This window comes from Dipodomys merriami, unplaced genomic scaffold, assembly GCF_024711535.1.
Source record: "Dipodomys merriami isolate MVZ:Mamm:240054 unplaced genomic scaffold, mDipMer1.0.p SCAF_12, whole genome shotgun sequence".
Lineage (NCBI taxonomy): Eukaryota > Metazoa > Chordata > Mammalia > Rodentia > Heteromyidae > Dipodomys > Dipodomys merriami.
Genome location: NW_027202493.1, coordinates 13,687,502 through 13,759,590, shown reverse-complemented (window position 1 = coordinate 13,759,590; position 72,089 = coordinate 13,687,502).

Genomic DNA, 72,089 nt, shown 5'->3' with positions numbered 1-72,089 from the left:
TCTATTGGCCATTCTAATTTCTTCTTCAGAGAAGTCCCTCTTTAAGTCTTTAGCCCACTTATTAATTGGGCAGTTGTTTCTTTGAGGTTTTGTTGTTGGGGGAGTTAATTTTCTGTGTTCTAAGTATATTTTAGATATGAGACCTTTGTTGGTTGTATGGCTAGTGAAGATCTTCTCCCAATCTGCAGACTTTCCATTGATCTTGCTAACTATGCCCTTTGCCATGCAGAAGATCTGCAGTTTCATGCAGTCCCATTTGTCCAACCTTTCTTTGGTTTGTTGTGTTTCTGGATCCACTTTGGAAAGTAGTATAGAGGTTCCTCAAAAGACTCTACATAGAGCTGCCCAGCAGTGACCCAGCAATCCCACTTTTGGGCATTTACCCAAATGATCACAAACAAGGCCATATTAAAGCTACAAGCACAATTATGTTTATTGCAGCATTATTCACCATAGCTAAGATATAGAACCAACCCAGATTCCCCTCAGTAGGTTAATGGTGGTGGAAAATGTGGTACATATAATGGAATTCTATGCCTCCATCAGAAAGAATGACTCTGCCCCATTTGTTAGGAAATGGAAAGACTTGGAAAAAATTCAATTAAGTGAAGTAAGCCAAGCCCAAAGAAACATAGATCCCTTATTTGCAATAACTAGAATATGTCCAGGGTAATCTTACCAGACAAGTAGAAAAGGGTCAAAAGCTGTTCAATGTGACCATATAAGCTGATGCTAAACGAAATGAATCCCAAGATAGGGACACAAGAGGTTTTATCTTTGTTGTTGTTGTTTTAAATATACTTATAATGTACTATTGGATTTTTTTGTTTCTTTTGTATGTTCTTCCCTCATGGTATAACCCCTATTGTCACTGTATTTGATTCCGGTACTCTGTATCTTATATATACATTTTTTTTTTAATTTGGGAAGGGGAAGGGAAATGACAAAATGCTGAAACAAGGATACAAGGTGAACCATTGTAACAATGAGATGTACATGACACTATGTTGAAAACGAACTTTACAACTTTGGGGGGGAAGGAGTTAGGGAAGTGGGGAGGGAAGGGATGGTAGGGGAAAACAAAGAAGAGGATAACAATGCTCCATAGGAAATGTACTCATTACCTTACTCATGTAACTATAACCCCTTTGTAAGGTATCTTTACAATTTTATATATATATATATATATATATATATATATATATATATATATATATAACCAAGCCAGGAACCTGTGGCTTACGCCTGTAATCCTAGCTACTCAGGAAGCTGAGATCTGAGGATCACGGTTCAAAGCCAGCCCAGGCAGGAAAGTCCAAGAGACTCTTATCTCCAATTAACCACCAGAAAACCAGAAGTGGCACTGTGGTTCAGGTGGTAGAGTACTCAGGGACAGCACCAAGGGTCAGAGTTCAAGCCTCACAACCAAAAAAGAAAAGAAAAAAAGATCCAAATCACAGCACAGGCTTTGACCATTGGGATTCCAACCCTGAAAACAAGTTCTGTAGACACGTTATGGGTCTCCTGCTCATCATTTATCTTATCTTGGGTTTTGCCTTGCTCATGGCTAACTTTTCCCTTGGACTCAATAAGAGACAGCTCTGTGTATGGGATCTCTTGGGAAGGTCATCTTCTCCTTGAACAGAAGGCACAGGGAGAGAATATATTAGCAAAGGCAAATTTTGATGTAGCAGCTAGAAAATACATAAACATCAGCATATCGGGCTTATTTCTAACCCCAAACCCATGCTCCCAAATTTCTTTACTTCTTTCCCAGACATTTATTTTACGAATGTTTGCTATTTCCAGTTGTAGTCTTTACTTTTACAAGACTGGTTTGGGGAATTGCAAAGAATTTGTGATCAGAATATGCCAGAAGTACAGAACATCAAGAAGAAGAACACCACCTTTTACTTTTTCCACATTGTACTTCATTTTGACAGAACCTTCCTTCCCCCAGGTCACCCAGCAGGCCACATCTCTGCTGAGGTGTCTGAGGTTAACTTGGGTTTTTGTCCAGATTTTCTGACTCCGAAACCAATTCAAGATTCCAAGTAGAAACTACTTATTCTTTCTCCTAAGGCTCATCTACCCAGCATCACTCATGTGTTCTTCAGAATGGAAGTAAACCCTTTTGTTCTCACTGAAGTTGTGTCTCTGTGAGGCTCGAAGGTTTCCATGTAGAAGTGACTTAGAAGACAACCCAGGGTTTGTGCCTTAAAGCTGTATTTGAAAGTACACACACTCTCACCCAATGTGGCTACACAAAACCAAACAAGAACATATCAACTTAGATTTTATATCACTTCAAGTATTTTCAGGATGGTTTTATTTATTTTAAACTGAAGGTTAAAAAACTATGACTTGCTCCTATGAAATCTTATTTTTATCCTTTTAATTTGGGATAGGTTGAAGGGCAGGTACGAGGTTGCACTTTCTGGAATGACAGCAGGAGCAGAGACATAGGCCAGCCAGGCACCCAGGGGGCTGCAGAATGCATGCCTTCTTGTTTCTAGAAGTGAATCTCATTAAGTCTAACCTACTTAAGCCTCTCTCAGTGAATAGTCTCTGGATTTCTCAGAGCAGTCTTGCTGCAACACTGCCTGATGGAAGAATTTTCTCTTAAAGAGGAGTATTCAGAGATTCATAGATTTGACAGTGCAGGTATCTTGGGTATAGCACAATGGCACACTTCTACTTTATATTTTTCTGTTTCATGGTACTGGCTTTAGATAGGACAAGGTCCATAGGCTTACTAGTAAATAGCAGGTTGGGCCTTGAAGTCAGATATAAAATGGGCCCAAATCCTGGCTCTGCTGCTTTCCAATTGGTGATCTTGGACAAGCCATCCTGAGACAGGGGACTTGTCTGGATTAAGTGAGATAATACATCTAGGATTAAATGCATTGAACCTGCAGTAGTAAGTTAATCATAAAAGTAACAGATTCTCAGAGTTTCCTTCCAGGACAAAGTATTGTCTTTCTTCCCTCTGAGGTGGAGTATCTAGGAAATAAGGCCAAAATCTCTTAGTGCTTTTATTTATTTTCTCCCATTCTCCTTTCCCTGTCTCCCCATATAAGTTGGATACATGTACTAATTAACTTCAAACTCAACAAAAGCCATAAATACTCCATAGCCAGACTTAGAAGAAGACAGGCATAAGAGACGATTAATAGCAATTTAAAGCCCAAGTCAAAATGCAATAGAAAGCCCCCTTCTCATCTTTTCTAGATGTTCCTAATTCTGTCTTTATCAGCAGACAGAGTGATAATATGATAATAAGCTTTATTAGCTGAGTGCTTACTATGTGCTAGAATCTTTTCTAAGCATGTTGTTGATACTATTTCCTCTAATCCTCATTGGAATTCTAGAAGGATTGTATATTTGTTATTGTCTTTTAAAGATAAACAAACAAATTGAGGTTTAGGGATGATAAGTAGCTCATGGGGTTAGAGGAAATACATGGGGTTAGGTCAGTACATGTTTCGAAAAGTGTCCCAGTAGTTTGGGTTCTTGACAATGTATGGTTGATGTCACAAAACAGAAACGTTCACTGGCTTCATCCTTTTTCCTTTATGGCTTCTAAAAAAAACCTGGGGAGATGTTTAGTTTTCCTCTTAGCACCATGTAGCACAGAGAACCTGGTATATACAAAGGGATATTTTTCCTATACTCTGACTCAATGACATATGTAACTGTAGCTTTATATGGCTCAGGTTGGGGAAAACGGGGACTTGGCAGAAATCTAATTTGGCATCTAAGGATGCCTTCCCATCTTTCAAACTCTTCTGAGACAAGGAGTTGGCTCAAATTCTCTTCCTTTCTGCAAAGGGACTGTATAGCAAAATCAATTACTCTGGACCTGCTGCTCCTATTTATTTTCATTTTAGACAAATTTCCAGTTTCCTCTTTTTAGGACTATGTTTAGTGTCTAGCAGATGCATCAGGAGGAAACCTGGACTGGATGATGTACGAAGTCCCAACCAACTCTGCAGTTCTATGACCTGTCATTGGAAATCAGACTGTTATATAAAAGATAATGTACACATCACAGGTACTAAAGGAATCCAGAAATGGCACTGAGGAACGCTGCTTTCCTGGAATCCTTTCTTAGGAACTGATCTCTGAGGGTCATATTTCTGTGAAGCTGAGGAGAAATTAGAAGAGAATGCCCTTGGACTGCTCCATGGTTTGTTGAGAATCTTGTTGGACCATTGCCATGCGGCCCATTTCTGCAGGGCCTAGAAAGAGTGAGGAATCATGGGTAAAGACTGAGCTTGGTAGTAAAGCTCACCACTGTTCAACTCTCAGTTCTGCTATGACTTACAATGTCACTCTAACGTCTCAATTTTCCCATCTTCAAAGTGAAGGGTATGCCATTGTCTTCATAGGGCTGATGTACAAATGAAGTGATCTATTTCCATGACAATAGACACATAAGGCCCATATCATGGTTAGTACTGAGTTACTGATAGTTATTAATAATGCCAATGCCAACAATGCCAAGTTGCCCTGTCTCTTGGGAGGGCTTATGGTGTAGGATACACACATGGGCCATTGCTTTATCAGCATTGATAACCACTGATTTATCAGAACCATACTAAGAGCAGTCAGGGCTATGCCTATTGTCAGAGCAAAATCATATTGAACTTTGTAAATTGAACCTATTATCAATTTGAAGTATTAGCTATTATAGATCATGAAGGACTTTCTGAAGGTAACACTATCCATGGGGATAGGCACTCAATATGGCAGAGTTGTCACATCGGGTTGAAGACTTGTTGGCTAAAACATTGCAGGGATGATTGGGTAATGGTTTGTATTGATGACACGAAGTTTCTAGAGATTGAAAATGGGCACACTCAGGATTCAGAATGTGCTTTCCAGGTTTCCAAACCACCCTGGCAGTTCTTTCTTTTTTCTTTCTTTTCCTTCCTTCCTTCCTTCCTTCCTTCCTTCCTTCCTTCCTTCCTTCCTTCCTTCCTTCCTTCCTTTCTTCCTTTCTTCCTTTCTTTCTTTCTTTCTTTCTTTCTTTCTTTCTTTCTTTCTTTCTTTCTTTCTTTCTTTCTTTCCTGGTCCTGGGGCTTGTACGCAGGCCTAGATGCTGCCCCTGAGCTTTTTTTACTCAAAGCTAGTGCTCTATCACTTAAGCCACAGTTCTAGTTCCAGCTTTTTGGTGTTTAACTGGGGATAAGAATTTCATGGACTTTCTTGTCCAGGCTAGCTTTGAACCATGATCCTTATATCTCAGCCTCTTAAGTAGCTAGGATTATCAATAAGAGCCAACAGTGCCTGGCAGTTCATCATTTTTTTGCTTCAAGATTTCTTGTTCTTACAGACTATGCAGGAAAGAACTGAGAATCTATAGCTAAAAGTTAGAAACAATCCCCCTTCATTATTAACTTTCAGGTTTTTGAGACTAAATTACTATGTATAATTGTATTTCTGAAGCTCCCTGGAAAGCTCTCCAGATCTCAGAGGTGAAGAGCAGATGATTCTTAAAAAGTCATCCTTTCTGATGGAGGCATAGAATTTCATTCTGTATATATACCACATTTTCTTGATCCATTCATCTACTGAGGGGCATCTCAGTTGGTTCCATATCTTAGCTATGGTAAATAATGCTGCAATAAACATAGTCGTGCTGGTAGCTTTAGTATGGTCTTGTTTGTGATCACTCAGGTAAATGCCCAAAAGTGGGATTGCTGGGTCATAGGGGAGCTCTATGTGGAGTCTTTTGAGGAACCTCCATACTGCTTTCCAAAGTGGTTGAACAAATTTACACTCCCACCAACAATGCAGTAAGGTTCCCTTCTGTCCACATCCCCTCCAGCATCTCTTGTTTATAGACTTTTTGATTTTAGCCATTCTAACTGGAGTGAGGTAGTATCTCAATTTTGTTTTGATTTGCATTTCTTTTATGGCTAGAGAGGTTGAGCATTTCTTCATGTGTCTATTGGCCATCCTTCTTTCCTCTTCAGAGAAGTTTCTCTTTAAGTCTTTAGCCCACTTATTTATTGAGCAGTTGTTTCTTTGAGAATTTGTTGTTGGGGGATTTAGTTTTTTGAGTTCCAGGTATATTTTAGATATGAGACCCTTGCCCGTTGTATGGCTAGTGAATATCTTCTCCCAATCTGTAGGCTTTCTATTGACCTTGTTAGCTATGTCCTTTGCCATGCAGAAGCTCTGCAATTTCATGCAATCCCACTTGTCCAACCTTTGTTAGGAAATGTAAGACTTGGAAAAAATTATATTAAGTGAAGTAAGCCAGGCCCAAAGAAACATAGATCCCATGGTTTTCTTATTTGCAATAACTAGTATATGTCTGAGACAAGCAGAAAAGATCAGATAAGTTGATGTTAGGTGAAATGAACCCCAAGATATGTATTCAAATGTTTTTTCTTTCATGCGATTGTTTCTAACATATTTAGAAGATGATTTCGTTGTTGCTTTCTATGTCCCTCCCTCACAATATAACCCCTGCTTTCACTGTATTTGATGGTGGTATAATTTGTGGGGGGGAGGGAAAAAACAAATCGTTTAAATAGGGATACAGGTGGACCTATCTCAACAATGAGATGTACAAGTCGTTATGTCAAAAAACGAACTTTACAACTTTAGTGGGGGAGGGAGGGGGGAAGCGTGGGGGGAGAGATGGGGGCAGGGGAGGAAATGGGAAGGGATAGGAAGGGGGAACAAAGGAGGAGGCAACAATGCTTGATAAGTAATGTACTCATTATCTTGCCCATGTAATTGTAACCCCTCTGTATGGTATTTTCACAATTAAAAAAAAAAAGTCATCCTTGTCACCACGACCACAAAGCCAAAAACAAGTAGACAGCAATGTCACTAAAACCTAAAATCCAGATTCTGATGAGTGAACAAAGCTACAAATTCATAAAATTTCCATGCAAGAGAAAAAGAGAGGGACAAATGGCTGCCAGTCCTGTGCATTTCCTGACTAGATGCCAGTTTCAGACAGATGACTGCACACTTAGATGCTTCATTTGGATTGCTTGGGTATTGACACAGCCTTGTAAAGTGAGACCCTTCAAAGACTAAAAAGAAAAAGAGGAGTTTAGAGGAATGTTTACATAGAGCTTTCCCTTGGGTCCCAGCTGCCCAAGTAAATTAGCATCAAACCTTTGCTCTGGAGTAGGGTTGTGAGAGCTGATTTTCCTGGCCCCACACAATGACCGCAGTCAATATGGGTGCTGTCTGGTTTTCATCTGGAAGAAATTTACATTTGATCACAACCTCCTATCTACTTGACTCCCTCACCCTGAGGCCCATGTATATGCAAAAAAATGTCTTCACTGTTCTTTTCTCTGATGACTATGAAATTCTCTTCCTTGAACTTTTCTTCCATCCCATGCAAAAACCCCAGTCTGAGTTCAGACTGTTATCCGTAAGCGTCTGAAGGGAAAATCCCAGTAAAGAAGTGAATAGCCGATCGATATTTGGCACAGTCCTAGCACTTTTTACAAATACCACTATCATGGGTATGTAGTTTTAGGGTAAACAGTTTGCCCTCTTGATTGGCAGCATTTCATTCACTAAGATCAAGGGCAAGGGAGAAGTGTTTACAGTGGAACGTCTTCCTCTCCCTATGTTCCTCTTTCCTACCCAGAGGGAATTGTATGAGGTGGGAATATCGCACCGGGAATTATAGACTCCCTGCTAACCCTCAGATATACAGAAGTCCATAGTCAGAACTGAGAATTGCGGAAACATGATGATGGAAAGAGAGAGAGGGACTGTGAACCCTGCACATGGTCTAACCATTCCCATTGCCTGTCCTGTGCCTCCTGGGCCTGCAGGATAGATTCTCAGGATGGACCTCCAGCCTTCAAATTCTGTCGTTTTCTCTCTTCCCTGTGCTCAGAATTGAGTTGGCACTTTTTTTTACTCTGTAAATATGAGGGAGTAGAGTACTCCTTGATGATGGAGTTTCAATGTTCATAGTAAATGCTAAAATATATTGAATGCTTTATTTCATGCATGTAATAGTGTGTTCATCCCTTATGAATGTTATCTTATTCATCATCCATCCATCCATACATACATACATCCAATACTTGGGCTCTTGTGCAACAAATGTCACAAACGCTTTTATTCGTTCATTCAGCAAGAACTTGAGAACTTGCATTCTAAAAATTATATTTGTTCTTTTATTCTTGCTCTCAGTAAATATTTACCGAGACTTTCCTATGTGCCATACACAAATCAAGACTCTGGACATTCAATAGTGAATTACTCAGAGATTCTGACTTTGAGGCAGAGGTTTCCAAGCTATGCACAATTAGACAAGAAAGCAAGTAGTATATCAGATGGTATTAACCTGTGTGGAGGAAAAAAGCAGTTGGATGGAACAAATGCTATAGGTGGTAGACATTGCCACATTTAGGCTCAGTGATGAGGTGGCATTTGAACAGAGACCTAAAGGAACTCAGCAAGTAAGCCAGGATAAAATCAGAGGAAATGGTACACACAAATACACTAGGTGTGTACATGCTTAGCCTACCTGACAAAGAGCATGCAAGGAACGAAGTGGTGGTGAGAAGGAGAAGGAGGAGAAGAGAGAGTTGTACATAGGACCAGATGTAGCTGGGGCAGGAATGAAGATGGGAGGGTGCTCTGAGGTGAATGGAGAGTACCCCAGACACCTGTGAGCATAAAAATCATGTATTTTTACCTGGGACTGGGCTGGGAAGGTGGCTTGGTGGTAGAGTGCTTGCTTAGCATGCATGAAGCCCTGGGTTCAATTCCTCAGTACCACATACACAGAAAAAGCCAAAAGTGGCTCTGTGGCTCAAGTAGTAGAGTACTGGCCTTGAGCAAAAGAAGCCCAAGGACAGTGCCCAGGCCCTGAGTTCAAGCCCTAGGACTGGCCAAAAAATATCCTGGGACTGGAGGCATGGTTCACATGGCAGAACACTTGCCTAGCAAACATGATGCCCTGTGTCCAGTCCCTAGTACTGTCAATATATGTGTGTGTGTGTGTGTGTGTGTATGCATTTGAATAAAAATATCCTATAATTCTGGATATCTTAATTATGATGATTCATTCATTTCACCATGTATAACACTGTCCCCATAAATAGAATCATTGTTTGCCAATAAATTAGGAACATTCTGGTTCTGCTTTATTGAAAACAAGCGATTAGACATCAGGTGGCCAATAGGATATTAATTAAATGGTCATTAAAAACTGGGAGGAGTTGCATACTCCTATAGTCAAAGTTACTCAGGAAATAGAGGAGGAGCATTATAGTTTTAAAGGAGGCCAGCCCAGGTTATACAGGGCTTATCCAAAAAAACAAACTAACAGCTGAAGTACTAGGGAGCATGGTTCCAGTAGTAGAGTACTTGCTTAGCAAATTCAATCCTGAGCGCGCGCACGCACGCGCACACATACACACACGCACACACACACAGAGTCACTGCAGAGAGGCGGGGATGCCCTGTTGCCCTGTGTAACCACAGCTGAGGTGAGAGAGATGGCCAGTGTCATTATATTTTGAAAGTAGAGCTCAGCAAATTGGTGGAGGACTAGAGATGCTACCAAAGAGGAAGACGGAAGTCCAAGATAACTCCAGGATGTTGACCTGAGCAAGAAAACATGGAGTTGACAGTTGGCAAGATGGAGAGATTGTCTAGGAGCTGATCAGAGAGAAAGGGAAAAGTCCTGTTTGGGATATGATTAAGACTGATAGGCTTCTGGCCTGAATAAAGAACTGGAGATAAGCCTTTGTGTTAGCTTGCAGCTTATGAGAGCCCAGGCTGGAAATAGGGAAGTGAATATAAAAGCATTTAACATCATGAGACCAGGCAGGTGAACAGCGTGCTGAGTGGCATTGGAGAAAACCTAGTGCTAAGCATTGTGGGAACCAAGAATAGAGATGAAGAGGAAAGCGAACCAAAGCTTAACTTTTCTAATTCATATGTTGATGCTATTTGGAGGCTTTGGGGAGGTCATTGGGATTAGATGAGGTCATGAGGGGGAGGTCCCAAAGATGGGGTTAGTGGCTTTATAAGCAGAGGAGACCTGAGCTACCTCCCTGTCTGTATCTCGTCTTGTGGTGCCCCCCACCATGTTGTGATGTAGCAAGAAGACCTCACCGATTGCTAAGCAGATATCAGCAGTACCACACTCCAGAACCATGAGCTAACTACAGCCCTGCCTTTCCCCCACCACTCCCACCCCCGAGGTACTGGGATTTGAACTCCGGACTTTGCGCTTTCTGGGTAAAGCACATCATCACTTTATCTAATTTTTATGTTTCAGGTATTTTCTCAGAGAGGATTTCACACTTTTTGTTTGTGCCAGACTCAGACTGAGATCCTCCCATCTTTGCCTCCAGCATAGCTGGGTGCCACTATGCTGACTTTGTTTAAAATTAGTGCCCACTAATATTTTTGCCTTGATTAGCCTAAAACCTCAATCTTCCCAATGTTCACTTCCTGAGTAGCTGCGATGATAAATGTGAACCACTGAACCCAGTCCAAATCTCTGCAGTATTCAATTATAGTAACAGAAAGCAGACTAGTGCCAAGCAAAGCGCTTGAGAGTGACCGATCACCAAGCTGTAGATAGGTCAAATAGATGAAGCCTGATGAGTTTCCAAATTGCCAGTAATTTTAAGAAGAGCTGTTCAGAAGAATGATGAGGAGAGGAGATTAATCTCAGGGCATGCCAGGAAAGGTCATCATTGTGGCTTTAGTTCCATAGGACTACTTTACAGATAAGAGAACTGAGGCACACTCAGAGTTGAAGTCCACTGGAATCAGAAGTCAGACAGACAGGCTTTGGCAAACAGGGACATGCCCTTTAGTACCCCAGTAAGCTAGGAATCTGAACCCTCCAAAATGTGCTAGGCATAAAGGAGGAGTGGCATTTTAGGACAGCAGTATCTATGGAAAGGGGACAATGGAAGGAGGGAGACTTGATGCCCTCACCTTCCTGAAGAGCAATGCTGGCCATGACAGCCACCAGGCCTGGAGATGACAGATGCCTTTGCATTCTTCATGGCATTTGTGATTCTAGACATCAATTCAGCCTCTCTGTGGCATGCCAAATGGTCTTCCAGGAAGATATGGCATTAAATCATCATTGATAATGATGGCAAACCAAAACCCAAAACAAATGAGGTTTGGTGCTTACCCAAGAGTGTTTTTGTTAGGAGCTTCACACTCCTCACATCTGACCTTGAACTTCACTGAAGTTTCTGAGAGGAACAGTAGTTGACAAAACATCTTGAGTAGTTTTTCTGTCTTGTTGTTTGTTTTGCTAGATGGCCTGTCATGCTGTCATGACTTTTCATGCTCATGCTGAATTCAAGGGACTCTGAAGAGGAGGAAAGGAGGGGAGGCAGCTGACTGCAAGCCAGGCATGCTGGATGGTCAGTGATCTGAAGAGAATTGAAATCTCTTTGGGCGGGGGATGGGCTGTAGTGGAAGGTGCAAACACACACACACACACACACACACACACACACACACACACACACACACACACACACACACACACACACACACCATTCCACTCTTCTGCCTAAAGTCTCCTAGCTTCTTTCCTTTGTACCTGGTACTGTATGGCCTCTAGCAGTTGCTTTTGAACCCTTATCATTAACCTGAGATATTTACTTGAAACTTGAGGTATGGTGGGAAGCTGGATTCTTGCCAGTATGTAAAACAAGATAATTAGGTAGGGAAAACTCAGAGGCATCTACCAGAGTCCTTCAACATGTTTTTCTGTTTTCTAATTTCCCTGAGATTGGTCTATTCCTGCCAGATGGATGCCAAAGCTGGATGGACTCCTAGAGAACAGGCTTAAGGAGCCCCCTGTGCAGAGAAACAGGCAGCCCTGCCAAGCCAAAGCAGCTTTTTTCTCCTTCAGAAAGCTTTCCTCCTGGTATCCCTGGGAGTTAGGATGAAGCAGGATCACCCAGGTTTGGGAGTCAGCTCCAATGAGCTAATACTCAGATCAGTGAGTTGTCTGAGAATTCTGAGCAATTTAAGAAAGATCCCAAGCCAGGCACTATTGGCTCACACCTATAGCGTTAGCTACTCAGAAGGCTAGATCTGGAGGGCCAAAGTGTGAAGCCATCCCAGAGAGAAAAGTCTGTGGCACTCCATCTCCAATCAGTCAGTAAAATGCCACGCTGGAGGCATGGCTCAAGCAGCTGAGAGCCAGCCAAGCAAACAGGCTGAGTGAGTGCCAGGTTCTGCGTTCATACCATCACATGCATGCCAAAAGTTGCCTTATCAGAGTAATGGGGACATGTCTTCCTGGGCTTGTACAAACTCATAGGACACACAGCACTGAGAATGAATCCTAACATAATACTCTGGTGTTTGAATGGCAATGTGTCTGTAAATCCATCAATTGTAACATTTATTCCACTCCAATGAAGACATCTATAATATGAGAGGTTATGAGTAAGGATCACAGAGCATTGAGAAAAACCTCAGTATCTTCTGTTCAATTTCGTGGTGACTCGGAAACTACTCTAAACATTAGTATGTTAAGGAACAATCTCCCAGTGTTTATACAGAAATTATTTAATAACTGTTCAACCTTAATGATAGTTCTCTATATTATACATACACACATGCACACACATCTTAGTTTCTTTCCCCTCTGTCTCCTTCAAGAGAAAACTTTTTGGAAAGATCCACAGTTTGCCAAAATTATTTCAATTGTTTATGAACTATTAACTGGTTATTTAACCTTCAGTTGTTGAAAGCCAAGTAGCAGACCATTCTTATGGAAGTCAGTGTAAAATGAGGGCTTCATTTGAAACAATCGATAATTTCTACCACGCTTTCCCTTCCCTGTTTTTATCTACAAATTCAAGTATTGCTACTGCCCTAAGCCCCACCCTGAGCATCTCAAACAGGAGCCCTCAAGTAGGGCTTAGCACACTGAAAGAATCAGTGCTAATCCTTTGGACTGGACACTTGAGCTGCAAATTCAGCCTCTCTGTTGACACAAAAACAAGTTAAAACTTACAAAACTAGCATGACTCTCTCTGTCACATACTAGGAAAAATCAGTTCTACAGACTCAGAGAAATTTGCTTTTGCTAGCAAGCCTCTCATATAAGTACCTGATGATTCCCTGCATTAGATGAAATAATGCAAGGGGAAAAGTTCAAGCCGCCAGCCGCAAAGGGATGAGAGCTGACATGTAAATCCAGGCAATTTTATGGAATTGAAGTCATTCAAAGATCTAGTTTCTGAAGGATAAGAGAATCCAAGAGCTTGTTTAGACTTTTGAGAAAATGAAAGGCTAATCGCATCTGGAGTAAGGAGAAGGGTGAGCTGGTGACAGAGGTCCTGGGGAGGCCTTACCCCCCACCCCCTGTTTCAGAATTACTGCTCCCTGAAAAATGGCCATGTTAAGAGGACTCTGGTAGAAAGTGTGGAACTTGTTCCAGCTATTATTTGTAGTAGGGTATAAATATTTGGACCTCATCATGTAAATATTTGCTACTGACGATCTATCCCGTGATTTGTAAGTACTCAGGTTTTTATTGAGTGAATGAATAAAATTTGTACTGAACTAATACTCCAACCATACATTTAATTTAAAATTTTAACTGACATATTAAGCAAAATTAATTAACTATTTTACAATCTTTTATTCAGTTCTAAAAGAAGTAAGTAGGGACTTGTTCTGATAGTAGTTCGAATGAAGATGGAGAGCCAGTTATTGGAAGTTTAGACTGCTTTATTACTATTCCAAACCTAGGCATCATTACACTGTTAGGTATTAAGCTTTGACTGGACTATTAGAGTTGGTAATAAGATCTCACATCCTAAGAAGGACATTAATAAATTAAATCAAAAATCACTCAGTAGAAAGTAGATTTCTTAAAAGTCCAAAATCTACAACAAATTATGCCTCAAAAGAATGTTGACTAGATACAGGAAATCACAAAAATGGACACTGTGCCACCTGAAATCTTTGAGATGCTCAAAGGCTGTATTCCCAGAATGGAACTCCCTGCTCCCACTCTCCAAGCCGGAACCACAGGGAAATAAAAATGCTCTGCCAACCATTGTTCTCCATCAACAAGGGGTGTGAGTGTCCCTAACTCCCTCAAATGATCACATATCTGTAATTAACCCAGATCATCATCATCATCCTCATCAGAAGTATTAGATAATTATACCAATAGGTCTGTTTTCCTTATTTCTTTAAAGCCTCAGTGAGAATGTTGGTTGACAATAAATGAAGCAAAGAACTAAATATATATATATATATATATATATATATATATATATATATATATATATATATATTTAGTTGGACAATGATTTATCCCTATCAATTTTAAAAGGGATTACTCCTTTTTGGTTTCAGGTTTTTAATCACTTAATTTACCAAACCACATTTTATCCAATGTGTATTTGTACCTATTTTGAGGTACTTTATGAAATGCCTTGCCCCAGGAATTATTCGTATATGCTAGAATACTAATATAATGAGACAAGTTTATTACTAAATAATTTGCTTTGATAGACATTAGGATTCTTAAAATTCTGAGTTGGATGCCAATGGTTCAGACCTGTAATCTTATCTACACAGGAGGCTGAGATCTGAGGATCAAGGTTGGAAGCCACCCTAGGTAGAGAAGACTGTGACACTCTTATCTCCAATTAACCACCAAAAATCTAGAAGTGGAGCTGTAGCTCAAGTGGTAACATAAGAGTCTTGAGCAAAATAGATCAGAAACAGCACCCAGGACCTGAGTTCAAGCCTCAGGACTGGAAGAGAATATAAAAGAAGCCTCAATTCTGTTTCATATTGAGCTCTAGAGTTGTATCCAGAAATAACAATATTCCTGCTTCCATTTTGAAATTCACCACTTCGAAATTTGGGGCATCTATTTCCCATAAATCAAAATGATGATAAGGGTTCTGGGGTCCACTTTTAAGTTTTTTTCAGGACTCTGAGATGTTGCATCTAGACTGAGGAGAAAAAACTAGAAGAGGTAGCTTTTTATGTTCTGGGTCAGTTATAGTTTGTATACAGTCCTGGTGCCATGGGCTGACCTCCCAGGCCATGGTACTGGAAAGGGTTCTTAAAACTTGTCCTGAATGCTTCCAGCTCCAGATGGTAGCACTGGCAACATCTACCTTTGGCCTCAATAAGAACACCAGAGGTTGTGAACTCAGCATCTCTGACCCAAAGCTAGAGGTTTTTTCATTATTTCTTTACTTTTCTGAGCTTTATTTTTCTTTGCAAGTTAGCTTTATTTCCTTCTTCCATCTTTTGACATTTTGTTAGCATTTATTAGCTGTACATGTGCAGTCATGTAACATTTCCACACATGCATACAAGGTACCCTGATCAAATTCATCCCCATCATCACTCTCCTTTATACCCTCTCTCTCCTTTTTAAACACTTTCAATAGGTTTCATTGTTCTCTTTTCATACACACATGTAAAGTACTTTGACCATATTCATCTGCCTTACCTTCTCCATTCCCTCGCCCTCCCACTGGTCCTCAACCTCTCAACAGAACCTGTTTTACATTCCTGTCATTCATTTCCTTTTTGTAAAAAATGCATATAAATTGTACAGAAATATGTTCTCATGAAAGGAGAGAACTGAAGAAAAATCAGAGGTGAGAAATTCTTTTGTTTATTAGCTGCATAATATTGGACCATCAGCCTAAGCCTATTTTGTAGGATTCAATATCCTCACATAAAAATTTCTTTCTTAAGCTAAAGTTACTATCCTGGTTCCCTTAACAATTCTCTTCATATCTATGAATTTAACTCAAGGCACTTAGTATATCCCATTTTTTTTTGTCCCCTGACCCCTTGCTTTCTTCTCTTTTCTTTCTTTCTCCCCTCTTTTGCTCATTATTTAAAAACCTCTCCAGAGTCATTTCACAATGCTCCTGAACCAACTATATACTTCAGATCAGAGTTTTGGCTCCACCTCACCTCTTGATCCCTCAAGTCTTGGGTTACCCTGTGTTTCTCACACATCTGGTGCCAAGAATTAGGTGTGAGTTCCCTGAGCTTTTTACCTCCACTCTCAAGTCAGTTTTGTTCACTCCTACCCTGGCTTTTTCCTGACTCCCTTTTCCAAGCTGATCCACCAAATATCCTACAGAGTCATGAAAATGAGAGTATTTTAAAAGTCATCAGGACCCTCAATAGCTTTATGATTACAAAATAGGCTCAACTGTACAAGGCAATATATTTTACATTAGCATAAAAATTTAAAAAGATTTTAGGGAAAAATAATACATTTACTCTTGGATGTATACAGCTTCAGATTCCAGAAACATTAAAATGTTTCCTTTAAAAAAAGTATGTGGTCCAAAAAAAAAAAGTATGTGGTCCAAAAATAAATATACTCATTACCTGACTTATGGAATAGTAACCCCTCAGTACATCACCTTTATAAGAACAATAAAATAATAATGATAAATATTTATCATGCGTGCAAAATAAGTGTGTGCGTTAGAATTGAGGAGATGCAGAGTTACTCTCTTAGCATCCTGCCACCTTCCTGACTATGTATTGTTCACCTGCAACTTCTCTGTGTATCAGATTATTGCATAGACTGGATATGGTAGGGTGAAGCAGTAAATAGCTTTGGGTCTGTCAAACCCAAGCTTTGAAATCCATTCAATCACCTCTCCACTCCCTAAGCCATGATGACAACTTCGGTAGATCTCCCAGAGCTCTGACCATTTTCACATTAGAAAGGCCAATAGAATCCAGATGAAAATGTCACTCTCTCTCATCCAATGGAGTTTCTTCCTCCTCTTTCACCTGACATCCAAATTCAGGTCACATGCACTCTAGATTCCTGCCATCCTGCCTCATTCTCCCACCCCGTAACTGGTCCTGGGGTTTGAACTCAGCATCCAGGGCACTGTCCCTGAGCTTTTATGCTCAAGGCTAATACTCTGCCATTTGAGCTACAGTTTCTCTTCTGGCTTTTCGATGGTTAATTAAAGATAAGAATCTCTCCTTGCTCAAGCTTCAAACCTCAATCTCAGATTTCAGCCTCCTGAGTAGGTAGGATTACAGGTGTGAGCCATCGGTATCTGGCTCCAGGCTCTTATAATTTCCACTCCACAGGGTCAGAGCGTTGTTCTGCTTCTCTGATTTTGTGATGCTCTGTCTCGTTTTGATGTACACATTAGAACATCTCACGGGACCCTTCATTTAAAAAGGGACACCTCTCCACCATTATTATTTCCTGTGCCTCATCGCAGACTGTGTGGTCTGCATGAGATCATCATCCCCAACAGAGGTGGCTCACTTCCAGATGACTTCCTCTGCAGATACTGCTCAACTCTTCTTGTCTGCAGTTTGGGGTTCTTTTCCTCCAGAAACAAGCTTCTTGGCTCTAGTTCACTTCCATGACTCCCTCCATTCTCTCCCCTACATCAATGGGATCCTCAGCCAGCTCCTGGCCTTCAGGGTGCTTCAGGGGACAGTCAGGACCACCATACCCAAGGACCACATTAAGATCTCCCAGGAGCCCTCCCATGCCCCTCTGGCCACAACATTGGGAAGGCGTTCAAGTGTGTGTAGCTCAGCTGGCATTTGGCCAAGTGAGAGGCCAACCTTTCCTTCCACAAAACAAAACCTTTCTAATGGATCTGTGGAAGTGCTTCTTCCTTTATCCTGAATGGTGTGTGTGTATGTGTGTGTGTGTGTGTGTGTGTGTGTGTGTGTGTGTGTGTGTGTGTGTGTGTGTGTGTGTGTGTGTGTGTGTGTGTGTGTGTGCATGTGGGGAGGGGAGAGGTAATTTGGAGGGAGGAAGGAGACGAATGGCCACAATGTTCTTACTAGTTTGACATATTACAAAGAAAATCTCTTTCCTCTCTTAGAGTCATGAGCTTCCTCATGTGCATAGGTGGTTGACTTCTAGTGCTGGGTCACATGGCTTCTTCTGTCTAGATTCAAGGTGATTTTGGCTGGCTCAAATCTTTAGAATGTGGAGGGTATTTATCTTTCTTCATCCTCAGTCCAAAACAAAACATGAGAGTCTCATTCTGCTTCTATCACATTGAATTCCACAAACATCAGAACTTGACCTATAGGCCAGGCATTGATTTACATGTTACAGTTTTGAAGATGAACAAAACATAAAACATATCCTCAAAAGGACAGAGCTTCCAGCTGAACTCAAAATGTATAAGTCAATAGAAAAGCAGTGGAGTGGGGGTTACAGGCCCTCCATGAAGCTTGGGTTCCTGGGTTAGGAGACCAACTTAGCTGCTTACACACTGTTTAACTTTGAGCAATTTATTTTGATTCTTTGTAGCACTGTATTAGCTATACATTGTGATGATCAAACAAGCTCAAATACAAGTTCTTAGGACCAAGACCAACACACTGTAGAGGTCTGTGTATCAAACACTATAGACAATGCTGTCCTATTGATTCACAGGCTTCTGCTCACACTGGGTCTTCAATATCTTTCCTCCTTCCTTCCTGTAGCCTTCCCTCCTTTGAAGCTATCTGTGCTTGGTCTTGTAATTCATGTTTATATCCTTAGAGCACCAAACTCAAAACATTAGACAACTATCAAGCTCTCATTAGAGGTCCCCTCCTTTTGTTTTTCCTTAAGATATTTGCTGTAAGTCTTAGAGTACTTCATACTCTTCTACTATGGTTTTAGCACTCAAGTATTAGGAAGTGAACTTCTCAATTCAGAGCAGGGACCGAGTGTGATGTATTTGGGCTATGAGCATGGAACACCAATGAACAAACCAATACTATTTCTGCAGGAATAGCTAACTATTGGGAGTATGGCTTTCTTTTCTTTTTGGCATGTTGCCCTTCCACTCAGTACCATGAAGTACCATAAGCTTTTACCTGATGTGATTGCTCCATCTTGGATTTTCTAACCCCCAAATCTGTAAGTTAAAATAACCTCTTTTTTAAATCAATTACTCCAACTCAGGTATTCTGTTATAGCTATAAACAACCATCTTCCTTGTTAATGTTTCCCTGTGGGTACATCTGCAATGCATAATTCAACATGTGCAGTCTCCTTTCTTAAAAGATAAAGAGCACATCTAATTGTGCTCTGTGTTCTCTTCAGAATGTTTATCTTAGGTTCCAAACAGTATCCCTCAGGTTGCTTCTTCTCTCTCCTGAGAAATAAACTTGGAAGGAAGACAAGTCAAAATTTAGCATAACTAGGTTTCTAGAATCTTGAATTAAAAATGTTTTTCTATATTTTTAAAGTAACTCTAGGGCAGTTTTCAAGTAGTGACTATAAATGGATATTAAGATAATGTCTTTCTTATATTGAAATTTAAGTTTGACCTTAAAGCTGAGATACGCTGGGGCTGGAAATAGGGTGGTCTAGTACTTGTTTTGTCATCTGCCTCAAGAGTTTCAGAGGATTCTAGGAGAGAATCCCTGTAAAAGAAGAGGAAGGATTGTTTTTCTCTCACTATTTAAACAAAGGAGGTAAGCGTCAGAGACCAGAGAACATGTGTGCTCTCTGTCTTCCATTGGTGACCCCCACCCCAAAGTGATTGTGATAATGATTGAAGCTGCTCTTACCAGGGAGCAGGGTGGAGGATTTAAGGGGTGACAGTATTTGACATAGGATGTAGTTAGGGCTATGAAAACAGATGAGTGGGCAGCTATAAGATATTTTATCTGTCCATTAGCTTTGCATTATTATGGTTTTAAAAATGATTTAAATAAATGAGGAAAGGTATTAGGGGGAACAGTTGGTAAAAGAAACTGCTGTTTTCATGGTTTCTGGGAAAGAGAGAATGAGAGAGAGAACAAGAGAATGAGAGAGGAAGGGTCTAGGTCCTAATATCTCCTCTATTGCATAGCCCCTGTGACCTAACTTGCTTCTACTACACTCTACCTGCTAATGTTTTCACCACCTCTCAATAGCCCCACAAGCTGAGCATCAAGGCTTTATCACATGGCTTTGGGGGACATTTAAAATTCAAATAGTAAAAGTGGACATCAATAGCTCAAGCCTACAATCCCAGCTACTTAGGAGGCTGAGGTTTTTAGGATCATAATTTGAGACCAACCTGGACAGAAACAAGTTCATGAGATCCCTTCTTAATGAAGAGCTGGTTGTGATGATGCATACCATTATCCTGACTATCAGGAAGCCCAACATAGACCAATGGTGCTCAGGCACTGCCTGCTCAGGAAGCAAGACCCTATCGAAATAAGCAAGCAAAATCTGGACTAGAGACTAGAGGGGTGGCTTAGTGGTAAATGCCTGCTTAGCCAGTGAGGTCATGAGTTCAAACCCCTATACCACCCAAAACAACAACCAAACAAACCCCACATTGTTGCCTCCTCCTTTGGTTTTCCTCTACTATCCCTTCCCTCCCATCTCGACAACTACACTCCCCCCCACACCTACTTCATCTCCCCCGCCTAAATTGTAAAGTTCGTTTTTCAACATAGCATCTTGTACATCTCATTGTTGCAATGGGCCAACTTGTATCCCTAGTTAAACAATTTTTTCCCTTCCCCTCCCCAAATTATACCAACATCAAATACAGGGGTTATACCATGGGGGAGGGACATACAAAACAACAAAAACAATCACATGGTACCTTATAAATATGTTAGAAACAATAGCAACAAAGAAAAAAACCACTTGTGTCCTCATCTTGGGGTTCATTTCCCTAACATCATCTTATCTGACCATTTCTGCTTGTCTCAGACATATACTAGTTATTGCAAATAAGGGAAACCATGGGACCTATGTTTCTTTGTGCCTGGCTTCCTTCACTTAATATAATTTTTTCTCAGTCTTTCCATTTCCTAACAAATGGGGCAACGTCATTCTTTCTGATAGAGTTCCATTGTGTATATATACCACATTTTCTTCATCCATGCATCTACTGAGGGGCATCTGGGTTGGCTCCATATCTTAGCTATGGTAAATAATGCTGCAATAAACATAGTCATGCTGGTAGCTTTAGTATGGCCTTGTTTGTGATCATTCAGGTAAATGCCCAAAGGTGGGATTGCTGGGTCATAGGAGAGCTCTCTGTGGAGTCTTTTGAGGAACCTCCATACTGCTTTCCAAAGTGGTTGACCAAGTTTACACTCCCACCAACAATTCAGTAGGTTCCCTTCTGTCCACATCCCCTCCAGCATCTGTTGTTTAATTAGAGTTCTTGATTATAGCCATTCTAACTGGGGTAAGGTGAAATCTCAATGTTGCTTTGATTTGCACTTCTTTTATAGCTAGAGATGTTGAGCATTTCTTCATGTGTCTATTGGCCATTCTTATTTCCTCTTCAGAGAAGTTTCTCTTTAAGTGTTCCCAAGTCTATCTACAAATTCAATGTGATACCTATCAATATTCCAACCTCATTCTTCAAGGAAATAGCCGAGGCAATCCAAAAATTCATATGGAACAATAAAAGACCTTGAATAGTAAAAACGATCCTTAACAGAAAGAACAGTGCTGGAGGAATAATATCAATACCAAATTCCAAACTCTACTACAAAGCCATAGTAATCAAAACAGTTTTGATTGTACAAGAACAGATCTAAGGACCAATGGAATAGAATTGAAAACCCAGAAATGAACTCACAGATCTATAGCCATCTAATCTTCGAAATGGGAGCTAAAACAATAGAATGGAAGAAAGACAGCCTCTTCAGTGAATGGTGCTGGCAAAATTGGTTAATCACTTGTAGAAAACTAAAACTAGATCCTTCTATATCACCCTGCATCAGAATCAACTCCAAATGGATCAAAGACCTTGGAGTCAAAGCAGATACCCTGCAAATATTACAGAAAAAAAAGGAGAAACCCTAGGTCTTCTTGGCACAGGCCAAAATTTTCTTAATAGAGATCCAGAAACGCAACAAATAAAAGAAAGGTTGGACAAATTGTATTGCATGAAGTTGCAGAGCTTCTGCATGGCAAAGGACATAGCTAGTAAGATCAACAGAAAGCCCACGGATTGGGAGAAGACCTTCACTAGTCATACAATGGACAAGGGTCTCATATCTAAAATATACCTGGAACTCAAAAAATTAAATCCCCCAACAACAAATCCTCAAAAAAATTACTTTTTTGGGGGACAACGTCACAAATTTCCTCACTGTCTCCCAGATTTTCCCTCCCATCCCCATCCACAAATTGCATAATTCATTTTCAACATAGTGTCTTCATTTATTCACCCTTTTGTCCCTCCATTTTTATTTTATTTTTTAAGATAAATAAGGTATTTATTTGAAAGTAAAAGGAAAGCCACAAAAGCAAGTAGAAAAACTTTCCATCCAGAGAAAGGCCCTAAGAGAAGTCCAATGGAGTCCTCTTGGAAGGTAGTTTTATAGTAAAGGGTTGCTACCAGATCTCTTCCCCTGGGTTTTGCACTGATCATTTTGATGGCTTTGTGCATGCACTGTCTTAGCTCTTTTCATTGGCTATCTGTCACCCAGAGACTTATGGGAAGATGAAGCATTTGAGTGGGAACTTACAGCAATATAGGAAAAAGAAGCATTTGAACAGAAGCCTGAGACAGTATGGGAACAAGAAATGCCATGATGGCTGGGAATGTGGCTTAGTGGTAGAGTACTTGACTTGCATGCATGAAGGGGGTTCGATTCCTCAGAGCCACATAAATAGAAAAAGACAGAAGTGAAACTGTGGCTCAAGAGGTAGAGTGTTAACCTTGAGCAAACGAAGCTCAGAGACAGTGCCCAGGCTCTGAGTTCAAGCCCCAGGACTGGCAAAAAATAATATTAATAATAAATACCATGATAGGACACTTACTAGCTTCCATGTGCTGTATCAGCCATTTTCTATCCTTATGTACATAACATTTCCCCTTTCTTTCTCATTTTCCATTCTTGGGTAGAAAACTAACTGTTGTTAGGGTACAGGGGTGATGACTTCTCCAGACTACCTGTTGAGAGTGGGTAGGTTAGGGTATCCTTCAGGAAGATCCTTTTAGGCTGTGCCTACTTAAAAAAAATGCAGACTGTTTTTTTTTCGACACCCCAAATCCTAAAGAACCCACAAAATGCTGCACATGAATCTGCCTGACACCAAGCTTTAAGGATGATAACCAGGTAGGCCTTTCTGGCACCTTCTCTTTCTTCCTTCCCCATTGCTGCAATTCTGGAAAAATCAGAAGGGGAAGAGGAAGGAAAATGAATTGAAAGGAAAATAGCCACAAAGCCATTTTCTCTCTCCCTCTGCTGACTCTTAAGCTCATATCAGGCCCAGTGTGGTGGGAAGGAAGGAGTTTAAAATTGTATGACAAATTCGAGTTTTGAATTGAACTGGACATTTTTATTACGTGATAAATGAGGCTATTTGTTAATTCTGCAGGACCCGCCTGGGATTTCAAACAGGAGCCAAGAAGCAGCATTCAACTTAGCACAGGAGAAAAAAGTAATAATTGCTTTTTCCCTGTAACCTATTGAGTCCAACTCATTTAATGAAACAGAGACTCAGTAATAAGAACACAAAGTTCATAACCCCTGTCTAGCTGGTCTGTAGACATGCAGTATGATTTGGTTACAGTATTAGAAGCATGATTTTTATACATAGCAGTTTCTACACATTAGAAACCCATCCCCAGAGAGAGGGCCTTTTAATCATCTCTCCTTTTAGTTTCAGCCCTACACTTTGGTCATCCATCATCATGAAGAAAATGCTATAGGCCCAGGATGAAATCTTGCCACCTTCAGCAAAGAACTGAACCCACGGACATGACAGGCATAGGAAATATGTGGGGTCATGTTTGAACCCAAGGAATGAGAGGAAGTTTAGCCATCTAAGGCTAGAGATGGAGCCCTATAGCACCAGGTAAGGGCAAATGAGACACATGGGAACAAGCAAGTGAGCAATCTCTCAGAGACACTTGTTTATTTTTGTTTTGTTTTGTTTGGAGACAGGGTCTCATGTTGCTCTTGAACTCATGTTCTTGAACTTCTGTCTCAGCCTCTGAGGGCTGGGATTCTACAGGCTCCTGTGGAGTCTGGAAGACTGGTACAATAGAAGAGACAGAGTGAATTGGGGAAAAGTAGAGTCCCGTTCAGGAAGGAGACCTAAGAAAGCTAGAAGAATTCTGCCATAGAGTTTCCAGACCTTGCAAAAATAAGGACAAGACAAAGCCAGATGCTCGTGGCTTGTGTCTATAATTCTAGCTACTCAGAAACCTGAGATCTGAAGATCACAATTGAAAGCCAGCCGAAGCAGAGAAGTCCTTGAGACTATTATCTCCAATTAACCAGCCAAAAGACAGAAGTGGAGATGTATGTGGCTCAAGTGGTAAAGCACAACCCTTGAGTGGAAAAGCCTAGTAAGAGCTTGAGGCCCTGAGTTCAAGCCACAGGACTAACACAAAAGCAACAAGAAATGTAAGTACAAGACACCTAGTTCTTTTTCTGGCCATGATTCTCTAGAGGGCCTGATGGCAGAGATAAGAGAGAAGCATTTGCCATTACAACCAGTAGAGTCACCAAAAATTAAATAATGAAAGTGAAACTGTGACAATAAGTATTCTCCAGAATTCTTAAATTCAACAGAATTTAAGAGAGGATGCATTTGGACAATACAAAGGTGAACCAACCATTATCATTCAGAAATCAAGCTATATTATAGAAAGATTGAGTGCTTTGTTGATGGATACTAGACATTACATTTCCATATTACTTGCTCTAAAGAAATATAGTATGGATATGATGATGTAAAGCATGTTAAAAAGAGCTTTCAGTCTTTAATTTTGAGTCAAATAATTAGGGTGAATGTATTCTGGGTGCGACACATAATTTTAAGCTTTTACTATGCAATGCTTACAATTCAATTTAAACTGTGACATTACATTTGGCCCAACTAATTTGAATGATAGTCACTGTATCTCCTAAGAAGAACATCTTTAAAATTTTGCTCAAGTTATTTTAAACTTTTTTTTTGATAGCTAGCAGGAGTCTGATTCCTATCAATAGAGGCTTTTGAAAAACTGACAAACGTAAGTGCTGACTTGGTAGCAGTATGAGAAGAGGAAGTGTTTTCTGCCTCTGTAAGGACCCAATCGCAACCACTTCCCAGTTCTAGCCAGGTGACACCTTCTCCCCCCCACCAGCATGTCCTTAGAGCAAAATAATGTTCCATTTATCTTCTTGATATTTCCTTGCTTTTCTTTTCAGCATCTCACTCCTCTGTCTCTCTTTTGCTGCAGTTCAAGGCGTTTGGTGAATCCACTGTCAGGCCTTGAAATCCATAGTTCACTTGTCCAGAGACAGTACCTGGCAAATCAAGAACAGATGAACAGGCAGCAGAGTAGACAAAGCCTACCCTCAGCACTCCAAGGCAGCCACGATCGAAATAACAGTTCGTGGGGTTTAATTAACAGCACTCTTGCAGGAATGCCAAGAACAACAGAAATTCAATGGGTGGATACCTGGGGGTAGAAAATCAAAATCAAGGGGTCTTTGTTGTCATCCTTTAAGCTGCTTTGGATAGCAGTGGGCAAGCTGCATTTGCTGGGTTTGGATAGGAGCAGATTCATTACACAGATGGATAGGTTTGCTCAGGAAAAGCCAGCAGATGGTTTGATGGAGTGGCTTCTACAACCATAAAATTAGGAGATAGATGACTGTCTCTGGTCAAAATGGGGCCCTGGAAAGATTAACCTTACATACAAAGTAAAAACGATGTTTTATTTATTTATTTATTTTTACTGGGTGGGGGAAAACTCCTTGTGATGCTCACAAGTAGTGATTTCTTGCCAAGGATGCTGGATTCAACTGTCAAACTCTGGGCAAGTTTTGTGACAGACTGCCCTTGGGGCTGTGGAAGAGGCACAGGCTTTGGACATGCAGAAGATTAATATTTGAGATCAATACTTTGAAAATATCCTTGAACACAGGAAGCTTTAGGGAGAGAGCTGTGGGATTCTGTTTACTTCTTGGCTAAGATATCGCCTCAAAGCGTGTTCTCAACTAGGTCTGTGAGTGTCCCTCCTGCCTTAGCAGAGTGAGAGTGGGCTACTTAGGATATAGGCATATGAACTGTACATAATAATTGAAAATTTTCATGTATGTATATAAAGTACTTTGATCATATTTATTCCCCCACTCTCCTTTCTTACTCTCTACCTCTGCTCCTCTTCCCTGATGTTCCCTTTTCTACTTTCCTGTCATCTTCATTTTTCTATAGATTCCATCTATGAGAAAACACATGTGTTGTTTGTCTCTCTGAGTCGGCTTTATTTCACTTAACACGATGTCTTCCAATTTCCAGTCCTACCTATTTTCCTGCAAATAATAAAATAATAAAATATATACCGTGTTTATCATGACTTATCCATGCATTTGTTAATAAACATCTAGGCTGATTCCATGACCTGATTACTGTGATAAATATATGTGCGCAGGTACATCTACAGCACTCTGATTTTGAGTTCTGTGAGTACATACAATCAGAAGAGGAAGAGCAAGGTCATACGAAAGCTCTTCTTTTAGTTTCTTGAGGAACCTCCATCCTGAATTCGAGTGGCAGCACAAATTTACATTCTCACCAGTATCATATAAGGGTTCATTTTTCCTGCATCCTCATCAACAATTATTGTTCCTTATTTTTGTTGTTGTTTAATGACAGCTATTCTATCTGGAGTGAGATGAAATCTGAGTGTAGTTTTGATTTATATGTCATTTTTAAAATATTATCTTTAAATGATGATACAAAGGGGCTTTTAATTCAACATGTCAGTTTATATAAGTACTGCATTTCATTTATGACTAAAGATATTAAGTACTTCTTCATGTTGTTATTGGTCATTTGTGCTTCTTTTGAGAACTGTCTGTTCATTTGTTGATGTATTCATTGGACTGTTTGTCCTTTTGTTGCTCAGTTTTTGAACACTTTATATTTGGATATAATATCAGATGAATAGCTGTCAAATATTTTCCCCATGTGTAGTCTGTCTATTCCCTCTGGTAACTTATTTCCTTTGCTGTGCAGACATTTTTCAATTTGATGTAATCCCATTGTAAACTTTTGCTATTATTTCCTGGGATATCAAGTCCTATTCAGGAAATCTTTTCTTGTGTCCATATGTTGAAGTGTTATGCTGCTTTTTTCTAGTAGTTTCAGAGTTTCAGGTATTACGTTAAGGTTTGTGATCCATTTAGAATTGATTTTTGTACATGAGGAGAAGTTAGGACTTTTATTCTACATGTGGATATACCAGTAAATAACAAATGCTAAAGATGCTGTTTTTTCTCCAATGTGTGTTTTTTGCATCTTTCTTAAGAACAAGCTATCTGGGTTTATTTCTGAGTCCTTTATGCTATTTCTTTTTTTGTGGGGGGGGGGAGTCCAGTCATGGGGCCTGAACTCTGGGCCTGGGCGCTGTCCCTCAGCTCTTCAGCTCAAGGCTAGCACTCTACCACTTTAGCCACGGCACCACTTGCTTATGTGGTGCTGAGGAATCCAACCCAGGGCCTCATGCATGCAAGGCAAACACTACCACTGAGCCACCTTCCCAGCCCTCCCTTTATGCTATTTCTTGATTTTCTATTCTATTTCACTATCCTACAATTCTATTTTTATGCCAATACTATGTTGTTTTTCTCTATGGCTCTATAATATGTTTTGAAGTCCAGAATGAGGATACTTCCAGAATTGCTTTTTATTTTGCTCAAGATCGCTTTAGTTATTCGGGGTCTTTTGTACTTCCATACACATTTTACAATTGTGTTTCTACTTCTCTGAAGACTATCATTAGTATTTTGATGAAGATTGGATGGGCTTTGTAAATTGCTGTTGATAATATGACCATTTTAGCAATGTTAATTTCCCAAAACCATGAATATAAAAGGCCTTCTATTAGTGTCATTCTCAATTTTTTTCTCCAGAATTTTATGGCTTTCATATGGTTTCACTTCATGGCTTAGGCTTATTCCTAAGTGTTTTATCTGTGTGTTGGGGATATTGTGAATGGGATTGTTTCTCTGATTTTTTCTCAGTTCACTGATCTTTATATGCTGATTTTCAATCTTGCTACTTTAATAAATTGGCCTATTATTTCTGAAAGTTATTTAGTGGAGAGTTTAGGGTCTTCTACACATGAGACCAGATCACATGCTATCAAGGATTGCTTTATCTCTTCCTATCCTCTCTGTATTCCTTTTATTTCCTTCTCTTGCCTGATGGTGCTGGCTAAAATTTCTAACATGTAATCACTTTCAAGTGTACAATGATGACTCAGTAGCCTCAGCCACTGTAAACCACTGTTATATGATGGATCTCTAACAATTTTCCTGGCAAGTATCTCCTCGTAGCGGAATCATATATTTATGTCTTTAAGTCTGCCTTAATTATGTAGCATAATGTATTAACATTTCTATATTCTATGCTGTAGCATTATATAACTTCCTTTTAAGACTGCACAATACAGCTGGGTGCTGGTGGCTCACACCTCTAATCCCAGCTACTCAGGAGGCTGAGATGTGAGGATCATGGTTCAAAGCCAGCCCAGGCAGGAAAAGCTGTGAAACTCTTATCTCCAATAAACCACCAGAAAACCGGAAGTGGCACTGTGGCTCAAGTAGTAGAGTGCTAGCCTTGAGCTGAAGAGCTGAGGGACAGTGCTCAGGCCCAGAGTTCAAGCTCCATGACTGACAAAAAAAATTAAAAGACTGCATAATACTCCACTGTGCTGTTTCTCTGTCTCTCTGTCTCTCTGTCTCTCTGTCTCTCTGTCTCTCTGTCTCTCTGTCTCTGTCTCTGTCTCTGTCTCTGTCTCTCTCTCTCTGTCTCTCTCTCTCTCTCTCTCTCTCTCTCTCTCTTTCTCTCTCTCACACACACACAGATACACACACTCTGGTCACCAACTCAAATGTTTAAAGACTTTGGCTTGTTTCTGGATGACTGTAAATAATGCTGCTATGTATGTAAGCCAAAGTTTGTTTCTATTTGAGTGCTTTTCTTGATTGTTTGAATATGTACGTGAGAGTGAGATTCCTGGATCAAATGCTTATTGCTGGATTCTAAGCTTAACTTTTTGCCTACCAAACTGTTTCCCACAGCAGCTGCACCATTTTATTTTCCTGCCAGCAGTCACAAGAGTTCCAGTTTCTCCACATGTTTGGGAACAGTTGTATTTTTCCACTTTTGATAACAACCATCCAAATGGGTGCAAAGTAGAAATTACATTTGTTTGGAAGAACATCCGTTACATCTCTCTCTATTTGCTAAGTGAACCACGAGTAGGTAAGGTTGGCTACCTGCCATTGGAGTTTTTCTTGCAAAACTCTTTCTCCAAAGTAAAATGGATTCGTAGGGAGGAAATGGGAAGTACACTTGGGAACATAGTCACATGACAACTTTGTTTGTCCATTTGTTCTTTCACTCAGTATTTATTCCACATGTATTGAATATTCATTTCAACAGTAGGGAGAAACTGTATTAAATGATGTTTATTCCACATGTATTGAATATTCATTTCAACAGTAGGGAAAAACTGTATTAAATGATGTAGCAACTTAATTTTAGACTCCACAAAGAAACATCAGGAATCATCTTGTCCAACACTTACTCCATCCAGAAATGTCTTCTAAAACTACAGAGATAGAAATTGGACCCCACATTTTCAAGTCAGTGATCAGTCAGCAGGGATGTAGCCCAAACCATGAGATAAACACAGTATACCTTGTAGGGAAAATGGGCTTAAAACAAGGGCAAGCATTTTCAAGAAAGCTCTCTTTTCTTACAGCTCATGAAACAGTCCAGTCACTTGATCAGCCAGTGAGATTTGAACGCAATAAAACAAATGTCAAGTAAACCTGATTAGATAAGCTCCGAGTCCTCACTCAGCCCTTCTGTTGTGATAACCTCGCAGAAAAATGTCACATACAGGCTGTGACAAAGGGAGATACTGCAGACATGGAATTTGAGAGCCATGCAAGAGTAGGTTTGATTTCAATTTGGGAAAATTCCAGAGGATGGAATTTGGAGGATTTATGGATACCATAGTGTCAATGCAATTGGATTTCATCAAGAAACACAAACCTATTTTCTAGCTCTTTCTGGGACATTTCAATTACATTATTGCAGATGGAATGATGGAAACGGTAGCTAAAATGCAATTCATCAATAATTTCCACATATATACTTATTTTATTCTTGTTAATGACTAAGTTTTGGGAATCCAGAAGTAAGCTGGATTTACATACAACATCATTTCCTAAAGTCATGTCTTGTCAATTACTTAGACACACCCCAAAAGCCACACAAAGGAGCAAGATATAACTCACTTCTTTCAGGACAGCATTTTCTTAAACATAGGTAGGGGTTGTCAGGAAGTTTCCCAATCTTCACCTATATCATCATCACAGTTACTTGGATGCAAACAAACTTAGTATCCCATCTACTTCACTTCATATTTTATGACCCTTTTTATGGGTGTGAAAGTACTTTGCAGGCGTTAATTAGTGTCTTTAATATATATATATATAAGGGCTTTTGTGTAGAGATCATTATGCATGCAATTATTCTGCAGGATATAGCAAGGCCTTTACTTGTGTCCAGGGTTGCTTCCTCCTACAGCATGTGTGTAAAGGATCTTGAAGGGAGGCAGAGAAATAGACACTCATCATCTTTCTGTAACCAAGATTTCCCTGGGCATTTGATATAGCTTTTCTCTCTACATATCCCAAAGTATCTTATGTTTTTTTACTCTGGGCCCTAATGCTCCCCCAGTCTCTGACAACTTCTCTTCTTGCTCTTCCATGCTATTACCTAGCCTTCAGGTTTAACCCCCATCAACACCTTCATATTCAATCCTATCATCTTAGCATAGCCTTGGCTCAGATTAATCCCACTCCTGAAACTCTACATGAAAAGCCTAAATACCTTCTTTTATACACAAACAGAGCTGACTTTTTTTTCTTTAAAAAAAACGATTTGTAATACATCTTCATTTGAAAATAATGAATAAAACATTGTTCAGCTTAAAATTAAATAAAATGCAATTCAGTTGTGATTGCTGTTGTCAAACTAACATGGGATTTGGTGCTTTACTGAAGAAAGTTGAAGTAGTTGTCTGGGTCACTGAGGGCATCTCTCAAGGAAGGGGTAAGAGATGGCATAAGGCAATATTTCCAACTTGACGTTGGGTGCTTAAAATCATCTTCAAGATCAGGATTGGTAGGTACAGTCCAAGTTATTTTCAAGAGTTGCCAACCTGTACTCAAAAGCAGATGAGGTCCCACATCCACAAATCAGCCAACGACAAATGCTGGAGGGGATGTGGAGAAAGAGGAACCCTATTACACTGCTGGTGGGAATGTACACTTATACAACCACTTTGGAAAGCAGTCTGGAGGGTCCTTAGAAAGCTAAAGATTGACCTCCCTTACGACCCAGTCATACACTTCTAGGCATCTACCCTGAACAACAGGAACCAATATACAAGGACACGTGCACCTCCATGTTTATTGCAGCACTGTTCACAATAGCTAGGATATGGAAACAACCCAGATACCCCACCACAGATGAATGGATCCAAAAATTGAGGTATCTATACACAAGGGAATATTATGCAGCCATTAGAAATGACAAAATAATGGCATTTGCAGGGAAATGGATGGAGCTAGAAGGAATCATGTTGAGCGAGGTAAGCCAAGAATGAAGAGACAAACAGTACATGGTCTCCCTGATAAGTGGATGCTAAATCCAAAATGTTAGGTGATACGACAAAACTAACAGGACTTAAGAAACAAAGAACTCCCACTCATCTAGTTGAACCACTACTAAATATCCCCATGCTGCTGATCACAAATATGGTATATAACATGTGAACACCGATATATGTTACAGATTGTGATAGACAATTTGCTCCAGGAAAGTTAGAATGAACTTGTGACTTAAATGAGCATCATTATTCCACAATACTGTGAAATTCCGGGAATTATGTAATTTTATGTATAGCAATCCTCTGATCTCCTTCCTCACTCTTGCATAACCCTATGTCCACGTCTCTCTAGGTCTGAAAACTAAACCTTGTGATAGCAGTACCATTTGGGACCTAACTTCTTGTCTGTTTAGACCCATTCCAGATAAGGAAGACCTAACTGCACAGTACAGGTTCTCATTGGTCACGTATGTTGGCAGAACACTTGTGAAGGCTAAGACATCTTTCTCTTCTGAGTTTGTGTTCCATCAGGAGGAGGCTCTTTTAAGGTGCTACCGTTTCCTTCATTAGCTTCACCACCACCCCTTGCTTTTCAGAAGGAGCCAATGGCCTGGTTGTTAATGGTGAGATAAACCTCATAGTGTGGCTCAGCTTCTCTCTGTACCTTCTTTTTCCAGGTCTGTCTGCTTGCAGAGTAGGTTCATCATGTCCCTGTCCTCAGAGGGAAACACACACAGCTCTGTGTGGAAGGCATGGCCAGCTTTGGCCTTGCCAGACAATGGCAAGGTGAGATGTTAGCACAACGCTTAGGCTGCAAATCTAAAGGCACACTCACTAACCATAGGCAGTGAAGCTGATGGTGCCGATATGCAAGTGTTGCCTGCCTGTATCTTTCTCTCTATGGGATATTTCATTCATGTGAAAGAGGTATGTGCTGTGTATAAAGTTTCTAAATCCTGAATAGCTTCAACATTCAAAGGAAATCCTTTATCCTCTCTAACCCATGCACATGTGTGTGTCCACACATACACAGATGTACACACACATGCACACTACATCACATTTCCCTCTCCTATTTTAAAATTTCCAACCTCTGCTCTTTTCCTTTGACAATCTCTGACACCTGACAGGTCAAGCTGGCTTACCTGACCCGAGAGGATCCCTAGCTATTTTCTTTTTTTTTTCACTGTAAGAGAAGTTTAATAAATTTAAGTATTAATAAACACCTATATTTAAAAAAAAGATCTCAGCCTAATTTCACACCTCAAGAAACTTGAAAAAGATCAAATCAGCAAAACCCCAAATTAGCAGAAAGTAAGAAATAAAAAAGACCAGGGGCCTATGGATATGACTCAATGACAGAATACTTGCTTAGCATGTGACCTTGGATTTGATCCAAAGCACCATAAAACCAAACATAGCAAAAGACTAGAGCAGTAATAAATGTTACAGAGAATAGAAATAATCTAAAATCAATGTAACAGGTGTAAAAGTCTGTATTAGATCTTTTAGCTGGTACCGATGAAACTGATTTAGAAATGGGTTATTTCCTGTGGTGTTTTAAGACACCTGTATAAATTCAGCCATGTTACTCAGTAGACACTATCTTGAAAATGAACAATACAACTTATGGGGGAGGGAGACAGGAGAGAAAAACTAGGAGAAACTAAGGGAAGGGTAAAATGTACTCATTACCTGACTTATGCACATGTGTGTGCCCGCGCATACACAGATGTACACATACACACACATATATACATGCACACTACATCACATTTCCCTCTCCTGTTTTAAAATTTCCAACCTCTGCTCTTTTCCTTTGACAATCTCTCACACCTGACAGGTCAAGCTGGCTTATCTGACCCGAAAGGGTCCCTAGCTTCTTTCTAATGAGTGGCAATTTATCACTGCTGTGGCTGCTCTGGACCGTGTTCTTCCTTTGTTAGTTAGCATGGTTCTTCCACTGCCCAGAGAGACAGACTCCACTGAGCCTGCAGATCTCTAGTCACCTCCTCTTTGTCAAGGCACCTGTTCTTATTTCCATTCAAAACCCACGGGCCCATTTTAAACCTTGATGTTAGAGCCCCTAACCTGCCCAGGAAGACTGGCCAGTTACTTATAAAAACAGAAGAATTTTCTAGCATGAAACTCAACACTGAGGAAACAAGACTGTCTCCAAAATCAGGTCAGTGTTGGGTCAGATAACCGCAGCCTGGAATTTTTTAGTATCTCCAGTAGCTGGCCTCACAATCTTGTCTATTTCATGTACAAGGCAGTGAGAGACTGATGATTTTCTGACAGTTGCCAGACCCGGGGCAGATAGGATGTGAATGCCAAGTATGGTTGTACAGAGACTCCATTCCTCACTGGCAGGCCACTCCTGAAGCCAGGGGCTGCCTATACTCCTTCAGCTGCTGGGACCCAAGGGGCACCCGCAAAGCGGGCCTGACCAAACCCTTCAAGCTCCAAGATGAAAGATGCTGAGGGCCTTCAGAGTGTATTTATGGAAGATCATTTCTATCCTATATGTGTCCCTATTTTCAGTCTATGAAAGGTGTCTTCCTTTCCCAAAGAAAAACCTCTTCTATCACTTTCACTACTAATTAATTAGCAGCATCATGCCTGAATCATGCCAGATGCAGGGATTGATTAGCTGCTTTGACTTTCCACACACAGCTAGCCTTTGCATGAGAATGGAAAATGGGCTTGTGTGCAAATGAAAGTTCTCCATCCATTCCTACCAGGCACTCCAACCTCTTATGAACAGGTAAGTTGGTTCTGGCTGAGTTTGGTGAGTTTTTTTTTTTTTTTTGCCAAGTATTCTAAGAGGTGAGGTTTCACATCATCCTGCTATGAAGACATTGTCTCAAAATCAGTCATGTGTTGTCAGAATTATCTGGGTAGATTAGTTCATTCTCCACTCTCTTCAGTGACAGATTTATTGTCAGAAAGAACCTGAAAGCTTAAGCTCATTCTACTTTATTTAACAGAAGCAAAACTCAAAATTGCTTTCTTGTGAAGTGCAGCATTTTATTAATAATAGTGTAACAGGTACTTAAAGGGCTTTTGCTGAAAAGTAGCAACTCCTAACTTGGACCCACAAATTAACTGAAAGCAGGAGAAAAGCATGGCCATCCCTGCCTCCACTTTGTATGTCTTTACACTAGCCATTCCATTGGTAGTCACTCACAATTACTCTGGTTTCCATGAAGCACAGACTGATCAATAATATCTTATGATGGCGGAGGCGGGGAGAGGCGCAACTGCCCCAACAGGCGACAATGACTTGTTTTTCCTAAACAAAAGTGCTTTTCTCACATGATGCTAACAATAGCAATTTCACCAGAATGCCACCCTAAAAACTGAAACACTGTCCCACCCCCAAGTACCTGTGACTCTGCATATTTCTCTCCCCCTGCTACCATTTTTTCCATTTAAACAAAACCTCATGTCTGTAACCCAAAATTGGCTGAAGACATACTGAAACGCTCACATTGCCTCTTACCATGTAATAAATCTCCTTTATGTGGCTGTCAAAAACGATTACTTGAGGTGGCCTTGGGCAATGCTTTGTAATAGTGTCTGATCCCTATAGAAAGTCCTTCTTGCTGCCCTGAAGGTCACGCTCCCCGTCGGTTGAGGTCATGCTTCCCAACCTGGCCATTGCTATTTGTTGAAAGTTAGACTTCAGCATACATAGACTTGAGTGTGAGCCACAGTGCGGTTGTTTGTGCATTATCATTGCAGACAACACCTTGCCTATGCCATCTAGGTCTTTCCATTTCCTCATCTATGGGATGAGGAAACAGAGGATGGGGGGGTTGGAATCCCACTCCCCAACAGAGCTATGTGAACCTGAATACTATCACTCACTGAAAACACCAGGCATGGAAAATGAGGGTGAGGAGTAGATTTTCCAGCTGAGATGTGGTGCTGCATACCTGTAGTCTGAGAATTCTCAAGGCAGAGGGAGGAAGTGTTATGTAGTGACCTCCAGTCTAGTGTGAGCTATGAGAGACTACGTGAAAAAAAAGACAGAAAAATAAGAGTGGGACCTTTGGATTCAGACCATGTAACCTTAATCTTGACCTTGTGACTTACAATAGCGACAATCACATGACCATCATAGGCTTCTGGTGGGACTGTGTGAGATGACATATCTTATCAGGTGCTTATGTGCTAATAGTAGTAGGCATGATGGTAGAAATGGCAGGAAAAACCTGCTGTCACCATTCCTGGCACATGAATAGTGCTCAGTAAATGTGACCCCCTAGCAGGATGACAGCTTGTGGTCTGTTTCTCTCCCAAAGTCTGCTATCTCCTCCTCTGCATCTGCCATCCACACCACACATCCACACCAAGTAGCAGACACATATAATCTTTATCCCATCTTCCCAGGCAGGCATAGAAAACAGGCTTCTGCCTCTCTAATGGTACAGTTTTCTCTCAGCAAACCACTCCCACCCCCACCCCCTGTGCCTGACCCCCAGCAATTAGTTATCCTGCATCTCTAGCTCCTCAGTCTGACAGAAAAGTTATGATAAGAGTTTACTGTGCAAATGAATTAAAAAGTTCTTCTTTAACAGGAATTTTCTTCTTCTTTTCCCAAAGCCCAGCACTAAGGATGCCTATGCTAAGAGAAACTCAGATTTCCAGGAGAAACTTGTCTGTAACCCCATAAAGCCATGCTGATCCACTTAGTAGGCACTCAGCTGAAACCTGTAATCACCAGGTGTTTGGTGTACCAGCTGTTAGCTTCCATCGTGAGTAAAGAATCTAGGCAATTCCTCAGAGAAGAGCAATCTTCCATCCTTTTCTCCTGAACTGAGTCTGGAAGGTTCTCTGATATCTCCATCCTTTGTTGTGTTGGGCCAACACTAAAGTCTACAAATCAAAGTGCTGTGCTTAGAACCCTGGCTAAGTTCCTTTATTGCATTCAGTTTCTGAAATTCTTTGTCCAGTTTCTGTCACTTCTGGTGGTACACTGGTTACTACAACCTAAACCTTCTGCATTGTGATTAAAATGTAACTTAACACAGAGCCATACTTTATACCTCCAAGAGACCTAATTTTCTTTAAAGCTAAATAGAGTCCCTGTATTTCAGATTAATCAGATTATCTTAAATTTGTGTGGGGGGGAATATAAAATATAAAGACATAAATATATGAATTACATATAAATAAATATATAAATATGTGTGAGGGGAAAAGACATAAATATATTCATCTTGCTGTTGCTGCTTTTAATTGTAGCTCATCCTCACCCACTTAGCTGGTGGATTTCAGAAATAGCTGGAAAACTGAAGAGAGAGATAAAGATGACAATGAAACTGTGGAGAGCTCTAAAACATGTTTTTTCATGTCACAAAATACATATATGATCACTCAAACACCTGGGTCATTGGATTCTCAGAGTAACATGGCCAAAGAGACTCTCTTCAATAGAAAGTACATCATTGATGCTACATGGGCAGGGAGAAAGTGGGGGAACTGGCTCCAGAGGTCTCAGTGGGTCCCCCCATTCTGAATTTTAACAGACACCCCAGGAGGTTCTGATATACAGAGTTTGTGGATTACACTTTAACTCCAGGATTTTTCAGCTGTGTAAGTTCTAAACACCAAGCGTTTTTGTATATTTTCTGTATTCATAACGTGTGTGTGTGTGTGTGTGTGTGTGTGTGTGTGTGTGTGTGTGTGTGTGTGTGTGTGTGTGTGTATACAGGAGACTATATACCATCTGTCTCTTTCTACTGTGCATATGGTTTCCACATGTGCTTCATTTATAATGGAACAACTGGATTTTATATTTTCAGCAAAATCAAATAAATACAGTGTGCAGATTTGAGGTTTTTTTTTTTCATTTTTTAACTTGGCCCAGAAAAAGAATTTAATTTGTAAAAGATGCCTGGAATCACAAACACAGTCCTACTTCTCTGAGCACTAAACACAGACGCATCCATGGGCTTGACTTTAGAGATATTCTAAACAGACTCAGGATTATGGCTTTGTTGTCCTATTGGTTCTTTATTCTTTTCAACCTTGAACCTGGGGGTTGACCTTCAAAGTCTGATGTTACAGAAAAAGTTATTGAATTTGCTCTGCCCGGTCTTGACCAAGTGAAAAAGATTTTTTTTCAATCTCTGCTAATCACCCACCTTTAGGGAATGATAAATAGGTTTCCATTCATGATTACTTTGTAGATACTAACTAAAGGAGTGGTCAGAGAAAGATTGGGAGGCTCTATATGGACTTAAACATTGATGTGATCTGAATCTTTATGTTGTGAGATTTTGTGTCACCTATTCGCCACACCAGCCCTGAGCTTAGTCCTGAAAAGACTTCCTCTCTTTGAACATAATTTTCAAATTTAGACATTTGAGAACTAACTAGACTGCAGATTTTATGGTTCTTTCCAATAATTTCATTCATGATAAAGCAACTGTACTAGAGCGGTAGAATCAAATTGTCTTTCCTCAGTAACTTTCTTCCAGGTGACCTACTCATATTTGGATGTCTAATCCAGACAAACTTTGCTAACAGTATTGTTTTGTGGTAGAAGAATATGAGAAAATAATACTATCATGCCACATGGTTAGAGGGCTGATAAGGGAGAGTGGATTTTTCCTATTTCTGTGTCCCCATTTCTGAGTGGCATTCTCAAACTTTTAGATGCTTCAGATTCACTGAATGCCTCTACCTCCTGGCCCTGTCAACTGCAGATTTGACAAACTGACTGAATCTAAGGCTAATGAACACATAAACAGTAAATAGCTTTCAGCTGCAATGATACGGTAGGACTCTTTGCCAACTGAGAGGAAGTGTGCTAGGAAAGATTCTCTGGGGCTCTTGCCCGACACCATATGATGCCTTGGGTTTATTTTGGTGATGAAAGGGAAGAAGAAAGACTTAACAAAATGGAAGCAAATATTATGTATACCCAGCGCTGAACTGTTTTGCTATCACCTGGGCTAATGAATGGTCAGGTGACCAGGTGGCTTGAAAGACAGGAGGAGGGAAAGCAAGTCATAGCTGGATAAAGCTGGGTGAAAAATGAGCTATTGAGTGGCAATACTGAGCCAGCATTCCTCTTGTAAAGAAGAATCAACAAAAAAATGGGGCTTAAGGTATTTAATTTAGTGCATCTCATTTGCAACCAGATACATCTTACAATAGCTTGGCTTTTTAAAATGCAAACACTGTGCTCAGATTTATTAATTTTTATGTTATGAATATTTAAATACCACCACCCCAATGGTATCATTTCACATGGAGCTAATGCACTTACATTTTTAATGAAATGAGTAGTCAACCATTAAAAATAAAATATTGGTATGAACTGCTAGCCTAATTGATTGGAGGAAGAAAGTTATTGTGCAAGCAATCAGAGAATTTGGAAAAATGAATAGAAATCAAATGACCTAATTATTGTTGGCTCTTGATATTCAGGAAGGCTAGTCTAATATATCTCCTTTTCTTTATGAGCAATTGCTTTTTAAAATGTCCAAAGAAAATTATCACTGTAATCAAGTCTTAGGTAAGAAACAGGAGCCAAAAAGCAATGTGATCTTCAGCGATACTTAACTACTTAGTTCCTGCTACAAAAAAGGAGTTGGGGAACTGAGGTAATTTTCTCTTTAATTCAAGTCTTAAACTTGCTTTTTTCTGCATTTCCCATAAGATATAGTAGTCTCGAAGTCTCCCTTAAATTTTAAAACACCTGTGCTCTTATCAAGATGTGTAAATATAATTGTAAAGTCACTTTAAGGAGTCCAAGCTTAAAGACACTTTGAAGTTATTTTTGTTAAGTGGAAGAATTATAGTTTAACACAAACCTTGCCACTCCTGTTCTGTGTTGGATTGGGTTAAAGAGAAGTGAATTTCTCCCATAGCCAAAAGCTCCGTCTTAAGTAATGAAGACCACTGCAGTTCTCAAACCCTTTATTAGTTTGTCAACCTTTAAATGAAGATTAGATTCATTGCCACCCCATATCTTTATGTTGGCCAATAAATTCAAAGTGAAGTGGTAAACAGAGGAGTAAAAAAGACCTACAGCCCATAGAAGAGACCATAGAGTTGTGATTCTTTTCTGGCAGAATGGGGAGCTTGACAGTTTGATTAATCAAAACAGGAGGTCTTCATAGTACTGGAGGCTCAGAGAAACAGCAAGAGAGAAAGAAAGGTAAACAGCTGCCTTTTGTAGGCAGGCACAGAGCTAAGAAGAGTGAGAGCAGTAACATTACTAGAGAGAAAATAGTTAAAGCAATTCACTATAAAAGGGAAGGTGGGGGGAAATATTTTTGTCTGAGTTGAGGGTGGGAAACAAAAGCAGTGGACCAATGAGGAAGAAAGATCAAGAATTTTTAACAACTAATACCACTTATAACTAATGCCTTCTCACAACTTCAATGTGCACCTGAATCACTCAGGCATTTTTTGAAAATGCAGACTAATCCCCTAAGTCTGGGGCAGGACCCATAAACTGAAGATACCATTGCTGTTGGTGGCCCAGACTGCATGATAAATAGCATGCAGTTCTCTCGGCTGGAACGTGAAGAACATGTGTACCGAGCAAGGATGATTTATTGTTGGTTGTGTACTCAGCAATCTGCTAAGTACTGTGAAGAGTTCAAAAGACCATGAGAACCCCCTTGTTCAGGAACTTAGTCTCTTAAAAGAGATAAGCCAAGCAAACACAAAACCACTGGAGCAAAACTGAGGCGACCGTGTACTTTAGAGCCTGCCTGTGGCTGGAAGGCTCTGGGAACGGAGGGTGACCTGTCTAAGCATGTTAGAAGTTGGGCAGGTACAAAGGGGGCAATGGCCTTAAATTGAAAGTGAACATAAAGGGAAAAGGTATGGTATTCCAGTGCCAAGGAACCTCTATGGAGTCTCAATATTTTGATGTGCCCCTCCCCACACATACACCATGACTGTTTCTAGGATTGAAAAGGCTACCAATCATGGTTGGGTCTAAGTTCAGGTGCAAAAGCAGATGTGGCTCCTAGAGTCTAGAGAGTACCTGGCACCTTACTGGACACTTATTCAATAAGTGACTGGATCCATTGTCAGATCTGCCTGATAATACACAGAGCACCTACCTGCATGCTAATATTCCCATAAGGGCATTTCAGTCTCAAATACAAAAAATAAGATTTGCTGTAAAAGTGGGAGAAATACACAATAGTGATTGTGGCATGAAAATCTAAGACATTCATTTCTTCTTTGCTTTTGCAGCTAAGTGAGATCAAAATGAAAGTAAAATTAATGTCCTCCTTCTTACTCTCCAATTAAAACCATGCATGTGTTTTTCAGGTTCAAACTCTGTGGGCTATGGAAATCTTCCAGTAGCAGTCTTTGCCTAGCTTTGAGAATAGCTGACCAACTACAGATTATGTGGGAGTTGCCAGAAAAGGAAAATGTCTGCACCACGAACACTGCAGTTAAGTCACATCAGTCATGTTACGAAATGGCTTGATAAGCATGGGTGTCTTGGTGTCTTAGTATCTTTTATGTTGCAGAATGTTACAGACTAAGTCATTTATAATAAATAGACATATATGTGGCTCATGGCTTTAAAGGTTAGGAAATTTAAGATAAAGGGACTAAATCTGCAGAGTCTCTTTGCTGAGTCATAAAATGGCAAAGGCATCTTATATGCCTGACTAGGAGCAAGGGAGAAGGCCAAATTCACATTTATAAAACTTCCCTGAAGAGGAAAGAAGGATGGCCAATAGACACATGAAGAAATGCTCAACCTCTCTAGCTATAAAAGAAATGCAAATCAAAACAACATTGAGATACCACCTCACCCCAGTTAGAATGGCAAAAATCAAGAACTCTTAATAACAACAGATGCTGGAGGGGATATGGACAGAAGGGAACCCTACTGAATTGTTGGTGGGAGTGTAAACTTGTTCAACCACTTTGGAAAGCAGTATGGAGGTTCCTCAAAAGACTCCACATAGAGCTTCCCTATGACCCAGCAATCTCACTTTTGGGCATTTACCTGAGTGATCACAAACAAGACCATATTAAAGCTACCAGCACAACTATGTTTATTGCAGCATTATTTACCATAGCTAAGATATGGAACCAACCCAGATGCCCCTCAGTAGACGAATGGATCAAGAAAATGTGGTATATATACACAATGGAATTCTATGCCTCCATCAGAAAGAATGATACTGCCCCATTTGTTAGGAAATGGAAAACTTGGAAAAAATTATATTAAGTGAAGTAAGCCAGGCCCAAAGAAACATAGGTCCCATGGTTTCCCTTATTTGCAATAACTAGTATATGTCTGAGACAAGCAGAAAAGGTCACATAATATGATGTTAGGTGAAATGAACCCCAAGATAAGAACATAAGTGTTTTTTTTTCTTTCTTGATATTGTTTCTAACATGTTTATAAGGTGATTGTTTTGTTGCTTTGTATGTCCCTGTCCCACAGTATAACCCCTGTTTTTACTGTATTTGATGTTGGTATAATTTGTGGAGGGGAAGGGAAAAAACAAATTGTTTAAATAGGAATACAGATGGACCCATTACAACGAGATGTACAAAATGCTATGTTAAAAACCAAAGTTTACAACTTTGGTGGGGTGGGGGAGTGTAGTTGTGGAGATGGGAGGGCAGGGATGGTAGAGGAAAAACAAAGGAGGAGGAAACAATGCTTGATAGTAAATGTACTTATTACCTTGCTCATGTCATTATAACCTCTCTGTATAGTATTTTCACAATAGAAAACTTATTAATAATTTAAAAAGACTCAGGTTTGGCACTGGTGGCTCACACCTGTAATCCCAGGAAGCTGATGTATGAGGACTGAAGTTCACAGCTAGCTTGTGCAAGACAAGTCCATGAGCCACTAATTTCCAATTAACCATCAAAAGCTGTGGTTCAAGTGGTTAAGTGTTAGCTCTGAGATAGTGGCACTGCCCATGCCTTCAGTTCAAGCCCCAGTCCAAAACACAAAACAAAAAGAAACCCAAAGTCTGGGTTTGTTAACATTATCATTACAATGTTATCCTGTGCTGTACCTGGTGACCACCTTATTTCTGTTCATATTTGAAGACAGAATTCTGAAGGGCAAACATCCCTTCTAAGGTACACTAGCCAAAATTGATTGGATCTAAAGTGGCTGACAGTATCCTCCAGATGACCTCTTACTTTATTATAATCTAATTTCCATGCTAAATGACATACTTACTGGTCCCACCTGACCACAAAAGGAGCCAAAAAAGAAATGCTACCTCAATTCAAGAAAATCTATGCCTACTCATACTCTATGCCTGTCCTTCCTCTATATTTCCTTTGCTCTGTATTAGACATTTGCCAGTCAGGAATGGTCACTTTCTGCAAGTCTGAATTCCTTATTTGCATAAAGAACCTGGATGGGAACTTTTGGTTGGAGCTCTTCCTATATTAGATACTCCTTTGTTCATGGTATCATCACCTGACTTGCTCTCGGTCAGTCAGAACAGCATCTCCCCTCTGGCTCATGCATATATCCCATTAAAAGCTTTGCCTATATCCCTCTAAAGTTCAGTCTCATTTCTGTAGTCAGTCTCTGGATGTAAGAACCCAGCCACCAGTAACTTAATGAGGAGCTGTTCATTATATAACTTTAAATAGAGATAACACATGAAATAAGCTAAACATCGTGATCCCAACAATATGAAGGATTGCATAGAATGTAGAGAATGCACCAAAATATAAACAGAATTTCTCTATAGGAAGGGTAGAATTATGGGGTTGAGAATGAAACTTCTGTTACTTTCCCAAAACTCACACAATAGAATGGGCTTTCATAATTTAAAGAAAAAATCATAGCAAATGTTGTATATGCCAAATGTGGTAGTACACTCTTATAACCCCAGCACTTGGGATCTAAAACAGGAAGACCTTAAGTATGAGCCCAATCTGAGCTACAGAGTGAGTCCTTGTCTTAAAATAAGGAAATGAAAGAAAGAGTTCTATAAATAGAAAAAGTGTTTTCTCATGCAACATCTATTTTATTTCCATTTGGAAATTAATTAGTTATTCAGTTGTACATTATAACTTGGAATGAAGAGTGACTTTTAGTAGTAGCAGAAAAATGCCAGCAAGGCCCTTGGTGTCCTGGAAACCTGGTGTCTTTTCTTTGTTTTCCAGCCACCATGAAGTGACCAGACCCTCTCCACCATGATATACTATACCACCAGAGCCCCAAAGCTGCAGGGCCAACTGGACATAGACTGAGCTCTCCAAAACCTCTGAAACCCTGAGCCCCAATAAACATTTCAGCATTTTAAGTTGACTGTCTCAGGTATTTTGGAACAGTGATGAGAAGTTGACTTGAACAGGTCCAAGAAGCCTACACTGAATAATAGGAAAGAGTTGCATCTAGAAGCATAGAAGATCACACAATCTTCTTGTTTTGTTACCAGTTTCCCCTGGGTGTGGGAAGTTTGGCAAGATGATTTCTATTTTTGTGCTCTAATCTCTGTATTTCATCTCCCAATTTAACCACCTGATACATGAAAAACAAAACAAAACTGCCCAGTCAGCCCTGTGGATGTCTACTTTGCTAGCTATCACCTTTAGACAGAACCCTCGTCCTCTCTCTGTACCCTCATGTGTAGGTTCTAGAGATTACTATATTAGTGGCGGACTTTGTCTAAGATGTCATACATAGGGGCAGAGAGAAAAGCGTAAAAATTTAATTTCCAAAGTGTTCAGTGAGGCCATGGGATAGATATCTTCCTTTAAATTTACTCATGGGAATGATTGAAGGCCTCACCACTCTCCAGAATCTTTTCTCCAGGACCTTGGGCCAAGCCACAGCAAGACTTCATGAGTTGGCTGCTGGCCCAGAGAAGCACGGAGTCATTTAATGCCTTCCACAGAGTCTTCACATGGACAGTGTAACTGGTCTGCCAGGCACACACCCTGGGGATTCCCTCATCTCTAACCCCAAAAGTCATCCCACAGTAGAAGGGCAAGTTAGTCCCTGCTACCTCCATTTGGTTCAGCAATCAATTGGAAAAGAGCCATATTTGTTTCTTACTAATTCATGGTCAAACAAGCAAAAAAGTGAAAATATAGCAAGACAGGAAAAAGAAAGATCATGTTCCTAAGGAATAAAGAATTGAGGAAGGCTAGTCCCAGAAACACTTCTTCAGCTTGCCTGATCTTTATCTATTATGACTCTTGCCCTCTACCTTTTGTCCCCAGAACTAGACAATCCTGAGATGGCCCATTCACCATATTTTCAAATCACAAGAATTCTCAGGAGGCTGACCTAACTGCGAAATGCAAATTTCATAAGTGAATAAATCTGACTTTCCAAATGTCCACACTCTGACCCAGAAAAAAGAAAGTTTCTAGCCAGGCACCAGTGGTTCATATTTGTAATCTTAGTTACTCAGGAGATTGAGACCTGAGGATTGTGGATCAGACCTGGCCTAGGCAGATAAATATGAAAGACTCTTGCCTCTAATTAACCAGCAAGAAGCAGGAAGTGGAGTTATAGCTCAAGTGGTAGAATGCCAGCCTTGAGTAAAGAAAGCTAGGCAAGAGCTCAATACCCCAGTAAAAGAAGAAAGAGAGAAAGGAGGGAAAGAAGGAGGGAAGGAAGGAAGTATGGAAAGAAGGAAGGAAGGAAGCAGGGAAGTATGGAAGGAAGGAAGGAAGGAAGGAAGGAAGGAAGGAAGGAAGGAAGGAAGGAAGGAAGGAAGGAAGGAGGGAATGAAGGAAGGAAGGAAGGAAGGAAGGAAGGAGGGAATGAAGGAAGGAAGGAAGGAAGGAAGGAAGGAGGGAAGGAAGGAAGGAAAGAAGAAAGGAGAAAAAGAAGATTGCAGAAAAATCTTCTTTAAAGGGCCCCTCTCTGCATGGGAACTTGGAATCTTCTTTGGAAGGTGCACTTCCACTATCAGATGCTCCAAAGACAAGGGACAGGTAAAGAAGAGTGGGGTGGATGGACAGTCCTAAGGAAAAATATTCTTATAGCTTTTCTTTTTAATAAAGTGCAGACTAGGATTAGAGTGGGACTGGGGAGGGAGTACCTCCCTTTAATTCTAACTGGTACTTTGTCTACCAGCTCCAGGAGAAGTGAAAACCCAGAGATAAAAGCATATCAAACTCCCTCTAGGAATTCCACACAGCAGTAAAAGTCGGCAGGCTTCAGGAGGTTTTTCATCCCCATGTTAACTATGATTATCTCTGAAGGCAAGATTTCTTGTTCTCCCTTTTTATATTTGTTTTGGTTGTTTGAAACTTATGTTCATAATAAAGCTAAACTAGGTTGTAATTGGGAAAGAAATATAATACCTCTATATCAGTGGTTTAGCCTTCCCTCTAGAAACTTCAGTAAAATAAAGGCATGGTTAAACTAGCCATTGAGGTAATGGCGGGGAGAAAGTGAGGAGTGATCTCTACATTTGCAGGTGAGGGAGAAAGGATGGAAGTTAGTTTCTGGGTAATCTGATCAGGGAAGCCATTTCCTAAAATGATGGAGAGGGAGAAGGGTTGGGTAGTAGATGATTATTCAAATTGTCTGGGGAAGAGATGGCCACTTTAGAGGTTTAGCTGCCAAACCCCAGATCTGCAAAATTCAGAGCTCCCTTCCCTACTGATGTGGCTTTTCCTCTCATGGAAGTGAAGCCGGCAGTCAACAGTCTCTTGCAAATGGCTCAGAATTAAGAACGTTCATGGAGTGTGGTAAGGAGACTCCACTTGGCCTAGAATAATCTCAGTCATCATAATACTCATGGCATGATCCTAGTCCAGTGCCTGCCTCAAAGTTATTAAGTGAATCAGTGAATATTTACTTCTTAATTTTTGTGAGTGTAGTAATGGTGCACATTAATGTGCTACACTGTGGACTGAGCCATTCAATGTCTACTGAGGAAACCAGAGTAACCGGCTTTTCCGGCTCTTTATCATCTCTTTGTATTCACAACCTTCTAGCACCTCTCTTCTGAATGCTCAACTCTGTAGTAGGCTATTGTGAACTGTAGTCACCCTACTGAGATTCAGAGCACTGAAACTTATCCTTCTCTAAATGTGTTTTGGTACCCATCACTCATCTTCCCTCCTTCTCTCCTCCCCCTCCTAACCTTTATCAAACATGAACCACTTCACAAATTCTAAGTCAGGGCCAACCTAATCTCTGTATCATTCCAATTTTAGTGTGTGCTACAGAAGGAGCACTGATTAATCCATGGATAATTTCAGACATAATAGCATAAAAATGTCTACTGGCTTTGATCTTGAGAATCAATTTAACAGAACAGAGAATCTAAATACGATTCTAGCAGAAAATGTAACTGATCAGCATTGACATTCTTCAAACAAAATCTAGCCATCAGAAAATGAAAAGGCTGAGGCAGGGAGAAGGGTAGTTAGATTTTTTCACCTTAGTTGGTAACCAGAAACTCATTCTGAAGTATACACTTTATTAGCCAGGAATAAGGGTACACTCCTGTAATTAAAGTATTTGGCAGGCTGATAGAGAAGAATCATGCAGACAGACTATGCAACATGATGAGACCTTGCAAAAATAGGTAAGTGAGAAAGTAAATAAATAGTATGAGGATGATAGATAGATACATACATATATACATATATAATACTATTCAAAAATATAAAAAGTAATAAATAAGCCCGATGCCAGTAGCTCACTTCTATAATCCTAGCTACCCAAGAAGCTGAGATCTAAGGATCACAGTTCAAAGCCAGCCTGTTCAGGAAAATCTGTGAGACTCATCTCCAGTTAACCACCAGAAAACCAGAAGTGGTGCTGTGGCTCAAAGTGGTAGAGCACTAGCCTTGAACAAAATAGTTCAGAGACAGAGCCCAGGCCCCAGAGTTCAAGCCCCAGGACCAGCCCCCCCCCCCAAAAAAAAAAGTGGAGCAAAAATAATTGTAAGAAATTAGAAAATGAAGTAGTGTAAAAATGAGCTCAATTTCTATCTTTGAGTGAGTAAGTGCCTTGACAATGTCTTAAATTTAAAGGTCAAGATGAACTGTACTCATAAATTGATATGTTGAATTGAAAGCCCTTTGTACAACTGCAGATAATAAATAAATAAATGTCAAGAACCAGTGTATAAATCACTTAGAGTCATGGAGGAAAGCACCATAATTGAGATCTGAGAGAGCACTTGCCTCAGGGAAAGAGGGCTATGTGTGGGGAAGTACCAGATAGATACCAGATAGCTTTTCATTATAATTCTTTCTGGTGACTCCTTTTCTTTTCCTACCCTTGTACCTAGTATAATAAACATAAGGAAAGAACATCAGAGAGGAAGGAAAAGAGACAAAGACAGCAGAGACAGAGAGAAGGAAAAGAAATGTCAAATGTCATCAGAAGGTTATCACTCTGTCAGTACCACAAATGTTCTGTCAATACCCAGTAGCATGAGGAGTCAAATGGTCAAAGTTGTCCAGATTGTTTGGTTGGTTTTTCTATCTCCTGAACAGGGCTTTACAATCATTGCTTTTGAGATAGAACAAGAGCTGTAGCAGTCTCTAAGTCTATCTTTGTGCCTAGACTGGCTGCCATTGACCATCACCGTTACCCTCTTCTTTTCAGACTCATCCAGCTTGGACTCAGGGCCCTAAGCGGACCTTCCACTTTCTGAGTCTTATTCACCTTGCTGTTCATTCTGGCTTTGTCTCTCATTCTGACCTTCAACCTGTTCAACCCAAAGTTAATCCTTGTTTCCAGGCTCTAGGAGCCTAAGAGAATCAGAAACTTCATTAGTACAGACGTACTAAGAGATAAACAACCCCCCCATCTTAAAAAAAAAACATACCTCACTGACAAGGAAGACTGCCCTGCCCTTGACTCAATAAATAGGAAGCATGAAGTGGACAAGACATGGATGGGGGGCAGTAGACCTCAAATCTACTGCTAAGTCTGTCCCCTTGACCAATATATTTAACTTCTGCATGGATGTTTTTTTAGGAGGATTAAAGGAAACTTTGTACACAAAAGGCCTAGCATACTCCTGACTTGCATAGGTACATAAGTAGATTCCTTCCTCATTTCTCCTGTCTCTTTTTCATTTTTTGTATCCACTTCTCTAAATGTGAGCACAAAGGGAAAGTAATGAAATGCTTAGCAGTTGATTCCATGTAAGAACTGATAGTGTTAGGACTGCAGATACCTCTGCTTTCCTGGGTTCTATTATTGTTTGGGCTATTGACAAACTTTTCTTGGGAAAAAGTCCTTCTTCCAGGTAGCTTGAGATACAAGGATTTGTTAAGATTTAAGATCACAAGGTTTTGAAATATTAGAACTGGGCAGGGTTAGCCAGGCGCTGGTGGCTCACACCTGTAATCCTAGCTACTCAGGAGGCTGAGATCTGAGGATTGCGGTTCAAAGCCAGCCCAGACAGGAAAGTTCGTGAGACTCTTATCTCCAATAAACCGCTAGAAAACCGGATGTGGTGCTGTGGCTCAAGCGGTAGAGCACTCACCTTGAGCTGAAGTGCACGAGGACAGCGCCCAAGCCCAGAGTTCAAGCCTCACGACCAACCAAAAAAAAAAAAAGAACTGGGCAGGGCAGAGTGTGGTAGCACATCCCTGAAATTCCAAGGCTGGGCCAGGAGGCAGAAGGCAGGAGTTCTAAGACAGCCTGGACAACTTAGCAAGACTTTGCCTTAAAAGTAAAAATTTTAAAAAGAAGTTGGGAAATGTGTCTCAGTGGTAGAGTGTTTGTCTAGCAGTGTGAAACAAGAAATTGTTAGAATCTTAGGTACTCCCAGTGGCCAGTGTTCATCTACAAAAGAGACCCAGAACCCAGAGAAATTAAAATGCCCAGTCAGTTAATGTCACATACCCGATGTACTGAGACCCTATCCAATGCTCTTCAGAAGTGAATGTGATCCTAATAACATGTCCATGGAATATAAGTTATGTAATAAGACATAGTCATGACTAGGACCAGTATGAAAAGTTTGTGAAATGAACAGGTGTTTTAAAAGACCTTTTACAGGGGCTGGGAAGGTGGTAGAGCACTTGCCTTGCATGCATGAAGCCCTGGGTTCGATTCCTCAGCACCACATAAGCAAAAAGAAAAAAGCCAGAAGTGGCGCTGTGGCTCAAGTGGTAGAGCGCTAGCCTGGAGCTGAAGAGCTGAGGGACGGCGCCTAGGCCCAGAGTTCAGGCCCACGACCGGACCCCCCCCCCAAAAAAAAAAAAAGAAAAAGAAAAAGAAAACCTTTTACAGGGCTGGGAATATGGTTTAGTGGAAGAGTGCTTACCTAGCATGCATGAAGCCCTAGGTTCAAGTCCTCAGTACCATATTCACAGAAAAGGCCAGAAGTGGTGTTATTGCTCAAGTGGTAGAGTGCTAGCCTTGAGCAAAAGAAACTCAGGGACAGCGCCCAGGCCCTGAGGAGTTCAGTTCCCAGGACTGACAAAAAAAGAAAAAAAGAAAAAAGACCTTTTAAACAATGTTAATACATATTACACGTCACTATACAGTAAGATAATTTTGGTTAGGCACCCAAACCATGGAAAGATGATTCCAAGAAGGCTTATTGAATTCAACAGATATAATGTATCCTGTCAACAAAAATTTTACTTGGAAAGAATTTCAGACCAAAAAGAATGGGGAGGCTGTAGCTAAAAAGAGAGAAAGCAAGCAACCAGTTTGCAAACCCAGGGGATGCATCCTTTTATATAAAAGGAAGGTGCTTTCTGAAGCAGCAAAAGGAAACTGGCTTATTTCTAACCAGGGCCTAACCAGATTCCTAATCAGGGCCATTTGTGCAAAAGAGGTATGCAAGCATGCGTACTCTTGATTTTTTTATTTTATGTAAATGAGGGACAAAATTATGCTTATTGATATATATATATGGGTGTGAGTGTGGTGTGTGTGCGCACGCGCATGTATTCATTTGTCATATCCAAGCAGCAAACTGAAACTTTCCAGAGGCTGTTTATCTTGCTGGTTGACATGGGGACATTCCCAATAAAAAGACACAAAAGTTGCTTGTGGTTCTTCCAGGAACACAATTATATGTGTGAGCCCACAATCCACAAATAGCTATTGGGGTCTGTTTTGAATTTTAACCACCTGGGACCCTTCTTAGAGATTCAGCTTCTCTGAAAACTCACAGTCTCTAAAAGAAATAGCCAGAAATCTCATTGCTCAGTGTGTTAAAAGTATAGTTAAGAAGCTACAGCACAAGCTATGCACAGAAAGTAAATACTTTCTAGTCTCTGTTGTTGTAACCGATGAGTTCATATGCTTAGAGTTGATTAGGACTCATGGTCTAGAAAGCCATCTGAATGTGCTATTATGATAATATCAAGAAACAACTTATTGAGGGGATAGCTTGAATATGGACTGATCAGTATTAGACAACAGAGAGGCTATGATCTATGATCTGGTTAATGCTAATATCAGACATATTAAGAAATTTAACAAGGTAATATTTGCAAGAACATAAAACTTAAGCCAAAGACATTATTACATTATTCACCACCAATTCTTTAGTGAAAAAAGATTAGGACTGGAAAATGTCAGGGATGTGGTCATTAAAATATGTCCCTTTGCCCTGACATGATAGTATTTTACACAGACCCTTATTCTTCTATATTCCACGGCATTTGAATAGGTTTAGGGTTTAGGGTTGGGGAGATGCTCTAATTGTTTAAATAAATTGACTTGTTCATATGATCTGTTGAAAAAATTCCATACTTCTGAAAACAGACCATCTAAAATAAAAATTCAGAATATTTCTTTTGGAGAGTATCTATTATGTACCCATATACCACAGTTGAGAAATATAAAATTTGATTTACTCATTTCTAAAGAAATTACCTCCAGGAAACTCAGGAATTATATCGTCTACTTCACTATACTGGGATGACTTTCTAGAAATAAAAATGATGGTTTGAATCACAGTCTTAAGATCATCTATTTTGGACTTGAAAAACTATACTTCAAACATAAAGAAAAAAAAATATTACCTTGTTTACTTTTCTCAATTAGTTCTGATAGAGTAAAGGAAGAACTGAAAATGGTATTATTAAAGGCAAGCAAAATAGTACTGAAAGCTTCATATAACAATATTGAAATTCTAAAGGTACAATATGTTCAGAATACAACATAAAAGACACTGGTATTTTAATACAGAGGAAAAGGTCATGGCTTTCCAGATTCAGAGGAAATAAACTATGAAAATATGAAAACATTTTATTGATGATTATATATCCTTTGCTCTCTACTTGCATTTTAATAAATATCAGATATAATCAATACTATTAAGGTTGTCTATAGCTCAAGCTATAAGTTATTTTTACATATAACTTCCTTGACCAGATGATGTTCAATATAAAACAAAGCCTGTGTGCTGGCTTTTCTTAAATGAAGTCTACTTCACTTCTTTTTTTTATTGTTAAGGTGATGTACAGAGGGGTAGAAGAGTTACGTTACATAAGCAAGGTAATAAGTACATTTCTTGTCAAACTTGTTACCATTTCCCCCTCATTTTTCTCCCACTTCCCCCACTCCCAAGTTGTACTTCACTTCTTTCTGTTGGTTGCTTGCTGGACAGGCATTGTTGCTTGGTTGCTGGATAGGCATTTGACTTTCAATTCTTGGTTGTCTCTAAACTTGAAGGATGACTTGTTTCTACACATCACTGGATGATGCTGGAGGCTGCACATCTTAGCTTAGGAACTGAGCTCTACCTTGTCTGGGTGCTGACACAGGGTGAAAGGCATCCACTAACTGTATCAACTGTGTCACATGAAGTTTCACTGGCCTGTTGCAGGGTCCAGATATACAGAGATCTCTGCCCACTTCTAGGAATTAGCAGTTTCTTCTATACTTCTATATGTGGCTTTGAAATAAGACTAATTATCAGCATTTCTGGACTAACCAAGCCCTGAGACACAGGAAAGTCTTTTGGATGAGAAGTCTCCCAAGAAGGAGATACTTGACTTCCTACAAATGGGACAAGGAATAACCCAAGTGATTGAGTGAAAACAATAAAGATTAATTTGTATTATACTTCCTTTAATTTGTGCCAGTACTGGGACTTAAAGACAAGACTTTTATTCTTTGGCCTGGACTTTTTGCTTTTGGCTGGTGCTTTACAACTTGAGCCATACCTCAACTTCTGCCTTTTTGTGGTTAAATTGGAAGAAGAGTCCCGCCGATTTGTGAGCTAAAACCCAGGTTTGCTTTGAATTGTATTCCTCAGATCTGTCTCCTGAAGACCTAGTATGACAGGCATGAGCCACCTTTACCCACCTATGTTTCAGTTTCTAATAGGACCCACATAGACAGATTTAGATTGATCATATCTTTTGATTTGTGACATGTTCTCATCATGTCCTTCTTTAAGAGTATGGATAGATGTGTGTATATAATTATTCTGAGACATAACGAATTCATAGCCCAAGTTGCATACTGATGAATACTGAGCTTAACCTCTGCAGCACTCATATAAGATCTTAGAGAAGGAGAGTACAGAAAGGAAAATTGACATTGAGCATCTCTCCTAGCTACATACTATGCTGGGCCCTTTTCAAACATTATGTTTAATTCTACCAACGTTGTCTCAGGCAAGCTCAGCAGGCTAGATTGCTCCTCCTCCTCCTTCCTTCTTCTTCCCACCACCGTGAACTAGCTAGTCCAAAATAGAATCACTGTGAGTGACAGGAACATTTCAGCACAATATTCTCAGGTGGTTGAGTGGTTTGATGTTGGGTGACTTTCAATTTTCACAGCTGAACTCCAAAAATCTCATTAAAACACCTTTTTGTTGCTATTTGTTAGATTCAAATCAGCAATGATTCAACAAATAAGCAGGCCCAGCAGGTTGCCACTCTTGGCAGGTATAATAAGAGACCTACAAAGAATATGCTCGAGAAAGAAAAATGTGATTTCAAAGCAAAAGCCCTGTGATCCCCTTTGTAAGAATTGTCTTCCATAAAGTCAAGCTGATCGTTATATGGGAGTGACTTGGAAAGAAAAAGAAGTCTCTTTCTGTCCCTCATCACTGAAGTGTTTGCATTGACAGAATCATTGGATGAATGGATTGCTAAAGACTGTGGAAATCTCCATTAGTGTCTGATGCAACCTAGTGTCCTGAATAACATTAATTTTTTTAAAACCCTGAGCCTGAAGAGGATCTCTCCTTGATTTAGAGCAGCACTAAATCCCCAGCTGCCACTTTGGGGCCCCACGCTGGATTTAACTTCCTCCTTTCCCCAACCCTTCATTCCTCCCAAGGGATCAAATCGATGCATTATTAGGGCTCAGTTGCCTAACTACTAAAATGACAAAATTACTGTTGATGGTCCCTATCTGATTTTGAGAGGCCCTTCTCTAAGAGCAGTCACTGTCCCTATATAGCAAGCCCATAAGAAGAGATTGGAGGACTTGGGATTGTTAGGTCCTTAGAAGAGTCTCTAAAGGCATCCTATTCAGATTTCCTGCCTTTTGTAGACAAGCAGGCCTAGATCTTAAAGAACCCCAGTTTCTGCTGCCACAAGGTAATTCTGAGTCCATCTCTGTGCACATCTTCATTCCAGCTCTCTTCTACTCCATAGCATTCAAAAGGATTAGGCAGGAGCCAGTCTGCCTTGAGAGAACAAAGCCCCTGTTCAGCCCTGGGTAGTAGGCAAGGTCCCAGCATCTGTGAGACCTTTCCTGGGCTGGTGAGGAAAACAAGCCACTACTCAAGCTTGGCTGGCTGTTTATGTTGGGGACAGAATGCTGCACACCAGCTGCCTGCTGCCAGTCCAGGGGCTGTGGTGGGAAAGCTGCTGACAGCCTAGCTGCAGACAGGCTCCGGCAGTAGAGAATATGGGCATTCATTCACTCCAACTGCTCTTTGCACAATATTCACCAGGGCAGTATCAAGCAAATAGCATGAGAGCAGAGAATGCAAGGGCCAAAGAAGCCGTCTGGTAGAAGCCAACTCCCCTCACCAGCTTCTTGGCCACCCTGCAGTGAGCTGGGACATTGGGGTTTCAGGGCAATGTGAACTTTTGTTGCCTGGCTTGCCTAAGTCTACAATAAGGCTAGTTAAACATTTCTAATATTTCCAAATCCTCTCGGTGACATTTTCCCCCAATGAGCTGCCTGCTAAGAAAGGGTGGATGCACCCAATGCCCTCAAATTGGTTTGGATGCAGTTCAGCCCTTTCTTCTCCAGTGCAGAAGTGCTGGGTCAGTCCTTCCCTCTGCTATCTACTGATAAGAGGACTTGGGAGGCCCTGGGTCCATTTCCCATTTCACCACCATAACTGTGACCTCAGAGCAGTTATGTAACTGTTCTGGCCTTCTGTTCTGCACCTTGAAAATGAGCATAATAACCACTACTCTATCTTCCAGGATGGCTGGAAGGAATAACCACCAATCACTTGGTATATGTGAGAGACAAAATAAATCCTCAATGAGGCCAGGGATTAGTATAGTTTTATATAAAAGCCAGGCACTAAACTCAAGCTTTGTGTACCACAGTAAGTCACTATTGTGTATTCTGTGGGTTTTGTTTGTTCATTTGTTTTCTGTACAGCTCTTAATAACTATAAAAGTCACTGCCAGGTTCATGGACAGCACCAAAATCCATTGGCCAGACTTGAAACACAAATCATAGTTTTCTATTCTTTGCTGAAAATCAACAAAGGGATTATGAAAAAACCAGATAGGGGTTATGAAAAAATCTAACTCTAAATAAATAATAAGTACATAATATATGTAAAGATATAAATAAATATATACATTCATTGTATTTGCTGACTTTTGGCCCTCCACTAGTAAAATTGTTTGAATCCCAGCTCATGAGCCATTATGTTAGTTTTCCATCTCTGTGACCAATACCTAGGAGAAACCATTTTTAAATGGAATGATTTACCTGGCTCATGGTTTCAACTTATCATCACCTAGCCCCTTCTCTATGGGCCTGTGGTAAGGAAGAAAACCATAGTAGAGAGAGCATAAGAATGCAGAGCTGCTCACCTCATGGCTGCCAGGACGGGGGAAAGAGAGATGGTGGGGAGAGAGAGGGAGGAGAATAGACCAGGGACAAGGAATATCTTTCCAAGGAATTCCCCAGGTGACTTTTTTCTTTCAGCTAAGCATCACCTCCCAATAATGTCATCACATGATGAATTCATCCATGGATGAATCCATTGATTGAGTCTGAGCCCTTGAGATCTAACCATCTTTCAATGACTGGCTCTCCTAGCTGGGGTCAAAGCGTTCCAAACATGGGCCTTGTGGGGTCACTTTATACCCACCATACCAGCCATCTTGTGTAAGTATTCCTAGATCAACTTGCCATTCAGTGAGCATTTCACTGGCTGTACTAGAGCATGTACTCTGAATTACTTCAGAGTCTTAAACTGGAGGACCAACTTTGGACTTAGCTTGGCTATTTGTTACTTCTAGGAGCTCACTGGGCCCTCCTATCAGTGAACCCCTGAGCAGGTCATCCTGCCTTCCCAGCCAGTGCTGCCCAGGAATAGCTGCTGCATGTCCCCACTCTGCAGAGACTGGGGTTAAAGCTTTTATTTGAGGGTCCATTATTGCTAATATAATAAACAATCCATGACAATCTTAGCACTTAGGCAACAATAGCAAAAATAGCACTTAGTCAACAATGTCATTTCAAAATGTGCCATTATTTCTCTAATGAGGTAAACTGGCTTTATCATTGATTGACAAAAAGGCAAATTTTGATGAAGTATGTTTAAACACAGAATTTAACTTCCATGATTAGGCAGGAGGAATGGTTTCTGGTTTCTTCTGTCTCTGAGGAGAAGTCTCTTGTTCTCTTTGCATGACTCCTTTTTTAAATTTTAGCTTCACTCCTCTCTTGAAGCTATAGGAGAGCCAAAGAATGAAGGCTGCATTACTATAGCAGATAATAAATCATGTTTCATTCTTGCCCCTTCCAAAATATTTTCAAAGAAAAGTACTGATCAGTAATGCTTCTCTAAATAAAAATAATAAAAGCAGCCAGATTTCAGATATATCTGTATAAGAGAAAGTGCTTACCTAATACATCTTGATTTGGTTGGTATAAGTATAGAAATTGATTTGGTTGGTATAAGTATAGAAATTGATTTGGTTGGTATAAGTATAGAAATTCAGTGAAATAAACACAATAATGCAGAACCAGGCTCTTTGATAGAAGCCAGCGAGTGTCTTCTTTTGGCAGAAGCAGTCAAGAAAGGGAGTTTGCCACTCCCAAGTTACTCGAACTGATCCGGAACTTTGACAAAGTAGCAGGGTATAAAATTAACCATCAAAAATCAGTGGTTTGGGCTGGGAAGATGGCTCAGTGGTACAGTGCTTGTCTCCAATGCATGAGGCCCTGGGTTGGATTCCTCAGCACCACATAAGCAGAAAAGGCTGGAAGTGGCACTGTGGCTCAAGTGGTAGAGCACTAGCCTTGAGCTGAAGAGCTGAGGGACAGAGTTCAGGCCCCATGACCAAAAAAAAAAAAAAATCAATTGTTTTTCTGTATGCCAATAACAAGAAGAGCACGGCTAAAATCAGGAAAGCAACTGCTTTTGTAATAGCTCCACAAAAAAATAAAACACCTAGGAGTTAATTAAAGAAGTAAAGAACCTCTATGATGAAACAAAGGAGGAGGCAACAATGCTTGATAAGAAATGTCCTCATTACCTTGCCCATGTAACTGTAGCCCCTCTGTAAGGTATTTTCACAATATAAAAACAACTTATTAATAAAAAAGAACCTCTATGATGAAAACTTTTAAAACCTGAAAAAGGAAATTAAAGCAGAACTAAGGAAGTGGGAAAACTTCCCATGCTCCTGGATTAGAAGGATTAACATCGTGAAAATGGCAAAACTGCCCAAGGCTATCTACAAATTCAATGCTATACCTATCAATATCCCAACCTCATTCTTCAAGGAAATAGAAGAAGCAAACCAAAAATTTATATGGAACAATAAAAAAAAAAACAAACCACAAATAGCAAAAACAATCCTTAGTAGAAAGAACAGTGCTGGAGGAATATCAATACCAAACTTCAAATTCTACTACAAAGTCCTAGTAATCAAAACAGCTTGGTACTGGCACAAGAACAGACCTATGGACCAAAGAAATAAACCCACAGACCTACAGCCACCTAATCTTTGATAAGGAAGCTAAAAAAATAGAATGGAAGAAAGACAGCCTTTTCAGTAAATGATGCTGGCAAAATTGGTTAAATATCTATAGAAAATTGATGCTAGATCCTTTTTATATCACCCTCCATCAGAATCAACTCCAAGTGTATCAAAGACTTCGAAGTCAAAGTAGGCACTTTGAAAACATTACAGGAAATAATAGTAGAAACTCTGGGCTCCTTCGTGCAGGCTGAAATTTTCTGAATAAAGAACCAGAAACACACGGGGCTGGGAAGATGGCTCAGTGGTAGAGCACTTGCCTTGCATGCCCGAGGCCCTGGGTTCGATTCCCCAGCACCACATAAGCAAAAAGAAAAAAAAAAAGAACCAGAAACACAACAAATCAAAGAAAGGTTGGACAAATAGTGCATGAAGCTGCAGAGCTTCTGCATGGCAAAGGACATCGCTAGCAAGATCAATAGAAAGCCCACAGAATGGGAGAAGATCTTCACTAGTCATACAACAGACAAGGGTCTGATATCTAAAATATACTTAGAACTCAAAAAATTAAATCCCCCAACAACAAATCCTCAAAGAAACAATTGGCCCATTAATAAGTGGGCTAAAGACTTAAAGAGAAACTTCTCTGAAGAGGAAATAAGAATGGCCAATAGACACATGAAGAAATGCTCAGCCTCTCTAGCCATAATGCAAATCAAAACAACATTGAGATTCCACCCCACCCTAGTTAGAATGACTATATATAATCAAGAAATCTAATAACAATAGATGCTGGAGGGGATGTGGCCAAAAGGGAACCCTACTGCATTGTTGGTGGGAGTGTAAACTTGTTCAACCACTTTGGAAAGCAGTATGGAGGTTCCTCAAAAGACTACACATAGAGCTCCCCAATGACCCAGCAATCCCACTTCTGGGCATTTACCCAAAGGATCACAAACAAGGCCATACTAAAGCTACCAGCACAACTATGTTTATCTCAGCATTATTCACCATAGCTAAGATATGGAACCAACCCAGATGCCTCTCCGTTCTCAGTAGATGAATGGATCAAGAAAATGTGATATATATATGTGATATATATATATATATATATATATATATATATATATATGAATTCTATGCCTCCATCAGAAAGAATGACACCACTCTGTTGTTAGGAAATGGAAAGACTTGGAAAAAATTATATTAAGTGAGGTAAGTAGGGCTCAAAGAAACATAGGTCCCATGGTTTCCCTTATTTGCAATAACTGGTATATGTCTATGACAAGCAGAAAAGGTCAAAAGCTATGTATAAGTGACCATATAAGATGACACTAAGCAAAATGAACCCCAAGATGGGGACACAAGAGGTTTTGTCTTTGTTGCTGTTATTTTTAATGCACTTATAATGTACTATGTGATTTTTTTGTTTCTCTTGTACGTTCTTCCCCCCTGTTTTCACTGTATTTGATTTTGGTGCCCTGCATCTTTATATACATTTTCTAATTTGGGGAAGGGAAGGGAAATAACAAAATGCTGAAATAAGGATACAGATTGACCCACTGTAACAATGAGATGTACAAGACACTATGTTGAAAATGAACTTTACAACTTTGGCAAGGGATGGGAAAGAGTTGGGGAGGTGGGAGGAAAGGGATAGTAGGGGAAAAACAAAGGAGGGGTCACAATGCACTCTTTACCTTGTACTTGTAACAATGTACTCTTTACCTTACTTATGTAACTATAACCCCTCTGTACAGTATCTTTACAATAAAAAAATATATATTTAAAAAGAAAAAGCAAGGGAGTTTGTTTTGTTGGGAATGTAAAATTGTTCAACCACTCTGGAAAGCAGTATGGATGTTCCTCAAAAGACTAAACACAGAGCTTCCATATGACCCAGCAATCCCATTCCTTGGCATTTATGCAATGGAACACAAACCAGGCCAAACTAAAGCCACCAGCACAATCATGTTTATTGCAGCATTGTTTACCATAGGCAAGATATGGAATCAACCTAGATGTCCCTCAGTGGATGAATGGATCAAGAAAATGTGAGATAGATAGATAGATAGATAGATAGATAGATAGATAGATAGATAGATAGTTAGATACACAGATAGATAGAATTGTACTCATCCATTGGAAAGAATGATGTTGTACTATTTGTAAGGAAATGGAAAAACTTGGAAAATATTATATTAAGCAAAGTAGCCAGAACCAAAGAAATGTAGGCTGCATGATTTCCCTCATTTGTGATAACTAGAATGTGCCTATAAATCTACAAGTAAACAAACTAAATGACCAAAACAAATAAATAAAACTGGGACATGATAATTTATATAGGACCCTACCCATAAACATAGAGTCCCAAGGAGCTAAGCATAGGAGTAGTGGTCAAAGGCTCAATAGCTATGGATAAATGGTCATATAAAATAATATTCTATGAACTTAACACCCCAAAAAGGAAATAAGAGACACTCCTTAGTTGCCATTGTTGCTGTTTTTGTGTTCTTTTCCTTTTGTATTGTCACTTTGTTTGTATTTGGGAGAAGAAGGGAAGGCACATAAAAGGTGGAACAAGGATGAACAAATACAACAGTGATAGTCACCAGAAACTGTGTAGAAAATGAACTAGAGCTGGGCACCAGTGGTTCATGCCTATAATACTAGCTACTCAGGAGGCTGAGATCTGAGGACTACAGTTCAAAGCCAGCCTGGGCAGGAAAGTCCATGAAACTGTTATCCCCAATTAGCCACCAGAAAACTGGAAGTGGCACTGTAGCTGAAGTGGCAGAGCACTCGACTTGAGCTGAAGAGCTGAGGGACAGGGCTCAGGCCCAGAGTTCAAGCCCCATGACCAATGAAAAAGAAAGAAGGAAAGAAAGAAAGAAAGAAAGAAAGAAAGAAAGAAAGAAAGAAAGAAAGAAAGAAAGAAAGGAAGGAAGGAAGGAAGGAAGGAAGGAAGGAAGGAAGGAAGGAAGGAAGGAAGGAAGGAGGAAAGAAAGAGAAAGAGAGAGAGAAAGAGAAAGAGAGAAAGAAAGAAAGAAAGAAAGAAAGAAAGAAAGAAAGAAAGAAAGAAAGAAAGAAAGAAAGAAAGAAAGAAAGAACGAGAGAGAGAGGGAGGGAGGGAGGGAGGGAGGGAGGAAAGAAGGAAGGAAGGAAGGAAGAAGAAAGAAAAAAAGAAAGAAAGAAAGAAAGAAAAAGGAAGAAAGAAAGAAAATGAACTGATTATCTTATGGGTAGAGATGGGAGGGAAAGATTGGGAGAGAGCAACAGAAGGGGGGAAATGGTTCAGAAAGAATTGTACTAGCCGGGAGCTGATGGCTCACACCTGTAATCCTAGCTACTCAGGAGGCTGAGATCTGTGGATCATGGTTCAAAGCCAGCCTAGGCAGGAAACTCCATGAGAGTCTTATATCCAATAAACCACTAGAAAACTGGAAGTGGTGCTGTGACTCAAGCGGTAGAGCTTGGACAGCGCCCAAGCCCAGAGTTCAAGCCCCATGACCGACCAAAAGAAAAAAAAAAAAAGAATTGTACTGATTGTACCTGATTCATGTAACTGTAAACCCTCTGTATATCAACCACACAAAAACAATTTAGAAAGGGGAGGGGGCTGCTTTCAACAAAATCCCTAGTATTCTCAGCTGAATGCACACAGGCTCTGATGACGAGCTTTGACCATGTTATATGATAACCTTCTTTTTGTCAGATGGTCACATATCTCCAGAGTAATTCCCCACGTTTGTCTTTTTATTATCTTTTCCATTCCAGATAAGATTCTCTCCCATTTCTCTTTCAATACAACCTTATCTGTCTGGATGATTATTACATTTTGTGTTATTTAATTTTAGCACATATGGCCAAAAGCAAGCTTAAGATTACTGCTTCAGCAGTATGCCAAGTAAAGCTGGATTCTGCAATGACAATGCTCCTCTCCTAATGAAGACCCGTTTCAAACATGCATCTTCTAGACCCTTGGCTCTGGTTAAAAGGGAAGGCATACTGTAGATGACTCCATCCTAGGCAAGCACCCCCCCCAAAAAAAAAAAACAGCACTCATAATAAAGTGATTGATCATCTGCACTATTTGCACTTACGAAGGGCATGACTTTAGAAATAAAAAACCAGCAGAGGACAGTGCTTAGCAACCACTAGGCACACAATCAAAGTAGATTCAATGAAGGAAACCCTACCCAAGAGATCTTGGAGTGGAATTAAACCTTCCAATGAACCTAAAAGATGTGTAGCTTATTTGGGAATATTGTGGAAGCATCCATTTTCTACTAAAAGTTCAATAAAGAGAGAGGAAAGAGTGTAGTGTCTCCCATATTGCAACTATAGAGATACAGATACAAAAATTTCTTTCTCTTCAATTCTGTCACACACACACACACACACACACACACACACACACACACACACACACACACACACACACACACACACACACACACACACACACACACACACACACACACACACACACACACCCCTTTTGTTCTTTTGTTCAGGTTAGGGCTTGATTGATTCCTGATTCCTACTGACATCTGAGAAGCCTGTCCAGTAAAGTGACCACTCATCCCAGGCCTGGAATATGAGTCTGTGTCAGCTTTAGTGCTAACCCTGGACATTCCTGACTTTGTCCTTAGACTTCAGTGATGGGCTTATATAGCCTGCTACCCGAATCTGTCTTCCTGTACTGAAAACACCAGCTTCCTAAAAGCCAGGAAAGATGTGAGGAAAGATGAGCGCTTCCTGCCCTGACCTAAAGAACTTCCAATTTTATTCTTTTAGTTCATATTTTGATATGTGGAAGAGAGGTAAACAAAACACACATGAAAGAATGAAGTTTAACAAAACATCCCATGACTCCATTGTCTTCAGGATTAAAATCAAAACATAGGGCTGGGAAGGTGGCTCAGTGGTAGAGCGCTTGCCTCACATGCATGAAGCCCTGGGTTCCACTCCTCCGTACCACATAAGCAGAAAAAAGGTGGAAGTGGCACTGTGGCTCAAGTGGTAGAGCGCTAACCTTGAGCTGAAGAACTGAGGGACAGCGCCCAGGCCCAGAGTTCAAGCCCCACGACCGATTAAAAAAAAATCAAAACATACTGATATGTGGATCAAGTCTTCTATTCCACTCCTCATCTTTCACTCTTTCACATACTATAACCAACCAGCCTCTGGGACTCACTTCACCCTTCTCAAATCTGCTATATTCTTCTTGTTTTGATGTTTGAGCTGTTGCCTGCTATTTCCTATGCTGGAAAGAAGGGCTTGGTGAACTCCTACTCATCTTTCAAGACCCAACTGATATAGTCTTCTGTAATGCCTTTTTGGCTCTTCTAGACACAGTGTTTTCATCACTCTGGCCTTTCTTAGGTGCAACTTTCTATGATGATGACCAAGAGTTATTTATTTATGTGTTTATCTCTTTCAGTACTCTGTCAGTTCTGATGAATATGTGATATGACTACTTACTGGGGCCTCCTGAGCTGAGACCAATTTCTTGCCACAACAGTCTCTAAGAAATGTTGAGGGAGTGAATAAATGGCTGGGTCCAGATCTTGGAAAGTTTGACAGCCAGGCAAAATGGTCAGTGCTGTGTTCCATGATATACACTATAGGGGGTCTTTAAAATGATCCATTGAAGGACTGCTGTTTACATTTGTGTGTCAAGAATTAATAAAGCTACATGCCTCTGATCATATTTGATAAATAATATTTATCAAGATGAACTCCAAGAAATGGAAACAAGAAGTTTTTTTCTTTGCTGTTGTTTTTGTCTTCTTTTCTGTCTTGTTCGTTTGTTTATCTGTCTTTGGGAGAGTAGGGGCACAGAAATGGAGGGACAAAGAGTGAATAAATGAAACATTGGTACTCACTTGACACTAAGTTGAAAATGAATTATACAACTTGTGAGTGAAGACTGGAGAGAAAAACTGGAAGAGCTGGAAAAATTAATGTATTCATTCTCCGACTTACATAACTGTAACCCCTCTGTACATCACTTTAACAATTACTAAAAAAAGTTGTTGAGGAGATCTAGAGGATTAATTTAGCTGGCATTTGCTCCTCTATATTTTATAATTTTCATAGCATTTTAGAATTAAAGCTAAAAAATAAATAATGAAAGTAAACATGTATTTTATGCGACCTGATATTAGCATCTGAATTTAATGTTTAAATACTTATGTAGGGGTTTGGAAGTATGGCTCAAGTGGTAGAGCACCAGCCAGTGAGTGAAAGTGTCAGATGCCAAGTTTGAGTCCTGGTCTTGGAAAAAAATAAGCAAGCAAGCAAAAAAATATATATTTTCTGCATATATATGTACATATATATACATATACATGTATATAGTGCAGAAAATAATCATTAAAAGTTTAAGTTGTGGTTATAAGCATTAGAGAGCTATTGAAAGATTCTAAAGAGGGAAATAACATAAAAAGCAAGTATGTGGGAAAACTCAGGTGAAACAAGTTTTTAGATCCTAGGCCCAAACTCCAGAAGTTCCCTATGTTGGTTCCAGCCACTAGACTCCATATGCCAAATAAAGAGATATGGTGAAGGGCAGAGGAAGAGGTTTATTATGTGGCACAGTATGCCATTAGAAGACAGCATATAGGTACACCGCTAGCCATCTTTGGATACAGACGTGAGATTTAGGTTTTATAAACAAGGAACTAGGGACAGGGAGAGAGAGAGGTGCACACAATTATTAAATAATCCTAGTCAAAATGTGTCCTGGTTGATCATTATTTCAGTCCTGGTTTTGAGAGAAATTCCAAAGAAATTGCTCTTACTGTCATCACTAATCAGGATAAACAAGTCATTATTGTCTGGTGGGTGGCTGGTCTTGAGGAAGCGCTATTGTTCCTTAGGGTAATTTCTGTCCTTGTCATAAAATTGCTGTCCTTGTTATTGGCCAGGCCTGTCTTTCTGGTTGCAAAGTGCCTGCTCAGAGAATGACTTAGAGCAGATACTCCTATAAACTGGAGAGAGAGATGCCAAGTTTTTCTCCTGTTTTTAGTTATTTCGTGGGTCCAATAAGAGTAGCTTTTAAACACTTGTTACAAGGCCATCAATCAATAGACAGAGCATTGAAGTGAGCCATACATAAGAGATAAGAGACTAGAAAGTATACAGGCACTAGGAATGAGGGGGAAAGGAGGACCTACTTGGGAATACTATCATAAACTTCATTACTCTCATTATGTCAGTGGAATTGGGTGACATTGGCCAAAGGTAACGAGACAAAGGAGAGCCTTATGAAGGCTTCCAAATGCGCTCATAAAACAGGAATGCAGGTGAACTCAAAGAGAAGGTAGAATACTTTGCCCCAGGCTTCGATCCTAGAAGTGAGTCTTTTAAAAGAATGTATGCCTTCATTTGTTTGAAGGGGAAACAAATCAGGGCCTTCCACTAGGCATGTGCAATCCCAGGCTGGGGTTTCTTAGTAGACTATTTATAGCCTGAGGTTATTGCATTAACCATGTGCAACTGCTGTGTGGGTGGCTGGATAGCTAACTTGAGCCACTGCAGGTGAGTGACCGTCTCCTGGCTGCTTCCTGTTGGTTTAGGAACAACAAAGGAAGGTGGATTTGTTTGTCAGTTGAGCAACTGGCTGGTTGCTTTGCCTAGCCTGACTTTCTCTCTTTAAACATTAACCATCTCTTAAATGGTTCAGTCTTATGACCAAGGCCAAGGGGACACCAAGAGGAGTAGGAGAAAAGGTAGGGAGAAAAGAAGGAAGGGCAGGCGGTGAGCAGGGTGTCTTCCATCATCCATGCCACAGCATTTGTTAGGTGTCCTCTGGTTATTAGAGTTGTGGAACATCACTCCCTCCTATCCTTAGAGCTTTACAGTCTGGTGAAGGAGACAGAACAGCCCAAACCAGAAAAGATGGGAAAGAATAAGCCCAGTGCTGTCCCTGTTCCTTTTGTTTACCCTCTGCTTTCCAGAAAAGGTTTCCTAGGGAAGTCATAAAAAGAGATCAAAAGTTTGAATGTCTCCAAAGGTCTTTGTCTCTAGAGAAGAGTCCTCAAAACTGACCTGGAAGACATTCTACAATCACTGGAAAAGAACAAAGTGGCATGGCACTAGGGTTAGACAAAACATGTCCAGGGCTTTTGGCTTTTGTCTAAGAACAAGAGTTGTCAAGGGTTTGATGTAAGTGGTTTATGATCACAAGGGGGCGCTGTTCTCCAAAGTGGAGGTGGGGAATGCAACCTGGCAGTCTGAGCTGGTCCTCCAAGAGACTGAGGAAAAAGGGAAGAAGTGGCAGTAGGGAGGCTCAAGGACAAGATGTGGGTAATGAAAGCCCAGAGTGTGAGAAAGGGGAAAAGAAGGACTGTCTGAAAGGTTGATCACGTGTTACTAGTTGCACAGGGGCCACTTAGCTGAATGGTGTCTGGGGTTTTGCCAGGGATCCTAGTCTTTATCCTGAATACTTGGTGACTTACCTAAGCACACAACCATGGAAAGCACACTTTCGCCACAGCCTGGGGCAAACAGCAGCTAGGAAACCCAACCTTTCCTTTGTCTCCTGCCTCCTGAAGCTCATTGCTGACTTTCTACAACTTCCAGTTAGAAAGGAAGATTCTTTCAGAAAAGAAGCGCTCTTGCTCTCTCTCTCTCCCCATCTCTCTCTCTCTCTCTCTCTCTCTCTCTCTCTCTCTCTCTCTCTCTCTCTCTCTCTCTCTCTCTCTCTCTCTCTCTCTCTCTCTCTCTCTCTCTCTCTCTCTCTCTTTGTGTGACATCTACACGCCAGGACATGTTTTGTCTAACCCTAGTGCCATGCCATTTTGTTCTTTTCCAGTGATTGTAGAATGTTTTTCATTCCAGCAGTTTTTATTTCCCACCCACATCTACCAATTCCTCTCAAATGCCTATTTCCTGTGAACTTTTCCCTATCCTTTCCCATAGATAGTCCTTATCTCCTTTTCATTTCTCCCATTTGGAATCCGGAGGCTCTTTTCTTTTTAAGTCTACTAATGTCCCAGAGATGTTATTTCATGGGTATCACAAAAGCATAACATTGGGAACCCCAGATGACATGTGTCAGAATTTCCACACTGCCATCTACCAGTTGTTGATGCCTTGGGAAAGTTACTTCATTTTCCTAAGTCTCAATTTCCCTACCTATGAAGTGGGCAGTCATTCATAGTTACAATATGGTTTAATGAGCTAAATTTTGAACCAGCACCTGAAACAGTGCAGTCCTCAGTGAATATTCTTCTTTTACATATCTTTATATCCTCACTTTGACTCTAATCTCAATGGATTTAGTAAAGTGGATGCTAATAATGTTTATTGAATTAGCAATTAAGATTAGGCACTACATCCATACACTTTACATTCTAAGAAGGGAAAGGACAAGCCAATATAGTCATTCATACATTAATATTTTATAAAGCTTCCTGTCTGCAAGAATTTTTGTAGGGTGAAATTATCTGAATAAGTTCAAGCAGCTCTCTTAGAAATTACCCTTTCTTTGTGTCCATTGCTTCAAGTTGGTTTTCTCTCATCTGTCCCCATTCTTATATTTGCTGTGTTACTTCTGAATGTACAAATGGAACATGGTGGCTCTTTAAAAAGACCTTAAACAGAGTCTGAGTTCTCTAGAGGAAAATGGCTGTGTGATTGCAACAACTCTATAATAAATGTTTGAATTCGGCTTCCCTTTTTTTTCAGCCTCCAACTTATGAACCAAGGTGGGAGCAACTAAATAAACTGATTTATGATCACTTTTGTGCTGAATGACTTTGAGGCTTAAGGAAACTTTTGCAAACAAATACAATTTAATAACAGCAGCTGGTCCCCCAACTTTGAAGACTTACTATTTTTTTTTTAAATTGACAATGATATAAAAGCAATATGCATTCAGTAGAAAGGGCATTTCATTTTTTAAAATACTGCTACTGGGGCTTGAACTCAGGGTGTCTCTTGGCATATTTTGCTCAATGCTGGTGCACTACCACTTGAATCATCACCCCACCTCTTTTCTTTGCTGATTAATTGGAGATAAGAGTCTCTGGGTCTTTCTTGCCCCAGCTTGCTTCAAAGCATGATCTTCCAGTCTCATCCTCCTGAGTAGATAGATGGTAAGAATAATCTCAAAAAGAAAATAGGTACAACATGTGTAGTTTGTGTTGTCCTCTTTGCCTTTACTACTTTCCTACGACTACTAGAAGCTAAGCTAAGACTTTGGAAATTTGGTTTATGTTATGGACTGGACATTGTGACCCTCCCAAAAAGTTCATGTACTGACAGCATGGTCTCCATCTGGTGGCACTATTTTGGGAGGTTCTGGAGACTTTCGGAGGCTCAGCCAGAGGAAGTACCTAGTTCTTGCCCCCTCTCTCCCTCTGCTCTGCCACATGATAAACAGCCTCCTTCTCCACATACTCCCACCACAACGATGTTCTACCTAATCAAGACTCTTGACTCTATTGTCAAGAACTATACACTAGTCCCCAAGGCTGTGAGCAAAATACACACATTCCTCCCTTATTGTCTTCTTAGGTATTTGGTCACCATGGTGATCATATACTAACTAGCATAGTTCATATCCCTACTAGCTCAAGAATCCCGAGGACAGATAGCAAGTTCAGACTGAGTTCAGAATAAAGTCTCTTATTTTTAGTAAACAGCAGAAGGTTAAACATGAAGACATGTTTTGTAAAAAACATCCATAACAATTCATTTACTCCCTTTATTTCCTGGGCTGTAGACCGAGTTTTGTCTTTATCACAGAAACTGCAGGTAGGAGAGGCCTTCAACCTGAAACTCTTCCCTACTCTGCCTGGACAACAAAAAGAGGGCCTGGAGGTGTGATGGGAGCTCTGCCCATCCAGAAAGATGAGCTGGACACAGGTCTTACTCATCTTCCTTCCTTTCCTATCTCTGTGGCTTACTTTGAATCCATCCTTCCTTTCAGATGATTGGTTCTTGTCTATTTTTCATCCATACTATTTTTTTAAAACCAATTTTTGTAAACTCCTCTATCTCTTCTCCTTAGAGATCATGCAAAACATACACTGGCCCCAGGCCTGTCCCACCCACACAGACTGGACAGTGCCAACTCTGGCCTCTTCCTCCCACCTCTCTTAATTGATTGCTGGTGTTTGGCTATGGGCAAGCTTTCCTGTCTAAATCCAGAGCCACAGTTGTAAAATGAATCAGTCTCTCAATGACTGTTTCTTAGACATCAACTGTGTTCTTTTAGACACAGAGGGAAATCCATAGGCTGAATTCACTGAGGAACTTGGGGAGAAGTCACTAGCTCTGCAAGTAGAGAAAGGAAAGAAGGTCAACCAAGAACACAAGGTAGTGTGTATGGTGAAAGGAAGACTATTGCTGTAGTTTGGATCTGCTGTAGTTTAAATATTGCTGTGGTTTGGATTCCTCCTAATGGCCATGGTACTGTTGGGAGGTGGTAAAAACTTTAAAGGGTAAAACCTGGCAGGATGGCTTTAGGCCCTTGGTCTCCCTTAAAGGGATATTGAAACCTGGATCTCTCTGTCTCTCTGTCTCTGCCTCTGTCTCTGTCTCTCTGTCTCTCTGTCTCTGTCTGTCTCTCTCTCTCTGAAAGGATCCATCACATCCATCCCAGGGGACCATGTGGAGGCAGGCAGGCACAGGAGAAAGATTATTACAAGGTTTATTAGAAGAGCCATATCCTCCCCCCTCCTCCCCCCAGAGAAAGAGCACATGGCAGCCTCCACTATCTAGGTAGCAGCAGGGTCTGGGGGTAGGAAGTGAGGTAGATGGTAGATGGGAGCTCAGGTGGGGCTGGGTGGAGAGAGGGAGGGGCCAGGTATATGGCAGGAACTCCAGGGCAGGGAAGGGACAAGTCTGGGTGGAGCTGAGGACCAAAGGTGGGCAAAATGCTTACACTCTCTCTGTCTCTCGGTCTCGGGTCTCGGTCTCTCTCTGTGTATCTCTGTGTGTCTGTCTGTCTCTGTGTGTCTCTATCTCAGTCTCTGTCTCTCCCCTCTCTCTCTCTCTCTCTCTCTCTCTCTCTCTCTCTCTCTCTCTCTCTCTCTCTCTCTCTCTCTCTCTCTCTCTCTCTCTCTCTCTCTGTCTCTCTCTCTCTAGTCAACTACTTATAGGGCTTGAACTCAGGGCCTGGGCACTGTCTCTGAGCTTTTTCACTCAAGGCTAACACTCCACTACTTTGAGCCACAGTGCCACTTCTGGTTTTCTGGTGTTCAATTGGAGATGAGTCTTATGTACTTTGCTGGGCTAGCTTTGAACCACCATCTTTAGATCTCAGCCTCCTGAGTAGCTAGGATTATAGGCATGAGCCACTGGCAGCTGGCTTCTTTCTCTTTTTTTACTCCCTGCTTATGAAGTGAGCAGTTTTGCACTGCCAAGTGCTCCTTGCCATTGTTATCTGGAATCTACCAGAGGTTGAAAAGCAATGGAGCCATCTGACTATAAATGAGAAACAAAAACAATGAACCAAAATAGATCTTTTTCTCTTTATAATTCCATTTTATCAGATACTTGTTGAAGTAATGGAAAGCTTAAAAACACTCCTGGCTTATTCATAAAGTAGCAGATCCCTCTAGGAGGTAGAGCACAATGTAAATGGCTGAGCCATAATGGGAGAGGCTGTGGTGGAAATGTTAAAACATTTGAATGTGATCCTGTTGGCAGTGGTCTAATCATCAGATAATTCAACACGGAACTGAAAAAATAATGTGAGTTTCAGATCTTCCAATCTAAAACAACATATTTAGCCAGAATCATAGGGGTATTGAAATCACTGTAAGTTAACTTTGAGGAGTGGAGGAAACCTTTGCAAAGCAAGCAATAGTTTTACCCTTGATTTGTGGATGTGAAGATATAATCATCCTACATCTTCAGCCTTCTGGAACTAAACCTAAACCCTCCATTTACTACATTTGTTTTACTGCCCTCCTGGAAAGCAATCAGCTCAGTTCTCTAACTCTAGTTTAGTACAATGAGACAAGATAAATTACAGGATTTCTGCTCAGGTACTTTGAACATGAAAGTGGACTGATCATCAGTATTGTAGTTTTCTGTAGGTATTCTCGAAGAGTCTACCAAAATACAGACCTGCTCAGCTAATCTCTTTGGAAAAAGTTATTCTTTCCAATTTAATTTTGAGGCAGAAACATACAAATGAGAAGAAATAAGCCTACCCAATGAAATCAGCCAAATCAGAATTGTTGAAAAATGTTGCAGTTGCTTAGAATAACCGCTCTAAGGCAGTGGGGATAAAGAAAGTTCTATGGAAATCTAGCTTTTTAGCACATTTGTTGGGGAATAGTGGGTTAATGACATGAGCTTCTCGTTAGAGAAGCAGGATTTCAGTCTTTAGTATATTAATGATCACTGTGAATTCCATAAAAGGTATTTATATATGGTATTTCTCAAGTTGATTTAACTACCAAATCTCCTGCTATATCCTGACTCACACTGTTTGGAGGCTCGCCAAGACCCTCCAGAAATATTGGAGTCCACTCCAGTCCTAAATTTCAAGTGGAAAATTCCAGCTAGAGGAAGTTGGGGGTAGCCTATAAGGCAGGAACTAAAGGAAGACGTTGTACCGGGGTCTCTAGCCATGTAAGGTCTTCAGTTCCCCCTTTTAGCTGCTACTTAGCTTGTCACTCAGCCTTACATGTAAGGGCCTGCCCCTGAAATTCTTAATAAAGACCTGCCTACCTTGGCTTGACATTTTTAACTCTGGCCTCGAGCCTGTTATAAGCACTCAACAAAGAAGGGCTCAAAGTTGTATCATCAATATTCTCTTGTAAACATTGGCTTATGAAATATTGCTTTCTTTCCTCATGCTTGAAGTTTTCATTGTCAAGAGTCTTTTGTGGAAAGGGATCTTTTTCTGACCCCTTTTGTTTGAAGATCCACCTCTCCCAGTTAGTAGAGGGGTCCTTTTAGGATCCCCTTTGCTCTACTTTTTTTGCTCTAATTATTTTTTTTTGTTAGTAATTACATTATACATGTTCCCTAGAGTCCAATCTGCTTTTCAGTCTTTTTGTTATTGTGTGATTGTTTTCATGTCTGGTAATGTTGGTTTTCTTTCATTTGACAACAAGGGAAAACCTTAATTTGGCTTTGCTTTCATGTCCGTTATTAATTAGTAATATAATTCATGTTTTATTTATTTATTATTATGTGGGGGGGTCATTGTTACATTTCCACACATTTACAATGTATTCCAATCTCTATCACTCTTCCTTTCTTCCTTCCCCTTTTTCAAAACAATTTCAACAGGTTTCATTGTAGTATTTTCATGGTTGCAAACAACCTATTGCCACCTGCTTTGCTCACTTATGCACAATGTTT